This window comes from Oncorhynchus mykiss, chromosome 28, assembly GCF_057628025.1.
Source record: "Oncorhynchus mykiss isolate SJ-2025 chromosome 28, ASM5762802v1, whole genome shotgun sequence".
NCBI lineage: Eukaryota > Metazoa > Chordata > Actinopteri > Salmoniformes > Salmonidae > Oncorhynchus > Oncorhynchus mykiss.
In genome coordinates this window covers 35,044,587-35,103,697 of record NC_143049.1, presented here as the reverse complement: position 1 = coordinate 35,103,697, position 59,111 = coordinate 35,044,587, and the positions used below count along the sequence as shown (strand labels likewise).

Below are 59,111 nucleotides of genomic sequence, written 5' to 3'. Positions count from 1 at the left end.
TTTTAGTTTTTTTGCCCTAGCAAAATATGCCCTAGCAAAACATGCCCTAGCAAAACATGCCCTAGCAAAATATGCCCTAGCAAAATATGCACCCCTTTGGGGTCTCCCAAGGACCAGGATTAAGAAACACTGCTCTCATGTTGCCTAACAACTAAAGCTTTACTGTCACCTATTGGCTTTTTTAACACACCGGTACACCCAAATCAAACAATGAATAGGCCATTTTTTCTTCACTGTTCTTTGATTTGAGTCAAAGGTGAAGTAAGATGTTCATCTCCAGCCCCAAAAGCTGTGCGCTCGACAATACCGCGTTAAGCAGACCAAATGGGGATTTTTGTTTTGGAATCTATGAGTGTCGAATTTGGTTTACCAACAAAAATGTAATTGCTCATTTGCTATGTGAGGCTTATATGATTGAACAGAAGTTTCGTAATGATTAGGGTGTTAGAAATGTAATGATATAAGTGGACACACGTGGCATTCCGGCAACTTTGAGAAAAACTTTTTTTATATCGAAGTTGTGTCAGTTGTTCACGCACTTATCTACTCTCTCTCATTGGCTAGAATGTTCCCACCTGATTTAGCCTTGTCCACCTTTGCAGACATGCATTTCCATTATTAGAACCCACTGGGCACACACCTGGTTGAATCAACATTGTTTCTGTGTAATTTGAACGAAATTACCTTGAACCAACGTGGAATAGACGTTGAATTGACGTCTGTGCACAGTGGGAAAGGTCAGTCAACTATCTTGTCAATATAATAGATAATCTTTGTTTGATGTTCAGTATATGTATATGCTGTACTCGATACCATCTACTGCATCTTGCCTATGCTGTTCTGTACCATCACTCATTCATATATCTTTATGTACATATTCTTTATCCCTTTACACTTGTGTGTAGTAGTTTTGGAATTGTTAGGTTAGATTACTCGTTGGTTATTACTGCATTGTCGGAACAAGAAGCACAAGCATTTCGCTACACTCGCATTAACATCTGCTAACCATATGTATGTGACAAATACATTTGATTTGGAGTACCCTGCCCTGAACCTTAGACACTGCCACTAGTGGGCTACCACCCGGCACTCTACCTACCCTTCACCATAGAGACTCCTGCCCTATGTACATACAGTCATTGAACAAATGGTCACTTTAAAACATTTTACATTCTGTTTTACCCACTGTAGGTTTTCACTCCAACTCCAGTTGTAACTAACCTGATTCCTATCATCAACTAGCTAATTATTAGAAATCAGGTGCGTTACATCAGGGTTGGAGCAAAAACCTACAAGAATGGTAGCTCTCCAGGAACAGGGTTGGAGAGCCCTGGTCTATACACACTATATTCATATACGGTCTGTACACAGATTTTCTATTCATATACTGTCTATACACACCTTTCACATACTGTACATATTTATATTCCTGTCTCAGATATGTCTACATTTCTTGTTCTTTCTTTTTGGTTTATGTGTGTATTGTTATTGTATTGCTACATTGTTGGCGCTAGAAACATAAGCATTTCACTGAACCTGCGATAACGTCTGTAAACATCTTTGTTGTTTTTACACTGCTGCTACTCGCTGTCTATTATCTATCCATAGTCTGACTCAGTACTGGTATCCACATACAGTATATAGCCTCGTTATTGTTATGTAATTTTCTTGTTACATGTTTTACTTTAGTTTATTTAGGGCTCGTAATTAAATTATTGAAATTAAGCATTTCAAAGGAATTTTCCGGTTGTATTCGGCGCATGTGACAAATATAATTTGATTTGAAAATGTGTGTGCTAACACAGCCACCAGGTGGCAGTAGAGCGTTACTTGTTAGGACACAGATTGGAGTATGAATTAACATGTATTTGCAGAACTATCATGCCGACTATCAAACTGTGATGTACTTTCAGGTACATTCAAATCACTACATAGACTGAACTTCTTGTCTTCCTAAAAGGAAAAGAGGATATCAACATTAGGAACTCCCAACAAAAGGATCCACAACCAGAGTGTTTTTTTTAGAGGGGGTGAGGGGGAGTTCGTGAGAAAGAGGGAGGATAAAGTTAGAGAGAGCCACACATCTTGCAATTCACACTTATGGGTAATTTCTCACAATATATGCTAACTAATAAACTAATCTCTAACTAATAAACTAATATCTCTAATAAAAGGTTACACAGCCAGTCTCAGTTCTTGTATATCAGGGAGACATAACGGCAGAACCCTGCCGTGCTGTGCAGTCTACGGTTCCAGTCATTAGAGAGTTCCAGAAATAATCATTAGTTCAACAGCAGCGGTGGCCATTAAGATTTGATTAATGCGTCACTGCTGACATATGCTTGTCACCGACACTTTAATGTCGTCCATAATGACGATTTATTTCTCTCTCTCTCGGCAGGGCAGCAGAGCGGACAAAGACAGGATGCCACAAAGAAAAAAAATAGACACGGCTATCTGTTGGCTTGCTGTAGAAATCAGGATGCACTCGACTAAAAGTCGTATTTCGGGAGTGAGGTGAGAGCCTTCTCTTGGTTACGGGTAATTATCACTAATTGTTCTACCCTTTTAGTGTGTGTGTGTGTGTGTGTGTGTGTGTGTCTCATGCACGCAGGCCTGTGTGTCTGTATTATGACATACAGTGGGGAGAACAAGTATTTGAGACTGCTGATTTTGCAGGTTTTCCTACTTACAAAGCATGTAGAGGTCTATAATTTGTATCATAGGTGCACTTCAACTGTGAGAGACGGAATCTAAAACAAAAATCCAGAAAAATCCCATTATATGATTAATAAGTAATTAATTTGCATTTGATTGCATTATGCACAGTACATGAACATATTTACAGTATCATGTCTTTTTTTTTTAAGAGCCTTATTAATCCTAATGGCACAAATACATGTTGTGTGTATAACTTTCATCAAGAGGAAAAACATTTCAGATTATACAAAAGCAATACATTTACTAAATGGTCCATTCCTTCTCTAGGTTCATGTGTACTGGATCATGGTCTGTGTGTGCACGGAGGGAAAAGGCATGAGGTGTGACTGGATTTCAAGTTCAAAAAGGTGCCATGGCACTGTCTGTTTTTGTTTATTGTCAAGCATTGTAATCGCCCCATGGTAAAAGGATGTGCAAAAAAAGAAATGTCCTGTCACTGTCAACTGCGTTTATTTTTCAGACTTAACATGTGCAAATATATTTGTATGAACATAAGATTCAACAGACAAACTGAACAAGTTCCACAGACATGCGACTAACAGAAATTGAATAATGTGTCCCTGAACAAAGGAGGGGGGGGGGGGGGTCAAATTCAAAAGTAACAGTCAGTATCTGGTGTGGCCACCAGCTGCATTAAGTACTGCAGTGCATCTCCTCATGGACTGCACCAGATTTGCCAGTTCTTGCTGTGAGATGCTACCCCGCTCTTCCACCAAGGCACCTGCAAGTTCCCGGACATTTCTGGGGGGGGAAATGGCCCTAGCCCTCCGATCCAACAGGTCCCAGACACGCTCAATGGGATTGAGATCCGGGCTCTTCGCTGGCCATGGTAGAACGCTGACATTCCTGTCTTGCAGGAATTCACGCACAGAACGAACAGTATGGCTGGTGGCATTGTCATGCTGGAGGGTCATGTCAGGATGAGCCTGCAGGAAGGGTACCACATGAGGGAGGAGGATGTCTTCCCTGTAACGCACAGCAATAAGATTGCTTGCAATGACAACAAGCTCAGTCCGATGATGCTGTGACACACCGCCCCAGACCATGACGGACCCTCCACCTCCAAATCGATCCCGCTTCAGAGTACAGGCCTCGGTGTAACGCTCATTCCTTCGACGATAAAGGTGAATCCGACCATCACCCCTGGTGAGACAAAACCGCGCTTCGTCAGTGAAAAGCACTTTTTGCCAGTCCTGTCTGGTCCAGCGACAGTGGGTTTGTGCCCATAGGTAACGTTGTTGCCAGTGTTGTCTGGTGAGGACCTGCCTTACAACAGGCCTACAAGCCCTCAGTCCAGCCTCGCTCAGCCTGTTGCGGACAGCCTGAGAACTGATGGAAGGATTGTGCGTTCCTGGTGTAACTCAGGCATTAGTTGCCATCCTGTATCTGTCCCGCAGGTGTGATGTTTGGATGTACCAATCCTGTGCAGGTGTTGTTACACGTGGTCTGCCACTGCGAGGACGATCAGCTGTCCGTCCTGTCTCCCTGTAGCGCTGTCTTAGGCGTCTCACAGTACGGACATTGCAATTTATTGCCCTGGCCACATCTGCAGTCCCCATGCCTCCTTGCAGCATGCCTAACACGGAACCCCAACAGGCTGCGTGCGTGCGCCATCGTGCATACATTTATTTTGTCCCCCTACACCAAATGCGATCACTACACGCAGGTTAAAATATCAAAACAAACTCTGAACCAATTACATTCATTTGGGGACAGGTCAAAAAGCATTAAACATGTATGGCAATTTAGCTAGCTAGCTTTCACTTGCTACCTAATTTGTTCTATTTAGCTAGCTTGCTGTTGCTAGCTAATTTGTCCTGGGATATAAACATTGAGTTGTTCTTTCACCTGAAATGCACAAGATCCTCTACTCCGCCAATTAATTCACACATAAAACAGTCAACCGAATCGTTTCTAGTCATCTCTCCTCCTTCCAGGCCTTTTCTTCTGGACTTTATATTGCGATTGGCAACTTTCATAAATTAGGTGCATTACCGCCACTGACCTTGTTAGTCTTTGTCACCCACGTGGGTATAACCAAGGAGGAGATGGCATGTGGGTACCTGCTTCTATAAACCAATGAGGAGATGGGCGAGGCAGGACCTGCAGCGCAATCTGCGTCACAAATAGAACTGACTTCTATTTTAGCCCATGGCAACGCAGATGCTCGTTGACGCGCGCGAGCAGTGTGGGTGCAATAATTGAATAATAGATTACATTTACGTCTACATTCATTTTGCAACGTTCGCGAGCGTAATGTCTTCAGTTGACATATTTCCTATTATGTCTCCACCTCTGCAACCTGTTTGGTGTCTTCAGGCCCTTCCCGGCTGGCCCCACTAAGTCTGAGCACACTTGATTGGCGCAGTGCTGCTGGGTGTCCTCAGGCCCTTCCTGGCTGGCCCCACTGTGTCTTGAGTACACCTCCCAGGGACAGCGGCACACTTTCAACTGTCTTTCCTGATCGCTGCACTTAAAGTAAAAGAGAGTTACAGCTCTTGGAACAGCTGGGGAAATCACTCGAAAAAAGAATGTCTGACACTTTCTCAGTAAGGCTTGTAGAAAACAAGCTAGTCAAACTGGATATGTCTGAAACAATGTCAAAGTTCTTTCCGTAAAGTAAAAATATCAGTTTGGCTTTCATGATTAACTCTCTGCTACGGTGGTTAACTCATTAAAACAAATGGATTTAGAACCCGGAGCAGGTCTCAGACCAGTTTTAAGTGTCAGTGCCTATCTGATGAAGTAAGATGAGGGGGTAAAACCATAGCTCCGGTGACATTAATCACACGTGGGGATGATGATGACAAGTGTAATTTCAGACAAAAAAGAGACAACCGTTAATAACTGTAGTCAATGGAAGAGATAAATCACTTAGTTCCTACTGAAAAGGCAGGCAGAATCATTAGCCTGTATATCATACGTAATTTAACTCATTAAGTTCAGGAATAATAAACAAGGCAACATGCAGAGACCATTTTTTATACTTCTCATCAAAGGTATGATGCTGTGTATGTTCAAGTAATGTGTGTGTAGTGTATTTATTGGTGAATGTCTATATTATAAAAACTGTAAGCCTCAGACTGGAGGTGTATTTGCATTCAACATTTTTGGGCAGATTTAAAAAATAAAATTTGCCCCCAAAAAAGTGAGCGCCTGGGAGAGGCCAAAGATTCACCTGTGTTTTGTATCTTTGTTTATTTTCTGATTTTCTTTTTGGGTGGCCGGTGACCTTGGGCTCTATAAAGCTTGGGGTGGATGGTAACCTTGGGCTCTATAAAGCTTGGGGTGGATGGTAACCTTGGGGTAGACGGTAACCTTGGGCTCTCCAAAGCTTAGGGTAGACGGTAACCGTGGGCTCTCCAAAGCTTGGGGTAGACGGTAACCTTGGGCTCTCCAAAGCTTGGGGTAGACAGTAACCTTGGGCTCTCCAAAGCTTGGGGTAGACGGTAACCTTGGGCTCTCCAAAGCTTGGGGTGGCCGGCAGTAGCGGACTGGTCACCGTGAGAAACCCCCCCTTTCCCTCAGGCCCGTTGGTCTATTCCAAAGGAACGTCTATGCAACCCTTTGTCCCGCCCCCTTTGTCTCGCTCACACTCGCAGTCAAAAGTCTTCACTCAAATGCAAGTAAATGTAAAAAATAAAAAAAAACTTATTCTGTAGTAGTAGTACCAAGGCCACCGATGCTAACATCGAAGTGCTAGACTGGCAAGAGGAAGATGCCACAACCCGGTTTGCGGGTTAAAGAGTAGACGGAGAGGACAGCGAAGCCAAAGACAGTGCAGCCGAAGCAGTAGATATGTGCCTAAATGTGTTACAAATACAACATGTTATATCAGAATTTACGAGTGAAATGCAAATACTATTGGTCAAACATTTTAATTAGCACATTTTATTTCATGTCTATACAGCCATTGGTGGCAAATAGTATACATATTGTAAAACCAATCAAGTCCTTTCCCTCAAAATTCCTATTGTGTGCGGGAGAATATGGCTACAGTGATTTGCTAGCTATGATCCTCATCGCCATGGTTCCTACCACTTTGCCTCTTACTAGACAATGCATTGAAACGCATCACCATGCCAACAGTCCTGTGTGAACGGTGAGTAAAGCCACACAAAAAAAAACGTGTTGTGTTGTCATTCATTCACTTGATATGAAATAGTGGGGCTGCTGCTGTGTTTTTGTAGTTTTTCAGAATTGGGCTTTTATTAGTTAATTTATATATTATTTTATTCATATCCAGGTTGATGATAGGTCCAGTCCAGTATCAGTGGAAGAGAGTCAGGGAAGGCCAGGATGCCAGACCAACTTTTGATTATTTCAAGAGACTCAAGTCAATTTGTATGGCATTTGTGAAGCCTACTGACAGCAGTATTTTTATGAGTTGAATGGCGGATTGGAAACATGTTCACCAAAGGGTAGAAGAGCAACATGCACAGAAGTAGTGCTGAGACATACTTTTTAAGGTCCTCCCAAGCAGACATTCAAAGTCTGCTCAGTGGCAGTCAAGTGTCCGCCCACAGAGAGCAGGTACGCAGGAGAAGGCAGGTGCTGGAACGTGTCGTAGACTTAGTGAAAGTCATTGGCAAGATAGGGCTCAGTTACAGGGGGATACAGTCTGAGGCAGCGTATACATTAGAGGACACCAGTATCGATCACAGTCATTTCTTGGAGATGATAATACTGCTGGGAAAGTATGACATCTGCTTGCGTATTGAGAAAAGCAAGAACCTACATCAAGTCTGTGGCAAGAGGCAGAGGTTCTCTAATCACACTCCTCTCAAAAAATACTGTCAACACCGTCATTCACACAATTCAGAGCGTTGTCCAAGAGATCATGTCAAGTGAAATGGAGCAGGCTGGAATGTTCCAGATCGACAACGCAGGACACAACTTCTCAATACCAGTGCTCTGTCATTGACATATGTGACAGATGTGTTATGTGACAGATGTTGTACAAGAGAAGCTTGTGGCTGTTGTGAAGTGTAAGGCATCCACTGGACAGTACTTTGTCCAGTTGTTGACAGATGGAGTGGATAAATTGCAAATGCATTGGCAATGCTACGGATGGATCATCCAATATGCAGGAGAAATATAAGGGCTTCTCTACTCCGTTAACCTCAAAGTCCCCCAATCAAGTGCATGTATGGTGCTATACATGTGTCCATAATCTGGTTTGTCTGACAACAACTGAAATTGTCTTAGCAAGTGGGTCCCTGTTTGCTCTCCTTAACATTGCTGTGTTACTCTGTGAATCCTACCAAAGGATAGATGTGTGGGAGAAGAAGAGCCAGGACTTGCGCCACAGACACCTCTCTCTATGGAATGCCGTTTGGGTCTTAAAGCACGTGGTCAAAACACAATATTTTTAATGCTGTGTTTGTAAAGTAAGCAGGTGCAGGTGATAAATTAACGCCTACGCGCATCAAATAAGCGCCTGCAAATGTGCTAAATAAACGGCTGCAAGCAGTCCTGCACACGCCAAATTAACTCCTACAGCTGCTAAATATACACCTACACACTAACTTAACTCGTACTTTAATATTGTCGTGTCTTTACTATCATTAAACTGAAGACTTTGTTTTTATCAAAGATTCTCTGTAATTAGTTACTCGATTAAACTGAATAATCATGTAACTGTAAATAACTAGGAAGTTGGGGCACCAAGGAAAGTATTCCGATTACAAAGTTATAATTTCCCAATATATCCTTTCAGATATTTTCATATCTGATCAATAGTATTCTGATTAATTATATATTTATTTTACCTCACGTTAGTCTCATTCCAAACGTCGTAAATTGTATTCACTATGAGTCATCCATACATCAATTGTCTTAAATCATTTATTTATTACTAACTAAGTAATTCACAGAAATTCATAAACAAACAAACAAAGGTAAATGTAATGATAGGAAAATGTGCCCTAGTGGGCTGAACCGGTATGGCGGCTTGTTAGACAAAGGGGAAATTAGGGGGGGGGGGGGGGGTTCGACCAAGAAGTCACTACAAAGTGATAATTATAACAATTAAAATGTGCTAATCCTTTACACATGAACGCTTACTCATTTGAGAACATTTGCAATCGATATATATATATATATTTACGCTCAGTGTGTCATCTTGATCGATGGTGAAAAGTCTTTCTTTTGTAGAAATGTCCGTCTCTCTCCCTCTCTCTCTCGGTTAGAGGGGATAGTTCAAAGTGACATTCGTTATAGAATGACTGTTTCGGCGGTTGTCATTCTAAGCGTTTAATGATACCGAATTCCTAGCTGCAGACTAGTAATTAATATCAAAGACTTGTTCTTATTCTGTCGGTATCGATAGTCTAAGAGTTTAACCACGTGGTATGGTTAAAAGATTCTACAACCTTTAGCCATCTCGTAATTGAGGTAAGCTTGGTCTACAACCTTTGTCCTCAACCTAATGGAGAAAAACATGGTCTAGTGATAATTTCTCAAAGTTGGGTTTTATTCGGAATGGCAGAAAAGGGCTGTCCCAGGATGTCTGACCCTAACTGGGCTCAGGGGCGGGCGGTCCTCTGATTTAGTTCAAATCCAATTGGGAATTGTTTTTTTCTTCAGTCCACAATCATATTACACCATTATACAAACAGTATCATACTCACTCATCTTATACAACAATTAGATGTACACCTCATATCTGAGGCTATTATATAAACAGCGTTATGGTAATGTAGCCACACCGTCTCTCTTGAGCTTCCCAAGTTGTGACAAACGGACCAATTCGTAGCTAGATTCTTCACCGATCTTTTACACTTTCTCTGGAACATGAAATTTGTTCGTACCTCAAGTTCTGTGAGGTGGAAGGATTTCCTTTGTCTCCATGAAAAACTACTCTATAACTGTGTGTCCATGAGGTCTTCTCGGGAATATACGACCTCTGACCACAGCAGCCTAGTTGAAGGAGGCAAGGGGGGAGGCAGAGGGAGAGGGGGATGGTTGCTATACTCACGTGGCCAAAGTCATGACAATATGCTAATTTTACCAGCCAATTTCCCTACCTCTTCCTCTCACTAAATCAGTGTGCAGTCATGTTTGAGGCAACAACACCACAATTGAAGATGGATAAGGAAGTTCCTTCTCGTCGCTGCAAACAGACCCTAAATCTCTGCACTCGGCTTCTGCTCTCCGATAATCCTGGACTTAATGCCCTTCAGTCCACGTGAACAAGGTTGAATATTTATAAATACTTAATCATAAAGTTGATCTGCTAGCTAACACAGAGGACGGATTTGTGTAGTGCTATGCAGCTATGTTGGAGGCTCAGACACTGAGTTAGCAGTGTAAGTAACTTAGGCATATGTGTCGCTAATATTGTAAGTCTGATTAGGCCAAGGGAGTATTTTATACTTTAGTATATGTAGAATATATATATTTTGTTGTAATGAATGCTGGTATTTAAATGGCTGGACTGCTAAATGAGTTACTAGTTCGCTTGTTAACGTTCCTTAGCCGCACATCCCGGCCATAGCCACAGTGAACGGCGCCATCTTGTCATATTTTTAAAGCCCTGCTAGTTACATAAAGGTGACTTATTATCGAGGAGTACTGACGTCAAACATGTTTTTGTATTTTTTAGGCAAAACAACAACTGAAGGTCTAAAACTTCAGGCAGGCTGGCTGGCTAGCTATAATTTCAATGCTACCTAGCCTTTGCCACGCTAGTATGAAAACATTTATAAAGCGCACAAAGCTCATTTGACCTAGGACAACCCTGTAAATACTTTGCTAATAACTACAACATATCAGCTTTCCAACAGCACAGATATTCATTTTGAAAACCCTTTGAAATATGAATATTTCATCTAAGCCTATGATGTAGAAATGAACAACTTCAGACATAAACCAGGAATGTTAACGTTCTTATGGCACTGTTTGAACAGGAATCGCAGTCCCATCCATGGTCTCCATTTTCACAAAACTGTCGTCTTGCAGAATGGAAACCATGCTGAGGAACCTTGGGTGGGCTAGGGGGAGGCTGATAAATGTTGGGTGTGGTTGGGTTTACTGCTTGTTTTGTTGTTTTCACTCTTCGTTCTCCTGCTGCCTATTCTATTCGTTCTTGAGCAACATTCCTATTCATGTCTTGGCTTTAAAATCCAATATTATAAAAACATTACTTGGCCACAATTTGTGACAGTTACTATAATTTAAAAGTGTTTTTGGAATGAGGGGGGTGGGCTGTGTCACAATACATTAAGTAGCCTAAACACAGTGTATTGTTGTTACAGCCAGTTCCCGGGCTCGTCGGACTTGGAGAGGAGGTAGAGGTGCACCTTGTTATGCCATCACTCAAGAGCAACTGAGGTTTCTGATGTCCTGTGCTTTCAGTGTGTCTCAGATGGCAGATATTCTACATGTGTCCCGATCGACAGTCAAATGTCGTCTATGGTCAGTTGGCCTTGGGAGTAAATGGTATAAACTACAGACTTTAGATGCATGGTTTTCAGTTTCTTACCAATCAAACAATTTAGAATGACTACCATCAAGACAGGACGTTAAAATGATTATGAGGATATGCATTACCTCATCCCTGTCCATTGAAGTGTCTGGAAAAAATTAACAATCCGTCACCTGCAACGTTATAGTCTGACATGTCAGACTTGGCTCTGGATGAAAACATTAAGGACTTGGTGGCTGGGAACGACAAACGTGGACCGGAGGCTGTTTCGATCACAATTAAGGGCTCTGGGTGCAGAGACGCAGAGCGAGGGACAGCATGCTTCGTGTTAACCCTAGGGCGGCTGCCCTCAGAGCCATGTCGCAGAGGCTGCATAGATGGTCATACCGTGTTGCTGGACCAAACTCGTTATGGTACCTTGATGGAAACCACAAACTGATAGACACAATTATCTATATCACTGGTGAGAAGTTGTACATTGTAACATATCAAAATTGTTCATCAACAACTAAAAGTTCAGTAAGCAATGGCCCTTGATACCATGTCACTCATGTGGGTAATAATTGGTTTATTGTGTTTCTGCTACTTCTGTGATTGTTAATTTCACGATGCAGATATTCTATCAAACATGCTTATATTGAGGACATAAAGAGGCAAAAACAGTTGGAGCAAAAGTATTTGTGCCTAAGTGTGAAGAACAGGAGAGTCTGTCCTCTTGACTCATCAAGAGAAACGTGGTTATTTGTCCTATTGAAGTAGATATTGTAATCCCACATCATCCGCTGCAGGAAACAGTCTGGAACAAACCCTTGTTGTGGCCTTTAGAGGGCTAACGGAAGGACTTATAGTTGTGATCCGCGGTAGACTGTTCATTAACATTGTTCCACATTTTGGATGTTCATTTAAATATCTGGCCTGCTGCTTTGTTATATCCTGCAGGAACCTGATGCAGCATCTAAGTGGCAAAGGAGGATGGTGATGTTTGTATATTTAAATGTGTCTTCAGCTTTTGTATCAACCAGAGCTGTGTTTTGTGATTTAAGTGGAGGATAGTTATACATGGTGGCATTGATGGGTACAGCCGTCTCGTTGTTTCTCCGTGCTTCCAGCAACAACTCGCAGCAGTACTGTAACGGATTGCTTCATGAATGCTGTCTCCAGAAATGGCGTTCCCTCCACAGTTAGGACGGACCGTGGAGGAGAAAACAACCCTGTCTGCTTGTTGAATGTAATACATATATGAAAATATATATTTTGTTTTAAATAGAGCTACATTATAGTGAGTGATACATGCGGCTACATTTTTTTCCCCCTGTAAATCATTTTCAGAACGCAATCACAGCTTTATTGCTTTCTCCATGTTTTTTTAAATTAATAAGCCTTTAAATAACCTTTTACAGACTACTTCTACAAACAAGGCTACACTTGTGGCAGCACCTATTCCTGTGGCACCCCATCTTCTGCACCACTTCCTGTGGCCTCCCCTCCACCATTCCCTGAGGCTTATCGTCCACCTTCACCACACTCGCCTGTTGTTGTTGGTGATGACAATGAGGTAGTCATCCCTGTAAATAATTAAATGTCTTGTTATTACAGATGAATTGTGGGAAGTATCTGAGCTTTGTTATTCTGAATGTCTCTGCTGAAGTTAATGAGATGCCAACCAAATGAATGTGATGAGGGACAACGTTTATGATTGTGCAATGAGAGGCTTTAAGAGTACCCGCTTTAATCCAGAGGCATAAATAGACACGGTTTTTAAGGATGCTGAAGGAAAAGGGGCAGCTGATGAGGGCAGTCCCTCAAGAGAATTTCTCCGTCTGCTAATGAGTGCCATCCATTCCTCTGCAATATTTGAGGGACGACCTGATTGTCAAAAATGCCTTTCTTGCAATTCTAAAGGTGAGTTACACATTTACACCAACAAAGACACGTTTGTTTATGGCAATATATATGACCTGAGTAAGACATTTGATTTTTGTATGTAATGTGTCCTTTATTTACTGTTTGTCTTCTGTGTGACAGCACTCTGATGGCGTATACAAGCAGGTGGGCCGCATGATTGCTGTCTGTCTGGTACATGGGGGTGTTGAGCCACATTTTTTCAGAGAGGCTATACAGGCAAGTGTGTGGCCTACAACCTCCTGTGCCAGAACTGAAAGAAATTGCAGAATATGACTTCAGAGAGAAGTTGGAGAAGGTAAGTACTTTATACTGTGATGGATGTGAAGCTACTGTTAATTTGCACTAAGTTTGAAAAAATTAGGGTTGTAGTTCATGAGAACTTTTCCACATGGATTTGGTTTATTTTTGTTGGCAGTCAATCTTCAAGGGTATTGATAATACGTTTATTGTTTTGCTAATTTGTCCCAAAACACAGTTTAATCTAAGATCCAGTTAGCACAAACTGTTGACGAGGCACATGAATTGGTCATGTTGGGTCCAGTGCGATACATTCGTACATTGGAGAGGGATGCCCTGGTGAAGTCAGCCACAAAGTTATATTTAGAAAGCAGGATATGGGATGCTCTTGAGTGGCGAGTTTCCTTATATCTAAGGAATCTCAAGTTTAGTTAAATTCTTCAGGGCAAATTCATATACTTTTTTTGAACTTTATAGATTCAAAGAGAGCCTGGAGTGTCTAGGTCTCCTGCCTTACATGAATAGGCACTCAAGCCTCTTCAGAGAGGTTTATCTACGCTGAGAAACCTCTTTTGGCCAAAGCAGAGCGCTCCCCACCTGGTACCAATAAAAGAGCAATAGAGAGAAAGAAGAGTCATATTTCTGGAGGGACTGACTTCTAAAACCATGATCATTGAAGTAACACGGCCCACATCAGTAAAACATCACCTAATCACTCAACTGTGGGACAGCATTTTGTAGCCTTATTCTTCCATAGGCCCCCTAAGAATGTAAGAATGAAAAGTATTGTGTTCTCCAAAAAGTGTTACTTTTGGACTTTAATGTCCCCCCCTTTCCTTTTTTTCAGGGGGGGGGGGGGGACACATACCCTTTAAACCATGGAGAAGGTTTTCATTTTCACTTCGGGGGCTTCAGCATTCCTAGGCTGGGATTGCCCGTGGAGCCACAGCTACAGTTCTCTCTGCTACCGCACGGCAAGCGTCAAGTCTAGGTCCAAGAGGCTTCTAAACAGATTCTACCCCCAAGCCATGAGACTATTGAACATCCAATCAAATGGTTACCCAGACTATTTGACGCTACTCTATCTATGCATAGTCACTTTAGTATCTCTTCCTACATGTATATATTAACTCGACGAACCAGTGCTCCCGCACATTCTCTGTACCAGTGTCCCCTGTATATAGCCTCGCTATTGTTATTTTACTGATGCTCTTTATTTATTAACTTTTTTTTTTCTTTTTTTTATTGTTGGTTAATAAGGGCTTGCATTTCACTGTAAGGTTGTATTTGGCATATATGACAAATACAATTTGATTTGATTTAAATAATTCATCTAAGGGGAATTATCCAAAATGTTTATTGCATGGCCACCTAGTAAGTTCGGGAATACTGCAGCCAATGTTAATTCATGTGTCCGAAAATGATTGATATTATGAAAGTTTCAGACAGGATTGTCCATCAGCAACAAAGCTGTGTAGTGAAAGTTTTCAAAAACCAACCGGAATCAAAATTGGACACAGTAATACATAACGCAGCTTTAATATTTAAATAAATGTATGATTTCTTAGTGGGTAAACTGAGCACTATGCAAAGTAGTTAAGTCATGTACAGTTGAAGTCGGAAGCTTACATACACTTAGGTTGGAGTCATTAAAACTAGTTTTTCAATCATTCCACAAATTTCTTGTTAACAAACTATAGTTTTGGCAAGTCAGTTAGGACATCTACTTTGTGTATGACACAAGTCATTTTCCCAACAATTGTTTACAGACAGATTATTTCACTTATAATCCACCGTATCACAATTCCAGTGGGTCAGAAGTTTACATACACTAAGTTGACTGTGCTTTTAAACAGCTTGGAAAATTATGTCATGGCTTTAGAAGCGTCTGATAGGCTAATTGACAATTTTAGTCAATTGGAGGTGTACCTGCAGATGTATTTCAAGGCCTACCCTCAAACTCAGTGCCTCTTTGCTTGACATCATGGAAAAATCAAAAGAAATCAGCCAAGATTTTTTATTTTTTTTTGTAGACCTCCAAAAGTCTTGTTCATCCTTGGGAGCAATTTCCAAACTCCTGAAGGTACCATGTTCATCTGTACATACAATAGTACGCAAGTATAAACACCATGGGACCACACAGCCGTCATACCGCTCAGGAAGGAGACGCGTTCTGTCTCCTAGAGATGAACATACTTTTGTGCGAAAAGTGCAAATCAATCACTGAACAACAGCAAAGAACCTTGTGAAGATGCTGGAGGAAACAGGTACAAAAGTATCTATATCCACAGTAAAACAAGTCCTATATCGACATAACCAGAAAGGCCGCTCAGCAAGGAAGAAGCCACTGCTCCAAAACCACCATAAAAAAGCCAGACTACGGTTTGCAACCGCACACGGAGACAAAGATCGTACTTTTTGGAGAAATGTCCTCTGGTCTGATTAAACAAAACTATAACTGTTTGGCCATAATGACCATCGTTATGTTTGGATGAAAAAGGGGGAGGCTTGCAAGCCGAAGAACACCATTCCAACCGTGAAGCACAGGGGTGGCATCATCATGTTGTGGGGGTGCTTTTCTGCAGGAGGGACTGGTGCGCTTCACAAAATAGATTGCATCATGAGGGAGGAAAATTATGTGGATATATTGAAGGAACATCTCAAGACATCAGTTAGGAAGTTAATGTCACGGTCGTCCTCCTCTTCATCTGAAGAGAAGAGGCGAAACGGATCAGAGGACCAATATGCGACGTGGTAAGTGTCCATGGTAAATCTTTAATAAAGAAAGTACTGACACTGCATACAAAACAATAAACAAATGACGACCGTGAAGCTACAAATGAGACCTGTGCTGAACACAAGCCACTAACATAGACAATCACCCACAAACAAATAGTGCAACCCAGGCTACCTAAGTATGATTCTCAATCAGAGACAACTAATGACACCTGCCTCTGATTGAGAACCATACTAGGCCGAAACATAGAAATGCCCCAAAACATAGAAAAACAAACAGACTGCCCACCCAACTCACGCCCTGACCATACTAAATAAATACAAAACAAAGGAAATACAGGTCAGAACGTGACAGTTAAAGCTTGGTCGCAAATGGGTCTTCCAAATGGACAATGACTCCAAGCATAATTCCAAAGTTGTGGCAAAATGGATAAAGGACAACAAAGTCAAGGTATTGGAGTGGCCTTCACAAAGCCCTATAACCTCAATCCTATAGAAAAAGTGTGTGCGAGCAAGGAGGCCTACAAACCTGACTCAGTTACACCAGCTCTGTCAGGAGGAATGGGCCACAATTCACCCATTAGTCCCACTTATTGTGGGATGCTTGTGGAAGGCTACCCGAAACGCTTGACACAAGTGAAACAATTTAAAGGCAATGCTACCAAATACTAATTGAGTGTATGTAAACATATGACCCACTGGGAATGTGATGAAAGAAATAAAAGCTGAAATAAAATCATTCGCTCTACTATTATTCTCACATTTCACATTCTTAAAATAAAGTGGTGATCCTAACTGACCCTAGACAGGGAATTTTCGCTAGGATTAAATGTCAGGAATTGTGAAAAATGTAGTTTAAATGTATTTGGCTAAGGTGTACGTAAACTTCTGACTTCAACTGTATGTCAAGTGACTATGTTACAATGTGCAATGTTACCATAAATAAATCTTACAGTAAATATGGACATTTACATGTGTTATGGCAATAAAATATAAAATAGTTGGTACATAGGTCGTGGTGCAGCAAGTTTGTGGGTAGTGGAGAAGCACAAGTGGGACTTAGAGTGAAGTAACTGAGGGCAGAAAAGGATATCAGGGCCCAGGAACTTGAAGCTGCTGATCATCTCCATGTCAAATGTACAGTAGATGGGAGAATGGTCAAGTAACACCATCTACCTTGTTTTGCTTATGCTGAGACTGTTGTCCTATCACCATTATGTCAGGTCCTATCACCATTATGTCAGGTTCCACAGCTCCTTCATGTACTCATGTGTACCATGGTAGTGTCTGTCGGGTCCATTTTGTTATACACATTCTTGTAATGTAAAAAGTCTAATTTGTTATTACAGGATTTACACCCAGAGCCTGCTAACCAGTTTGTGGGTAAGGATGACGTTGAAAGCAGAGCTATAAAAATGCATTCTGACGTATGTAAAAATGTATAACTGACATGTGTCTTCATGCTAATCGCGAGCTAGCGCGGCTAATCGCGAGCTAGCGCGGCTAATCGCGAGCTAGCGCGGCTAACGCTAGCATTTAAATGAAAGCCATTCAGGCTGAAGAAGTTGCCTACCTTAAGTTGTTTTGCTTAAATACAAGGCTTTGGGCTAAAACTGTAACTCAAAAACATGTCCTGCTTCAGTACTAGCCGATAAGTCACATTTAGGTAGGTTGTCTTCCTTAAGTCAATGATAAATTAAAATAAAGACAATAGTTCAAAAATCGAGAACTACCAGGATTTTGAGCATCTCCGTTGTCTACAAGCAACAATCTTGCTAGTATGCAAGTTAATTGACCTTGATAGTATTAACACAGTCCAATGTGTTTCCGTGGCTATTATAGTTGACGTGTTTTATTAAAAGCCCGGCTGAAAAAAAACAAGACTTCACTGTGACTAGCAGTATAATATGGCCAGGGTTCAAGGCTACCGATGTTAGCTAACAAAATATCTGACTTAGCGTATGCTAAGCACTGCTGACCCTGGTGCTAGATTAATGTTAGCTGAATTTTATAGCCATGATGAAACAGATCCTTCCACTGTAAACTAGCTGATAAACTTTACGATTCAGTAAAAACAAATTTCAAAGACAAAACCGTTACCTTGTAAAGGTTCAAACTCAGCTTGTAGTAGAAAAAGAATTTCCTTCAAACTGTGAAATCTGGTTGAAAGGAGGAGCTAGGGAAATTGGCTAGTAAAATTAGCATATTAACGAACGCGTTAAGTTAGCGTGTGTAGGTGTATATTTAGTAGCTGTAGGCGTTGACGTGTGCATGACCGCTTGCAATGTTTATTTTGCACGTTAATTTAGCGTCTGCACCCGTTTACACACGTGGCATTACAAATATTGCATTTTCACCATGTGCTTTAAGACCCAAACGGCGTTCTATATCTCTCCAATCAGAGGAAACACGCTGGTGGGCTAAGGATAGTGCTTTGAAGAAGGTCTTTAGATCCTTTGGAAAACCAGACCAGGGTCTCTATGTTGAAGTGCTCCTCACATGATCAGCCATACAAGGACAGGCCAACCTGAAGACAACTGTTCGGGTGAAGGCAAGAGGATTTACTGAGGCTCTTCTCCGGTATGAGACGATACTGACAGCTCAAATATTTCTTCTGATATTTGCAAACACGTCACCACTGTCCAAATACCTGCAGACAAGTGGGATGGACATCCGTCTGCCCATCAAATGGTTGTGACTACACAGGATACCCTGAAAGGCATGTCAAGAGATTGACACCATTAAGGCAGCTACAGACACATTTTGTTCAGTTTGCAAATAAGAAGATCAAAGAACAGGATGAGGACACAGAACTTGAGGTGGAAGCCACTCTCCCACAGAAAAGGGAAAGAAAGAAGAAAATCATGTCTGGAGAGATGGCTGAAGATGAAGCTTTGACAGAGGCAGAGAGTGTGTCTATAAAGTTCAAAATCACAATCAAATTATGGATACAGTCACAGATAGTATATACAGGCGATTTCTGTCTCATGGCATTCTATATTCTGACCTAGCCCCTTCTGGACCCAAGAAACTTCTCCCAAATAACATCCAATGGTCTTCCAGAGACAGCCCTTCAAGAGCTCAGCTTGTTTCGATTTGATAGCCGAGCAACTGTTGGCAATTTGCAGTGAGCTGAGGAGCCTCGCTGTACAGTGGAAAAGACTGAAAAGTTCAGGATTGGAGGAATACATGAGGAATACATGAGGTAGAGGATGGCCCTCATAGAAATGAAGAATAAATGCTGCTCATTCTGCAAAGAATGTCCACTGTGTTGTTACCAGACGCTGAGACGGTACAACCTGCTGACTAATGCATAACATATCCTTGGATACACGTTCCTACTCCACCTCTCAGTTACCCAGCTAGCTTGTGAGCAAAGTTTCTCTACCTTAAAGTACATCAAGAGCACCTAGAGGCCTTCATGCTGATGGCCACCGAGAAGGACATCCTAATGGTCCTGGATACTGACATGGTGATCCAGTGTTGCAGAGAAAAGTGAGCTGTTGAGAAAATTGCTCCTCCAATAAGGTAGTTGGGGCATATTTCCTCTAACTTGCTTACTTAACATTATTTTACTCCTACATTTCTAATGTATTTTTCCCTGTTTGTAATATTGCTGTCCAGTACTTTGACAGAGTGAAGCCAGCCAGCTGTCCCTGAGCAGCAGTTAGACAGTTCTGTTTCAGTGAGTATTGTGGATATTATAGCATCTTTTTTTAACTCTAGGCTTCAGGTGATGTACAGTTGAAGTTGGAAGTTGTGTTGTGGTTTTGTTTGTATGTGTGGGTTTCAGGATGGCTTCCTGAAATTCCCCCAAGCAGCTGCTTGGTCGGCCCCATTGCCAATTGGAGCTGACCCCGCCCTCTCGTCAGGGGATACAGCTGTATCCCTTTAGACTCCTTCTCCAGCTAATAAAAGCCAGTGTTCCTTTGTTAGAGGGTGGATGGTTATGTTCTGTGTTTGTTGCGCAGACAGAGATTTAGTATGTCCTGTGTTGGTTGTTGCTGAGAGAGAGAGCTGATTAGTATGTCAACAGGATGCAGTTTTTTTTATTCACATTGCATTATTCTGTTTTTGTTCCAAGGGGAAGGAACCTAGGGAGTGCTTAGGCAACAGGCCTGCGGGCCTACATAATCTGTATTATTTACTGTCTATGCACACTAGGTAAGACCTGGGTGGACCACCCCCAGGTATTTTGGTTAGCGCTCCAGGTGGGGCTAAAAGGTTAGGTAAGTAGTCGGTAGGTAGGAAAGGGGGCTTTGACATTTACTTTCTTTGATTCCGTTCAGCCCCCTTTCCCCAAATTTACAGTGTGAAGGAAAATAAATTCCCAGTAAACTGTAAATCCTATGCTTTTGTCATCCTTACTCGCACCTACAATCCCATACCTCTTTCATTCCACGGGGAGTTGAGTTGTAGCAGGGAGTTGCGTTACCTCTTCCGAGAGACGTACGTAACATAATGGGGGCTCATCCAGGATAATCCATTATACCCACCGGACCCTGCTGCACTGAACTCTCTGATTGGTGATTGAGGTGTGATGGTAGGTTGAGTTTGGATGACTTGTTTAGGTTGCAGTGTACAAAATGGCGGCCTCAGCCATCTCCAAGTTCATTGAAGCGCCCTCCGTTGATCGTTTGGTGGGGTTGCGGAAAGTAGACCTTTTAGCTGACCATTATGGACTCTCCGTCCCTTAAAGCTCTAAAGGCTGAGCTTGTGGTGCTAGTCAGGGAGGGTTTAACGAGAGGGAGGCTTCAGGAGAGATGGGTAGACCTTCCTAAGTCGGAGGATGGTGAGGAGGAAGGGTTGCTCGTACCCCCTTTACATTGCCCCGATTTGACCCTTTATCTTCTGCTTCGGGTCGTTCAGACGGGACCGCTAGGCTGAAGGTGAGGCTAGAAATGGAGCAAAAAGAAAGAGATTTAAGTTTGATCTAGAAATGAGAATGGAAATCGACAAGGTGAGGATCTGACAACTGGAGCTAGATGCTGGCTCCAGTGCGACTCCACAACCTGCTCATCATCAAGCCCACTTCGATTTGAGTAAAAATATAGCTTTAGTCCCTCCATTCCGGGAGTCGGAAGTTGATTCCTATATCTTTGTGTTTGAGCGTGTGGCCGCTGCGCTGCATTGGCCGCTCCTGTTACAGTGTAAATTGTCTGGGAAAGCCCAGGAAGTAGTAGCTGCTCTCTCCCTGGAAGACAATTTACACTATGATACAGTTCAAACTACTGTGTTGCGGGCTTATGAGTTGGTGCCTGAAGCTTATAGGCAGCGCTTCAGGAACCACAACAAACGTACGGTAAGAGGGTTTTTTGAGTTTGTAAGGGACAAAGAGTGTTTAATTGATGTTGTTTTGCCAGCAAAACTAACACCTTTGCTGATATTTGGGAGTTGACGCTGTTGGAGGATTGTAAAAGCAACCTCCCTGATAGAATTGTAGTTCATTTAAATGAACAGAAAGTGACTCAGGCAGCAGTTTTGGCAGATAAGTATGCTTTGACACAAGACTGTCTTTGGTGCGCCTCGTTTTGAAGGCCAACTGATTACGTCATCAGTGCCTCGTTCGGTTGCTTTTCCTCTAACGACCCTAAGCCTTCGCACAAAATCCGTGAATGTTTTTACTGTCACCAAAAAGGGTCACGTGATTGGACTGTCCGATTTTGAAAAAATAAACAAAAAAAGTCCCCAAAAATGAAAGTGTGGTTTTAGTCAAGTCTTTGGCTCGTCCGTTGGACCAAGTTATTGATTCAGCTTTTGGGAAACCTGATCCTATCTATGCTCCGTTTACCTCTGCCGGTTGTGTTTCCTTAACTGGAGAACAAGCTGATCAAAAGCCTATACAAATCTTACGAGACACACGTGCGGCGCAGTCAATAACCGTTACTGATGCTTTACCCCTGAAATGTATTGTGGCTCACATCATATTACAGGGGATAGAGACAAAAACCATACCTGTACCGTCAGACTTGGTATCAGGACGTTTCTGTGTTGGTGTAGTGTCTACACTACCAGTAAAAGGAGTCACATTGCTACTAGGGAATGGTATCACTGGTGGTAACATCACTCCTGTGTTAGAGGTAGTGGACAACCCAGAAATCAAAACTACAGATAAATTGGTTCAAGCATTTCCCCATGTTTTTCCTGCTTGATGTTAATGAGGGCACAATCTTGCAAGCTAGGAGATGTGGTGGATTTGGCTAGTTCCATTTGAGAATGTTGAGGTAGACAATGCACTGAGTATTCCTTCTGCAAGGCTGACAGTTTTTAACCCCGTAAAAACTAAGGCAGGGGAAAGCGAAATCGCGCCCCTATTTCATGACACCATTAGTGACTGGAGTGAAGTGTGTCATCTGAACATGCTGAAAGCATATTGTAACGGTTTTGACTTGGTTATTATTTATATAGGGGTGCCAGGTGTGCCTACTTATAGACTTATGTAAAAGTCAGGATGGAAATACACTTTTCATAAACCCTTAAAACATTGGAAAGAACTTCAAAACAACTGTATTCTTTTGCGTGGGTGGTATTACCAACATAAATGATCACACAATGAGTTCTGGTTCCTCCAGAAATGAATGTCCTGTACCTCGGGCCTAAAAAGAGTCCAGCCCAGTAAAGAAGTTCAGGGAACTCAAGTGACCTTAGTCACGCAATGTCTGTCTGTTCATACAAGTGTAATGTACACCCAGTATCAAATCATACAATCAATATAACAATTATTTCACCACAACTATAAAGCGTATCAACTCTTACTACATAAATCACAGTATACATCACATCAAAACAGATGAAATACCGTATACAAAAAGGTTGTCGTCAGTCGGTCAGTCAGACAATCCAATCCCCAACAGATCTCCAGCTGAGAAAAGCCACGAAGAATAGAGGTGTAGTCCACGGACCGATGCAAAGAGTGGATCAGATCCTGGGTGAACTCTATTAGGCTACAAAACACACGTTTAAAAGGCAACAAAACAAACGTTATAGAGAAGCTTTGGAACTGAGGGTTGAACACATCCTCATTCACGTCTCCATCACAACCCCACTTTTGCGCAGCTGATGATGGCTATTTAATTGGGAACTAAAGGGAAAGCGCCCTAATGGAAGGAGAAGCACTGAGACGGTTCAGAAAAATTCAGGGCCGTCACAATATGTGAGTGATTCTTCAAACTGTTCCTCAGGTAAGCCGGGGCCAGCTCACCGTCTCCAATGTGGCTGCGCTGGTGTTGAAGTCTGGCTGGGACCTAGAGGAGGATAAGGAGGACGGGCTGGAGTTACACCATACATTACAGCAGTGTACACGCTTATGTAATTCAGAGATGCTGAAAAAGTTACCCTCTCAAATAGAACATTTGGATAACAATCAAACTAATGATCTTACCCTATTGATATATAGTTCTCAATGTGTTTTGGGACGTTCCAAGTCACACGTCCATCTTGGAACATGACGTGGATGTGGGGAATGCTGCTCCCATACGTCAGCATCTGTACAGAGGTAGCTTATTTTACACAGAATGAGTTTCCCGTATATTCTCGTTCCTAAGGCAGACAGTCTGTACATAAGCGGAACGTACTATCATGTAAATGCTGTTACAAAGTCTGATTCTTTTTCTTTACCTCGCTGAGATGACTGCATTGATAGAATTGGCTCTGCTGCTTACGTTAGTAAGTTAGATTTGCTAAAAGGATATTGGCAGGTGCCTCGGACATCCCGGCTTTCGTTACGCCTGATAATTTCGTACAATGCACTGATGACCTTTGGAATGTGTAATACACCTGCTACTTTTCAGCGTCTAGTAAACATTGTGTTCGGATGTGCCAAATTGTACTGCTTACCTTGACGATGTGGTCATTAATTCGTCTAATCATCTCGCCACCTTGAGTGTTTCAGTGGTTGGAGAATGCTTATTTAATCCTCAATTTGGCCAAGTGTGAGTTTGGGAAGGCTACTGTAACTTACTTAGGGAAACAAGTGGGACGAGGTCAAGTGCGCCCAGTAACTGGCAAAGTGGAAGCAAGTGTTGCTTTTCCTGCTCCCACGACTTGCTGCCAATTGCGCAGATTCCTAGGGATGGTAGGGTACTATCGTACATTCTGTAAGAATTTCCTGACGGTAGTAGCTCCCCTTACATCGCTCCTAAGGTACCATTTAAGTTGTCCCAGGACTAACTATGCTTTTGAGTCTGCCAAAGTGCTACTTTGTAGTGCCCCAGTGCTTGCCTCCCCAACTTTGACCAACCGTTTAATTTGGGAGGTTGACTATAGTATAGTGGGGGTGGGTGTAGTTCTCTTGCAGGAAGATGAAAAGGGAGTGGATTGGCCCGTCAGTTCAACTTGTGTCAGTTAAGGTACTGCACTATTGAACAAGAGGCCCTGGCTTTATTGCTAGCCTTCGAGTTTGAAGTATGTGGGCTCCAGCGCCTTGCCTATACTGGTCTTCACGGAACCTAATCCTTGTGTTTGAAGAAAATGTACAATCAGAACCACCGCCTTATGCGGCGGGCTCTGATCGTACAAGTATACAAGGTACAGATTAACTATGAAGGGTTCGGCGAATGTGATTGCTGACGCTCTGTTGGGTTATTGCAAACTAAGTTTGCGTGTTACGTTCCCCAGTTATGGTTTGGATGTGTGTGTTTCAAGATGGCTTCCTAAAATTCCCCTAAGCAGCTGATTGGTTGGCCCCATTGCCATTTGGCGCTGACCCCGCCCACTCATCAGGGGATACAGCTAATAAAAACCAGTGTTCCTTTGTTGCTCAGACATAGGTTTAGTCCTGTGTCCTGTGTTGGTTGTTGCTGAGAGAGCTTAATATGATGCAGTTTTTAAATTATTGCCATTGTGTTGTTCTGTTTTTGTTCCCAGGGGGAAGGCACCTAGGGAGTGTTTAGGCAAGAGGCCTGCGGGCCTACATAATCTGTAGTATTTACAGGTAAGACCTGGGTGGACCACCCCAGGTATTTTGGTTAGCGCACCAGGTGGTGCTAAATGATTAAGTAAGTAGTGGGTAGGCAGGAGAGGGGGCTTTGACATTTACTTTCTTTGGTTCCGTTCAGCCCTTTCCCCAAATATACCTTGTGAAGGAAAATAAATTCCCAGTAAACTGTAAATCCTCTGCTTTTGTCATCCTTACTCGCACCTACAATCCCATACTTTTCACTCCACAGGGAGTTGAGTTGTAGCAGGGGCATTCCATCTTCCGAGAGGCGCACGTAACAGAAGTTTACATACACATTAGGTTGGAGTCGTTAAACTATAGTTTTGGCAAGTCGGTTAGGACATCTACTTTGTGCATGACAAGTCATTTTCCCAACAATTGTTTACAAACAGATTATCACTATCACAATTCCAGTGGGTCAGATGTTTACATGCACTAAGTTGACTGTGCCTTTTAAAATGGCTTTAGAAGCTTCTGATAGGCTAATTGACATCATTTGAGTCAACTGGAAGTGTGGATGTATTTCAGTGCCTCTGCTTGACATCATGGGAAAATCAAAAGAAATCAGTCTGGTTCATCCTTGGGAGCAAGTTAAACACCTTAAGGTAAGACGTTTATATGTACAAACAATAGTAGGCAAGCGTAAAGACCATGGGACCACGCAGCCGTCATACCGCTCAGGAAGGAGTTCTGTCTCCTAGAGATGATCGTACTTTGGTGGGAGAAGTGAAATTCCAGAACAGCAAAGGACTGCGTTCTGTTTAATACCCCCCCCCCCCTCACTCACACGTTACTGTCAAGTTTGGGGTGGCAGGTAGCCTAGTGCTTAGAGCGTTGGACTAGTGACCAAAAGGTTGCAAGATCAAATCCCCAAGCTGACAAGGTAAAAATCTGTCATTCTGCCACTGAACTTGGTAGTTAACCCACTGTTCCTAGGCTGTCATTGAAAATAATAATTTCTTAATTGACTTGCCTAGGTAAAATAAAAAGTTCAACTAAAATCTTTGGGCTACACTGCACATTGCATTGTACACTTTGCTCGTGGACATCTGTTCTACAATGTGCCAGCACGTTCATCTGTTTGTACAGATGAACGTGGTACCTTCAGGCATTTGGAAATTGCTCCCAAGGACGAACCATACTTATTTTTTGGGGGCTGATTTCTTCATGATGTCAAGCAAAGAAACACTGAGTTAAGGTAGGCCTTGAAATACATCCACAACTCCAATTGACTCAAATTATGTCAATTAGCCTTTTCAGAAGCTTCTAAAGATATTACATAATTTTCTGGAATTTTCCAAGTTGTTTAAAGGCACAGTCAACTTAGTGTATGCATACTTCTGACCCAATGGAATTGTGATAGTGAATTAATCTGTCTGTAAACAATTGTTGGAAAAATGACTTGTGTCATGCAAAGTAGATGTCCTAAACGACTTGCCAAAACTATAGTTTGTTAACGAGAAATTTGTGGAGTGGTTGCAAAACGATTTTTAATAACTAAGTCTATGTAAACTTCCGACTTCAACTGTAGGTCCTGGAAGGCGGGAAGCTTGGCCCCAGTGATATACACTGATCAAAAAAATAAAGGGAACACTAAAATAACACATCCTAGATCTGAATGAATGAAATATTCTCATTAAATACTTTTTTCTTTACATAGTTGAATGTGCTGACAACAAAATCACACAACAATTATCAATGGAATTGAAATATATCAACCCATGGAGGTCTGGATTTGGAGTCACACTCAAAATTAAAGTGGAAAACCACACTACAGGCTGATCCAACTTCGATTCCACGTGCCTGTATGACCTCCCTACAACGCCTGGGCATGCTCCTGATGAGGTGGCGTTGGTGGATGGAGTGAGACATGATGTCCCAGATGTGCTCAATTGGATTCAGGTCTGGGGAACGGGCGGGCCAGTCCATAGCATCAATGCCTTCCTCTTGCAGGAACTGCTGACACACCCCAGCCACATGAGGTCTAGCATTGTCTTGCATTAGGAGGAACCCAGAGCCAACCGCACCGGCATATGGTCTCACAAGGGGTCTGAGGATCTCATCTCGGTACTTAATGGCAGTTAGGCTACCTCTGGCGAGCACATGGAGGGCTGTGCGGCCCCCCCAAAGAAATGCCACCCCACACCATGACTGACCCACCGCCAAACCGGTCATGCTGGAGGATGTTGCAGGCAGCAGAACGTTCTCCACGGCGTCTCCAGACTCTGTCACGTGTGCTCGGTGTGAACCTGCTTTCATCTGTGAAGAGCACAGGGCACGGCACCAGTGGCGAATTTGCCCATCTTGGTGTTCTCTGGCAAATGCCAAACGTCCTGCACGGTGTTGGGCTGTATGCACAACCCCCACCTGTGGACGTCGGGCCCTCATACCACCCTCATGGAGTCTGTTTCTGACCGTTTGAGCAGACACATGCACATTTGTGGCCTGCTGGAGGTCATTTTGCAGGGCTCTGGCAGTGCTCCTCCTGCTCCTCCTTGCACAAAGGCGGAGGTAGCGGTCCTGCTGCTGGATTGTTGCCCTCCTACGGCCTCCTCCACGTCTCCTGATGTACTGGCCTGTCTCCTGGTAGCGCCTCCATGCTCTGGACACTACGCTGACAGACACAGCAAACCTTCTTGCCACAGTTCGCATTGATGTACCATCCTAGATGAGCTGCACTACCTGAGCCACTTGTGTGGGTTGTAGACTCCGTCTCATGCTACCACTAGAGTGAAAGCACCGCCAGCATTCAAAAGTGACCAAAACATCAACCAGGAAGCATAGGAACTGAGAAGTGGTCTGTGGTTACCACCTGCAGCACCACTCCTTTATTGGGGGTGTCTTGCTAATTGCCTATAATTTCCACCTGTTGTCTATTCCATTTGCACAACAGCATGTGAACTTTATTGTCAATCAGTGTTGCTTCCTAAGTGGACAGTTTGATTTCACAGAAGTGTGATTGACTTGGAGTTACATTGTGTTGTTTAAGTGTTCCCTTTATTTTTTTGAGCAGTGTACTTGGCCGTTCGACACTACCCTCTGTAGTGCCTTACGATCAGTTGCCAGGATGCTCTCGATGGCGCAGCTGTAGAAACTTTTGGGGAACCATGCCAAATCTTTGAAGGCTCCTGAGGGGGAAAAGGTTTGGTCGTGCACTCTTCACGATGTGGACATCAAGGAACTTGAAACTCAGCCCGCTCCACTACAGCCCCGTTGATGTTAATGGGGGCCTGTTCGCCCTGCCTTTACCTGTAATCCACGATCAGCTCCTTTGTCTTGCTCACATTGAGGGAGAGGTTGTCCTGGCACCAAACTGCCAGTTCTGACCTCCTCCCTGTAGGCCGTCTCATCGTTGTCAGTGATCAGGCAGTGATCAACACTTATGTTGTCGGAGTCGAGTTTGGCAAGTTTTCCTTAATAGGATTTCGGTGGGAGGGTCGTCAGCGAAATGGGACACACCTGGGCTTGGGTGTGTCCCAGGATAAATGCACCTCTTCCCCATTCATTGAGGAGACTCTCCATGCAGACACACTGTTAAGAATTTGTTTGTGGCAATTTTGTTTGCCTTGGCACCGTTCAACACCCCGCGTTATCACATTGTTGCATGCAAATGTTTACACGCACCATTGTTAATTGTATTTAGTTTACTTTATTTAATAAATATATTTTGATATTCCTTGTCTCCACGTCGTCTCCCTTTTGTTTCGAACTTTGAGCCGGTTCGTAACAAGTGGGGGGCTCGTCTGGGATCATAAGGTTGGGTCCTAGACGTTTGTGTATAGCACTTTGTTGCATTATGAAGGACTAATACTAGTATCATTTGGCTTACTAGTATGAGTGTTGTGTTTGGGAGAAAATGTGGAGTTAATGTTAAACTCTGTAGGTGCTTGTTTGAGTTAATGTTTGGTTGCCTTTGTTTGGTTGGTAAATTTGCCACTGCGGTGGACAGTTTGTGTGCTGTGTTGGAGAAAGTACCTTGGTTGGTTTCCAGGCCCCTGCCCAGCCTGGAAACTCTTGCTCCTCTCGCTGTTGGGACATCGGTCCGAGTTGTTGAGTACAATCAGCTGTGTACCTCAGTGGGAGATTTGGGTAGGGTAGTGACACTAGCTACCTGGAGCTATAGCCTTTTTTCCTCTGTTAGGCTTAGCGACATGTTTCACTTTGGAATACGTTGGGCATGGTTATTTTTGTGTGGTGTCTGGACTGAGCAGTTGTCTTGGGGGGCACAATCATGGCTTGGGGGAATCTGCCAGCGGGCTACAGTGCGTAATTACCCCACCGCCAATCCGCACAAAGACTAGGGTTGAGTTACTGTAGGTTTTGTGGAAACTCCATATATCTCATCTCTTCTGTGGTGCCCAGTGTGATTGTAATTTCTCTGGGTGTGCTCAGCAGAGGGGAAGAACAATATATTTTTTGTGACTATGGCGTCTTACGTAGATGAGTTCATTCGCTTTCCATCAAGGGAACTGTTAGAATTATGTACTAAAGAATGGTTGCTGAACACTACAAGGTTGATATTGAAGGCACCACTGGGGCAGCGCAGTCTTAAAGTTACAATGACCGCTCCATCGGTTAGTCCGAGTAGTCTTTTTGAACAGCAGAAAGAACTGCTTCTGTTACAGCTAGAGCATGATCGTGTAAAAAAATAAAACATAAAATGGCATTTAAACAGGATTTGGCGCATGCTGATCGGCTAAAGTATGAAAAGGAATTGGAATTTAAACAGGGTTTGGATATGAAAAAGAATTGGAGCGTGCAACAAGAGCGGCTAGGGAATGAAAGCTCTCAGGGGAGAGTTTTCTCTGGGAAGGTGACCCAGATTTACCTAGGGGTCATGCCCCGGACACATTTGATATTGTTGGAAACTTATGGTGGTTGTTGTTTGAGCGTGTTTCTGATGCTGACTGGTAAAGCGCAGGAAGCATATTCTGCTCTTGGTGTAGCCGACAGTTAATGTTAAAATGGCTGTTACAGATTTACGAATTGGTGCTTACCCGCCAGCGATTTAGAACATTAAAAAGAGATAAGCAGACTCATGTTGAGTTTGCGTGAGAATTATCTTCAGTTTAATCGCTGGCGTTCTGCCTCTGCAGTTATGACTTTCCAAGGACTGTGTGATCTGATTGTTAGAGCAATTTAACCTCTGGGATATGTGGGACGCTAGCCCACCTGGCCAAATGCCAGTGAAAATGCAGAGCGCAAAAATCAAACTTTCAGGAAATCACATCTAAGATACCAAATTAAAGCTACACTTGTTGTGAATCCAGCCAACATGTCAGATTTCAAAAAGGCTTTTCGGCAAAAGCAAACAATGCTATTATCTGAGGATATCACCATAGTAAACAAAGAGAGAAAAGCATATTTCAACCCTGCAGGCGCAACACAAAACGCAGAAATTAAAATATAATTAATGCCTTACCTTTGACTAGCTTCTTTTGTTGGCACTCCAATATCGTAACAGTTTGTTGAGGGCTGATAGTTGTCACCCACTTCCCTTGAAAAATAGTTTGCCCTACAGCCAATTCTGTCGAATCAAAAGAATTTGCAAAAAACAAATCAGATTGACAGAAATATGGCTGAGACGCAAAGAAAGTTCAAGGAGAGGGGCTACAAGAATGATCAGATTAATATTGCCATTGAGAAAATTCAAAACAACCTTTTTCAAGGTCAGTCTCGCAAAAAGACGCATTCTTGCGTTCTAACTACCCGCTATTCAAAGTGCTCTGAACAAATTGAGGGAATTGTTTAAATATTGGCACATCCTAAAGTCCGATGATAGTCTCGGTAATGTGTTTTCAGACCTTCCCTTGGTCGTATTCTCGCTGGGCAGAAATCTTAGAGACCAATTGGTAAACTCTGATTTACCACCCCAAGATATTCCTGAACAACGTCTATTTGCGCCCCTACTGGATGGAAATTTCAAGTGTAATGGCTGTGCTCAATGCAATGGCAATAAAATGCCATTGCAATAAAATGTAGATACTTCAAACACCCACAAACAGGGAAATCATTCCCAATAAAAGGTGTTATTACTTGCTTCACTAAGGCAGTTATTCATCTTATAACTTGTCCTTGTGGTAAAAATTATGTAGGTAAAACAAAGCGCGAATTAAAAGTACGTATCTCAGAGCATCGTAGCACCATTAGGTGTAAAAACTTTACTTATCCAGTTGCGGCCCACTTCTTGGAGGCAGGCCACTCGATTTCGTCTCTGCGTTATATTATTAATTCCATCGATATATCCAAAATGTCAATTTCCAGAAAAACACAGGTTCCAAATTGCGCAACATCACTACAAAATATCTCAAGTTACCTGTAAACATTTCAAACTACTTTTGTAATACAACTTTAGGTATTTAATGTAAATAATCAATAAAATTGAAGACGGGATGATCTGTGTTCAATACAGGAGGAAAACAAACTGTAGCATGCTTTCTGGTCACGTGCCTCTAACAGTACACTTCAAGATGGCCGTACTTCATTACACAAAGGAAAAACCTCAACCAATTTCTAAAGACTTGACATCCAGTGGAAGCGATAGGAACTGCAAGAAGGTCCCTTAGAAATCTGGATCCCCAATGAAAACCCATTGAAAAGAGAGTGACCTCAAAATAAAACCTGAATGGTTTTGCCTGCTAAATAAGTTGTTATACTCAGACATAATTCAGTGTTTTCTATGCATATCTTCTGTGGATGAGTAGCAGGCAGTTGAATTTGGGCATGCATTTCATCCGGGCGTGAAAATACTGCCCCGTCACCAAGAAGTTAAGGACATAATCCCTGATTGTATGGCCATGTACATTAATGAATGAAAAGTAAAGACTATCGCTGTGGTTTTGGCGGACGAGTATGTTTTGACTCACAAAATTGTCTTTGCAGAGCCCCGTTTTCAGAGTGAGTGGGGGCGTTCAGAGATTTGAGCCTCGCTCACCGAGATTCTTTGGTTCATGGGCAGAGTTTCATTCAACTAGGGTTGAGCCTGACTCCTGTGGTAAAGCTGACTTTGGTCAAGAGTGTCACTATTGTCAAGGTTCAGGTCATAGGAAAAACGAATGTCCGGTTCTCAGGGCTAGGGTTAAATTCAGTACATGTGCTTACGATAAATCTAAGCCTACGGTGTTAGCTGCGCCTGTTCCACCTCAGTTCACTCCTGACACATTGTCTCATGCCCAGGGGCATGTGAAAGTCCATATTGACCCAGACTATTTACCTTTCATTACAGAGGGTTGTGTGTCTATATTAGGAAGTAAGAACCTAGTGCCAATGAAGAGCCTGAGAGACACAGGTGCCTCGAATCGTTTGTGTTGGAATCTGTGTTCCCCTTCTCTGCCCGAGACTGATTCGGGGAATAGGTTTGTGGACTGGTGAAAGGTGAGGTTGTTGTGGGAGTGCGTCCTTCGTTGCCTATTGAGGGTATCAATGTTATCCTTGGGAATAACTTGGCTGGTGAGCGGATGTGACCTGTCGTGGTTACCACTAAGCCATCATTTGTAGAGATTCCCCAGAGGTGTTCTCTGGGTGTTCTCAGACTTGAACTGCACAAACAATTGGGAAGTGCTTGGGGAATTTTGTCCGGGTCAGAAATGTCCCAAAAATTATTTAAATTGTCCGCAAAAGTAAAAATGACTTTGTGAATGAATGTGTCACGCCCTGACCATAGTAAGCTGTTTATTCTCTGTGTTGGTTGGGGCGTGATAGTGACTTGGGTGGGTTATCTAGGTGGAGTGTATTTCCATAGTGGCCTGATATGGTTCCCAATCAGAGGCAGCTGTTTATCGTGGTCTCTGATTGGGGATCTTGTCTACATTTAGTTGCCTGAGTGCACACCAGTAGCTTCACGTTTCGTTGAGTTTCAGTTGATTTAAATATGTGGAACTCTACTCACGCTGCGCTTTGGGTCTACTCCTTTCAACGATCGTGACAGAATGAGGTGGAACACACCTAAATTCAAACTGTTAGAAAATCATTTGAAATTGAACAGGCCAAATTCCTTGGTTTGAGGGCAGCACAGATTAAATTGACCTGTTAAATGGCTATTGGCAGGTGCCACTGATGAGTAGTGCATGTAAAATCTGTCTTTATTACACCCTCTGATCTGTACTCTTATACAGTTATGAGTTTTGGCCTACGTAATGCACCTGCCACTTTTCAGCGACTTATGAACAGGGTTGTCGCCGGTATGGCCGGGTGCGCAGTTTATCTGGACAATGTAGTGATATATGCAGATACTTGGGAGGAACATCTATCCCGTATTCAAGCCTTGTTCGACCTAGCTGCGGGTCGCCTCACAATCAATCTGGCTAAATGTGAGTTTGCTCAGGCGACCGTTACATACCTTGGAAAGGTGGTTGGGCAGGGTGAAGTGCGTCCTGTTCAGGCTAAAGTGATAGCTATTGATGCTTTTCCAAAAAACTACTAAATGGAACTGATGCGTTTTTTGGGAATGATTGGTTATTACTGTAGTTTTTGTAGGAACTTCTCTACTGTGGCGCCCTTGACAGATTTGCTGAAATCGACGGCTGTTCACTTATGGTCTTGTTGTCAACAGGCTTTTGAAGATGCAAAGTGGTTGCTTACCTCAACTCCGGTGCTGGCTGCTCCTCGCGTGGATTTGTCATTTACCTAGCAGGTGCAGTTTTTCTGCGAGCACATGTGTCAGGGGTTGAGAGGCCTGAGTTTATTTTCCAAAAAGTTTAACCACTCGGTCATTGAAAAAGAGGCGCTAGCACTCATATGGGCGCTACCACACTTCGAGGTTTATGTCAGGAGTAGTACCTATTGTGGTCTACACCAACTATAACCCTCACCTGTTTGAGGTTCACGTGTCCTAATCAGAGGATAATGAGATGGGTGTTTATCTTTACAAGCATTTCATTTCGATGTGCGGCACATCCGGGGGATTGCTGACGCGCTCTCTCGTGCGCCCGGTTCCTGAATGACCACTGTTATTTTGTGTTTGCTCCTGTCTGTTCCCTTCAGGTCTTTCCTCCTAAAGGTTGCTTCCTGTCCACAAAGGTTGCTGAGGTCTGGGTAGGACGAGGTTAGCTGGGGCAAAGGGACACAACGGCTTTATTAATTTGTTGTGTGACTGGTATCGTGTTCCGTGGTCTTTGTTGGACCCCAGTTTTAATGGGGGGGTGACGACCGTGCCAAATTCGCTCTTGTTCTCCTCAGTCGGTGGGCGGAGCTGGGAGGGTCGTCAGCGAAATGGGACACACCTGGGCTTGGGTGTGTCCCAGGATAAATGCACCTCTTCCCCATTAATTGAGGAGACTCTCCATGCAGACACACTGTTAAGAGTTTGGTTTTGGCCATTTAATTTGTTTGCTTTGGCACCTTTTAACATGCAAACACTGATTACATGCACCATTGTTAATTGTATTTAGTTGATTTAATAAATATACACTGCTCAAAAAAATAAAGGGAACACTTAAACAACAATGTAACTCCAAGTCAATCACACTTCTGTGAAATCAAACTGTCCACTTTGGAAGCAACACTGAATAAATTGCACATGCTGTTTTGCAAATGGAATAGACAACAGGTGGAAATTATAGGCAATTAGCAAGACACCAAATAAAGGAGTGGTTCTGTAGGTGGTGACCACAGACCAGTTCCTATGCTTCCTGGCTGATGTTTTGGTCACTTCTGAATGCTGGTGGTGCTTTCACTCTAGTGGTAGCATGAGACGGAGTCTACAACCCACACAAGTGGCTCAGGTAGTGAAGCTCATCCAGGATGGCACATCAATGCGAGCTGTGGCAACAAGGTTTGCTGTGTCTGTCAGCGTTGTGGCCAGAGCATGGAGGCGCTACCAGGAGACAGGCCAGTACATCAGGAGACGTGGAGGAGGCCATAGGAGGGCAACAACCCAGCAGCAAGACCGCTACCGCCGCCTTTGTGCAAGGAGGAGCACTGCCAGAGCCCTCAAACGGTCAGAAACAGACTCCATGAGGGTGATATGAGGGCCCGACGTCCACAGGTGGGGGTTGTGCTTACAGCCCAACACCGTGCAGGAGGTTTAGCATTTGTCAGAGAACACCGAGATTGGCAAATTTGCCACTGGCGCCCTGGTGTCTTTACAGATGAAAGCAGGTTCGCACGTGACAAACGTAACAGAGTCTGAAGACGCTGTGGCGTTGGTGGATGGAGCGAGACATGAATTCACAGAGTCCTCAGACCCCTTGTGAGACCATATGCTGGTGCGGTTGGCCCTGGGTTCCTCCTAATGCAAGACAATGCTAGACAATGCTAGACCTCATGTGGCTGGAGTGTGGTTAGTGTTGTTTTTCACTTTAATTTTGAGTGTGACTCCAAATCCAGACCTCCATGGGTTGATAAATTTGATTTCCATTGATAATGTGTGATTTTTTTTTTACCCTAGTAAAACTGACTATCCTACCGATCCTCGACTTTGGTGATGTCATCTACAAAATGGCTTCCAATACTCTACTCAGCAAACTGGATGCAGTTTATCACAGTGCCATCCACTTTGTTACTAAAGCACCTAATATACCACCCACCACTGCGACCTGTATGCTCTAGTCGGCTGGCCCTTGCTACATATTCGTCGCCAGACCCACTGGCTCCAGGTCATCTACCAGTCCATGCTAGGTAAAGCTCCGCCTTATCTCAGTTCACTGGTCACGATGGCAACACCCACCCATAGCACGCACTCCAGCAGGTGTATCTCACTGATAATCCCTAAAGCCAATACCTCGTTCTGCCACCTTTCCTTCCAGTTCTCTGCTGCCTGTGACTGGAACGAATTGCAAAAATCGTTGAAGTTGGAGACTCATCTCCCTCACCAACTTTAAACATCTGCTATCTGAGCAGCTAACCGATCGCTGCAGCTGTACATAGTCCATCGGTACTATCTCATCCCCATACTGTTTTTATTTATTTATTTACTTTTCTGCTCTTTTGCACACCAGTATCTCTACCTGCACTTGATCATTTATCACTCGTGTTAATCTGCTAAATTGTAATTATTTGCCTACCTCCTCATGCCTTTTGCACAACATGTATATACTCTTTTTTTAAATAAAAAAATGTATTATTTCTGTGTTGACTTGTTTATCGTTTACCCCATGTGTAAGTCTGTGTTGCTGGCTGTTCACAATGCTATGCTTTATCTTTTTTTTGTGAAGAATCAACAAGTGGGACACAATCATGAAGTGGAACGACATTTATTGGATATTTCAAACTTTAACAAATCAAAAACTGAAAAAAATGATTCATCCCCTTTACTTTCAGTGCAGCAAACTCTCCAGAAGTTCAGTGCTGTCCTGTCTCAGAGGGGTGAAGACAAGAAGCTCCGCTCCACCCTTGCACCTTCTCACACCGGCTTACCCCGGCCGAGAGGAACTACGATGTGGGGGGGGGGATCATGAACTCCTAGCGGTTAAGATGGCATTGAAGGAATGGAGACACCGGCTCGAGGGGGCTTCTCACCTGTTTCAAGTGTGTGACGTAGAAGTCCGTCACTGGCCGCGGGCAGCATTTGGTTCTTTAACGCACACACATATTCATCACTCCTCCCTGCGCCATTATACCATAAGTTAACAATGTGGGTCGACACACAAATTAACTTCTGTCTTGGTGCAGGCATTTCACACTTGTCAATGTTCATATTTGAGAGATACAATAATTATTATACTTATCAATGTTGTGGATGAGCACATTGTTTGTTTGTTCTGTTCCTCTCTCTCCATCTCTGTAGCTTCCGGGTATGCTGGAAAAGGACCCGAGCTAAGGGAATTGGGTTGGCTTTATAGTGCCTGTCCCAAATGGCTCATTAATGCATTGAAAGAAAGATAGTCAGTAGTGATGTAATGTTGTAAATGTTATGTTGTGATATTGTTTAAAAACGTGTTGCAATGTATATCCTTTAGTATGTTTAGTTCATGGAAAATGTAGGTTTGTATTGTTAATTGATTAATTAATTAGGGTTAATTGTTCTGAGGGGAGGGGCTAGCCCTACAAAAGGAGCCTCTCTCCAGTCTCTAAGGGCATTTTTTGGATTGAGCTGTGGATGGGGCAGCATTGTTGTTAAGCTGTCCCATAAGGTAGACGTTGATGGCAGTACTGTTGTTTTTTGTTCCGGAATCACTTGTAAATAAACACCTTTGCACAGAAGAACTTTTGCGGCTCCGCCATCTTTTTATTTTGATAGAGGTTAGGTTATCCAGTTTAGCCTTCTGGCCTACTCTACGTGACAAAGTGCTTACGGACCACAACAAATCTGGAGTATATCCAGCAGGCGAAGTGGTTGAACTCCAGACAAGCGCGATGGTCTCTTTTCTTCAATAGATTCCAGTTTATCCTCACCCATCGGTCGAAGAATCTCAAACCGGATGCCTTGTCCCGACTCTACGCTCCTGCCATTCGAGACACTGACATGCCTGCCCTTCCTGCTTTTAAGATCGTGGCCCCGATCTCGTGGCAAGTTGAGGATATCGTGAGATGAGCTCCAGCTATCGAACCGGGTCCTAAAGGAGGTCCTGCCAATCGGTTGTTTGTTCCCAAGGCAGCGAGGACCCAGGTCTTTCTGTGGGGGCACTCCTCTCGCCTCACCTGTCACCCGGGCGTAGGTTGCACCTTGGAGTTCATCCAGCGAAAGTTCTGGTGGCCCACCATGAAAGACGTTGCCACTTTCGTCAAGGCCTGCCCCGCCCCGTGTGCTGCCAGGATTTGGCCAGGGTTGTTCCGGTTTTGGTCACTAGATGCCCCCATTGTGCTTTTTGACCCTTTTGTTTTCCCTTGTTAGTTATTATTTGCACCTGTGCCTCATTTCCATTGATTGTATTTAAACCCTTAGTTTTCCTCAGTTCTTTGCTCTGTGTTTGAAAGTTAGCACCCAGCCCCAGTGATGCTGTGAACATTTGTTGCTCCAGTTGGACTCTGTACTCTTTTTGTTCTTGTTTATTTATATTTGATTATCTTTTGAGGCTTTTTCCTGCTGTCTCTTTTTGACTTGGAGGATTACCTTTCTCTTGGAATTACTTTTGATGTTGTGGATTTTTATTTTTGCCTGAAGAACTTTCCTTTTTACTTTAATAAAACACTGTCGCAAGTACTGCTGTCTGCCTCATCTTCTGGGTTCTGCCGACTATTCGTGGCTCAGTTTGCTAAGTGACTGTTTCTCACACCGGAGACCCGGGTTCGTAACCAGGTCCTGACAGTGGGCTCTGTTCCAAGCAGAATATTGTGCGGATAGACAAACATCAAGAGCGCCCATGCCGTTAAGTTTGGGACTGGAAGAAAGCTATGCTAGCTAGCCAGGATTCTACCGCAAGACAGCAGGCCGAATCAGGGCAGCCCAGTGAACCACGATGGAGCAAGTCTGCATCGGAGAAAAAAAAAAACAGTGAGAGGGATGAATTTGCTGAGTCATCCAGCATTTGAGGGTGAGGGGAATGCACTTTTGTCTGGGTAAAAACCCTTCATTGAAACGAATTGATAACTCACAGTAGTGTTTCCCCGAGTAAGGGGATTCTTCCGTGTTATGTCACAGTGCAAGGCCGATGGACTGTGTTCCCTGGAGAATTAGACGTGCTTCTGGGTGGTATAGCCCCATCCACATTAAAAATGTACTGTGCCGATGTTCGAAGTTTCCTGAAATATCTTAGAGTTTAAGCCGAAAAGTCTGTGGGCTAAAGCCAGTGCAATTAATTGGTGTTACTCTACTTGGCAAAGATGGATCGTGATTCCCGGCAAAGTACAGAGCAGAATTTCGCAGGCGCTGCAGAGATGAGGTGCTCAGTGCTGCAGTGTTAAGGTGGTTTGTTCAGCTAAGTGCTCAAGCTATTCCTTCAGTTCTCAGCAGACTGGCGGTCCGAGCAACCTGCTCTGACAGACGTAGGTTTGTGGCTCTCATGACCAGCCGGTTGGCCATATTTAAAAATAGCACTAGACGATCCCCAGTCATGTTCAGTGAGAGGGATTTTACGGAAGTAACCCGGTAAAGTGGGGGTTACCAGCTGTGTGTTGCAAGCCACAAAACAAACTATAGCATTGGGGAGTGCACAATTGTTATGTTGGAGGCATAAACGCTTCCATCAGATCAGGCCTCATCCGAGTGTCATCATCTCAGACAGAGATCCTTTTTTACATCCTGTGGCAAAATGTACAATAATCTAAGGGAGTATGTGAGCCAGATATTTGCAGAGTTCGGCATTGGAAGTAGTGACCTTCGGTAAACTTCAACGAAGCGTTGCTACAATGAACTTTAATCAAGGGTCGGTTGTGGAGCTGTGGCCGACCATATGCGTCACTCTGGAAACAGCAGTACTGGTACCATAATTTGCCTCGGAACGCCAGCCGTGCCCAGTCACTAATTTAGGGACAAATCAAATCCATGAGTAACTGATGAATTAAGTACATTTCTTTGAAATTCACCGGTCTGTGTGTGTCATTTGTTCATGGTTAAGAATGTATGGAGGCATAGGGATCTTAATGACCAGGGTGTTATAGGGTACCAGGTGCACCGAGCTGAAATTACAGGCTGAGATGGCAGGCAGGGGGGACAGAAAGAGTAAGACCAGAGGCATGGAGATCTGGAGACACCTGGTAACCCGTACAATCCCAGGTGTAGAACTGGACTAAGTCATTTCTCAGCATGGTTCCCAGGTGCAGGGCCCCCTCCCCCAACCCATGTATAGAGCCCTATTCCAGCCATTGTGGGGGGGGGGGGGAGAAGGGAGAACCCTTGGACTTTGGTGGGGGTTGACAGTGAGCAGTCAGAGGAGCAGCAGCTGGTGGACGAGGGTAAGCATTCGGCAGTGGCGAAGCAGCAGGTGGGGAACGAGAGTGAGCAGGCAGCGGCGGTGCCGCCAACTAGTCAGTGGTGGTGAAACAGTCGGAACCGAGGGAGCAAGGCTTCGCCAGGGGGACTTCAATGGACAGCGAGAGTGATGAGGTCAAAGGTCGGGGACCTACCCGGAAGCGAGTTGAAAAAAATACCATTTGGCCAATTTATGAACGCTTCATTTTGGGTAAAAACTCTTCAGAGAAACACATTGAAAATAGTCGCACCAGTCTAAGAGTACGGGAATTCCTACACATTATGTCAGAGGGCAAGGCCGATGAAGGGCTATGTTCCATGGCTAATTACAGACGTGTGTCTGAATGGTATAGCCAATGTGAAGACCGTGGTTTGGCACCATCACGTTAAATCTATTGGGCCGATGTTCTAAGTTTTCTGAAGTATCTTTTGCAGTTCCGACCGAAGAGTCTGCAGGCTAAAGCCAGTGGAATTGGAAAAGTCTTACTCTGCTTGGCAAAGATTGATCGGGATTCGTGGTAGACCCAGGCAGGTGCACAGGGCAAAATGTCACAAACGCTGTAGAGACGTGCTCAGCGCTGAGGCATTAAGCTGGTTTGTTGAGCTAAGTAATCAGGCAATTCCGTCAGTTCTCAATAGAGTGGAAGTCAGAGCCACCTGCTCTGACAGACCTAGGTTTGCGGCTCTAATGGCACTAGGCGATCCCCAGTCACCATGTTCAGTGAGAGGGATTTTACGGAAGTAACCCGGGAAAGTGGGGGGCTTACCAGCTGTGAGTTGCAAGCTACAAAACGAACTATAGCATCGGGGAGTGAGGAATTGTTTTGTCGGAAGAGGAATACACTTGGCTTAAAACGCTTCCATCAGATCAGGCCTCATCTGAGTGGCATCAGACAGAGCTGCTCTTTTTCACATTCTGCGGCAAAACGTACAATAATCTCGGGCATTGGCAGTAAAGTGACTTTGACGAAGCATTGCTACAATGAACTTTAATCAAGGGTCGGTTACAGACCGCGGAGCCGTGGCCGACAATGTGTCACTCCCTGGAAACGCTGGCACGGCACTACCAGTACCATCATTTGCCTCGTAACGCCAGCTGGGCCCGGTCACTAATTGAGGGACAAATCAATCCATGATTCAAGGTCAAGAGAGTAAGCCAGTCAGAGTGCCTTGTCAGGCTTAATGTCAAACATATATAGTCCTGGATGGCCATAAAAGGCCAATGGCAGAGCTGGGCCTTTTAGGTCCACAGGCACATGATAAAAATTGAGCAGTTCACCCTAGGTGGGGCTTGAACCTGGGTCAGCCGATGACTGCTACACGTTGAACCGTCGCCCATTGATGGAAAAAGTTGCAGAAGTGAGCTACAGGTACAAACCTAATTAGTCCCATCAGGCCCTTGTAAAATAAAAATCGAACTTGAAACCCTCAGTTTAATATCAGGGAGCTCTGCTCCAATTGGTTTACCCCGCTGCCTAGGCAGCGAACAGCCTGAGAAATTATGCACATACCTACATTTCACTGTATACATTTTTCCAAACTTGAGTTTAATTGGTGACTGCGCTTATAGTTATTGGCTTCTGTAAATGTAATTTGAGTTCTGCTCAGGTCAAGCATGCTCACGTATTTAAAGCCTATGGAGAATTCCTTGACAAATTCCATGTGCTTACACTTGTTTTTTTAGTATAGAATTTTATGCAAAACGTATAAGAAAACTAGTATTAGGCAGGCTATCAATGTTTAAGCTATTCTTCATGGTGCCAGTGAAGTTGAACATCTCCAAAAGCATAGGTTTACCATTTCCTTGCACATTTAGGGCTAATTATTGTGCCCTTATTTAATAAAAACCCTGGCTGGCTGTTGATGTCCTAGGTCAGATATCATAATCATTATTTTAGCTCACACTTCAATTGAAATATTACGGGGCAACCTATACATTTGGCAGCCAAGCACGAGTTAGTGGGCACGAGCCCATTGTCTAGAAATGACATTGAAATATCTTCATGCCTACAATAAAAACCTCCAGGCTTATGTCATGAGTCAATTAAAGTTGAAAAAAAATGTGGCAGTTCGGAAAAACTAAGCTTGTGTGAATCATCCTCTGTAATAATGCACACTTGGATAATAATTACATAACTAATGTCTCCAGTAATACCCATTCAAATAGAGCTAGATTGTGCTGAATCATCCCATGGGATCCTTTTACGGCTGTATACAGAAATATCACTGAAATATTCTAGTTCCTACACATCTAATATTAAATTGACGAGTAAATGGGCAGCTTCATGCTCATCTCAGTCTTCTAGAACGCCAACGTAATTGTGCGCGCGCATCTGTTTCAGCGTGTTTTGGGAGTTGAGAAAAAGTCTGCTTTCAAATCCAACCACAAGTCGGAGTTGATACCAGGCACCACTGCCATAAGTGTCTTTTGAGCGCTCATATCTGGGCACAGCAGAGCTTCATAGTAGGTAATTAGAGCGATTACCACACTCAAGCCCCCATTTTGTTACATTCCCCAGCAATAAACTATAAAGGGGGAACAAAGTGGTTCTAGGAATGGTTCTGAGAGACTCATGGGGGTGCTGATAGTTAGCAAAAACTAGAACCTGCAAGACACCCACCATGAGCACCCACTAAACCTGCCCAATAGGCAAATAAAATAAAAACCCACATGAACATAAAAACAGGAAGCAAACCAAAAAGTGAAGAAAAAATAAATAAAGAACATCTATAAAGGATTGTTTAAAATAGGGAGAGCCAACTAAAGGTGTTAACCCTCCACATCTCACAAACCAACTGGAGGACTGGCCAAGCCCCCCCTAAATATCCCCAATGCCAGCACAGGTGAAACAGCTTTCTGACTAACGAGATGACAAGCCAGCACAGGTGTCACACATACTAACGAGGTGACACCAATCAGTGCACCCAACACATTAAAGTCCAACCTTGAAATACAAATGGAAAAACCAAAGTCTGTAACACCTTCCATAGAATTTCCAAACCCTGGTCTGGTCTTTTTCGCTTGGTGTTCCTGGAAGTATTGGCCTGTTAGGCCTCTGGGTTTAAAAACTCTGTGCTACTATGGCAACATATAACGTCCACTTCATAGGATGCCACAGTTTACCCTTATTTTTCATTAGTCTAACTTTCCCACCACGAGGGAACACTGACCTCTATTAGACCCTTGGAAAATAATTATCCTGTTCCAAATAATCCATGCAACTATAGAAATATGATTTATGGTCCTTGTCTAATTTGTGATTGGGACACGCACAATATCGTTTCAATGTGAAATGTGTTATTCAGAATTACTAACAAGATTCCTCCAACGAGCAAACAGGACTGTCGATGTGATAATGCAATTTTAGAAAATAGAAAAGTCCTACTTATATAAATTATACTAATAAAATGCGTCAGACTTTGTGAAATTGCAAGCATGGGCTCGTCAGCCTCAAAGAGTCACATGAAGTGGGAAAGACAACGCTGCATCCTGTCCCTGACCTAGCCAATTGAAATAAATTAGGCCCTAATCTATGGATTTCACAACTGGGAATACAGATATGCATCTGTTGGTCATACCTTAAATAAAAAGTTAGGGGTTGGTCCTGTATATGGAGGTCCTGGGTTTGACGTGGTCACATGGTCTGAGGCTGGTTGAACGTATTGCAAAATTCCCTAAAATGACGTTGGAAGCGGTTTATGGTAGAGAAATGAACATTGAATTATCTAGCAACAGCTCTGGTGGCATTTCTGCAGTCAGCATGCCAATTGCACACTCCCTCAAAAACTGAGACATCTGTTGTGGTGTGTGACAATAACATTACGTTTTAGAATGGCTTTTTATTGTCCCCAGCAAAAGGTGCACCTGCGTAATGATCATGCTGTTTAATCAGCTTCTTGATATGCCACCTGTCAGGTGGATGGATTATCTTGGTAAAGGAGAAATGCTTACTAACAGGGATGGAAACAAATGTGTGCTCAATATTTGAGAGAAACAGCTTTTAATGAGTATGGAACATTTCTGGGATCTTTTTTTCAGCTCAGGAAACATGAGACCAACACTTTACATGTTGCGTTTATATTTTTGTTTCCGTGTATGTATCTTTATTGCTAGCCAACGTTGAATTACTGCATGGTTTTTTAGCTAACCTAGCTAGTTAGCTGGTTGACACAAGCCATTTCGGTCTGCTCTAAAATTCTCAAAATATCTTGCCGTGCTAGATTTATTTGTATTGTTTTATATATTTCACGGTACTATTTTTCCTTACAGTAATACCTTTCAGCTTTCCCACTCATGGCACAGACAGGCAGAGAAGCACAAAGGGATGGGGTGCGCAGCAGGAGAGGGAGCAAAATTGACACATGGTGCTATGACGTTGCGGTCATCTAGCGACAAATCAAGAAGCCAACTGTTGGCAACACTGAATGGAATTCCAGAGCTGCCAACTCTCACTCACGCATTGGCCGAGACACGGCTTTAACCCTTGTCTCATGCTCACATCCCACACCTTTTATATCTCACACATTGAAAAGTACTGCCTTTAACTTTTCAAATATGCTCCAAATTGTTTTGAAATCACAGCATCTGAGACTGCAATTTAACATCACATGCGGAACCGCAGAACAGTGAACCACAGCACATTGAAGCAGATGATTGCTCTAGTTATACAGTTGAAGTCGAAAGTTTACATACACTTTAGCCAAATACATTTAAACTCAGATTTTCACAATTCCTGATATTTAATCCTAGTAAAAATTCCCTGTCTTTGGTCAGTTAGGATCACCACTTTATTTTAAGAATGTGAAATGTCAGAATAATAGTAGAGAGAATTATTTATTTCAGCTTTTATTTATTTCATTACATTCCCATTGGGTCAGAAGTTTACATAGACTCAATTAGTATTTGGTAGCATTGCCTTTAAATTGTTTAACTTGGGTCAATGTTTCGGCTAGCCTTCGGGTAGCCTTCCACAAGCTTCCCACAATAAGTTGGGTGAATTTTGGCCCATTCCTCCTGACAGAGCTGGTGTAACTGAGTCAGGTTTATAGGCCTCCTTGCTCGCAAATGCTTTTTCAGTTTTTCAGTTCTGCCCACAAATGTTCTATGGGATTAAGGTCAGGGCTTTGTGATGGCCACTCCAATACCTTGACTTTATTGTCCTTAAGCCATTTTGCCACAACTTTTGAAGAATGCTTGGGGTCATTGTCCATTTGGAAGACCCATTTGCGACCAAGCTTTAACTTGGTGTCTGATGTCTTGAGATGTTGCTTCAATATATCCACATAATTTTCTTTCCTCATGATGCCATCTATTTTGTGAAGTGCACCAGTCCCTCCTGCAGCAAAGCACCCCCACAACATAATGCTGCCACCCCTGTGCTTCACGGTTGGGATGGTGTTCTTTGTCTTGCAAGCATCCCCCTTTTTCATCCAAACATAACGATGGTCATTATGGCCAAACGGTTCTATTTTTGTTTCATCAGACCAGAGGACATTTCTCCAAAAAGTACAAACTTTGTCCCCATGTGCAGTTGCAAATCGTAGTCTGGCTTTTGTTATGGCGGTTTTGGAGCAGTGGCTTCTTCCTTGCTGAGCGGCATTTCAGGTTATGTTGATATAGGACTTGTTTTACTGTGGATATAGATAATTTTGTACCTGTTTCCTCCAGCATCTTCACAAGGTCCTTTGCTGTTGTTCTGGGATTGATTTGCACTTTTCGCACCAAAGTACGTTCATCTCTAGGGGACAGAACGCATCTCCTTCCTGAGCAGTATGACGGCTGTGTGGTCCCATGGTGTTTATACCTGCATACTATTGTTTATACAGATGAACGTGGTACCTTCAGGCATTTGGAAATTGCTCCCAAGGATAAACCAGACTTCTTGGCTGACTTTTGATTTTCCCATGATGTCAAAGAAAGAAGCACTTAGTTTGAAGGTAGGCCTTGAAATACATCCACAGGTACATCCACAGGTACACCTCCAATTGACTCAAATTATGTCAATTAGCCCACCAGAAGCTTGTAAAGCATCACATAATTTTCTGGATTTTTCGAAGCTGTTTAAAGGCACAGTCAACTTTGTGTATGTAAACTTCTGACCCACTGGAATTGTAATACAGTGAGATATAAGTGTAATAATCTGTCTGTAAACAATTGTTGGAAAAATGACTTGTGTCATGCACAAAGTAGATGTCCTAACCGACTTGCCAAAACTATAGTTCGTTAACAAGAAATTTGTGAAGTGGTTGAAAAACGAGTTTTAATGACTCCAACCTAACGTATGTAAACTTCCGACTTCAACTGTATAAGGGATCAAGGTGTTGAACTTCTTCCGTCCCCTTTCTCTTTCTTGGCTAGCCAATGACTAGACCTTAGCTAGCTAATTAGCAGAGTAGTAGACATTTGTACTTTGTATTACTTAGCCTTGATAATTGTTTGTACAGTATGTCGACTTTGGTGTCTATTTCAGACCTTGTGGCATTTTTTCAAGGATGAACAAAAATCACTTTGTTTAGACATCTTCATTGTATTGTATTTGCATGACCAGAGACAAATCTTCAAAGGCACAGTATTTATTTATTCAGAGTGGTGCATGGATTCACACAGTCTTGATTTATTGTATCCTTCCCATTGTATGATTGGCATGTCAAGTGATAGAATCCCAAGTTATCAATTAAAAGTTTATGGAAAAACTGTACTTGTCCTAGTGAAAATTACACAGCTGTAATGTTATCAAATCAAACTGTTTTATTTATATACCACATTTCTTACAACAAATGCATTTCAAGGTGTTGAAAGTCATGCACATTCTTTCCTCTTGGCAGGTCTCAATAGGTGACCAGGGGATTACCTCTACATCATGCGAATTAATGCCCCTGTGGAGCTCATAAGTGGAACCATGTGGCTGCATTGGCTATTTTTGTGATTCACAATATCGGCTGTATGGATGTGGAATGCAAGTGGAGGAATCCAGCTGTGCCCATCCAGGTGCAAGTCAGTGGAAGACCTGTATCCGGCCAAAGACTGCAGCTAGGGGTGTGTCGAGTAGCCTATGTCGTTGATAATGGAATACAACTAAGTAAGTAAATCATATGAATTTTTATCTATCAGGTCACTTAACAATGTGTGTGAATGAGTAAAGGAATAGAGTGATAGAGCAGTAATGCACCCTTGAGGTATAGGCTTTACCTTAATTTAAAGCGCACTTCTGGATTTTCCGATCACGAGTAAATACGATAAACTGCAAAACAATGACAGTGTAGAATTGCAGGAAATTAACTATAAAACTTTCTCTCCGCTCTCAAGGGTGCCACCCGCGGGGCGGGTGCAATAGATGTTCACTAGATGTTCACTGTAAGCAGACCGGCGAGTCACAGCGGCCCATTTTAAAGAAAGCCTCATCCAATTCAGAGATGCAAACTAATCAATCACCTTTCAGTGAAAAATCACTGTTTTGAATCCAAAATTGGTAACCTACGTGACTTGTGTAGATCCGATGACAAAAGTAGTTATTTTTTTGGGGGGGGGCTGGCTTGTCTAATACTTGCGTTTGGGTCACTACTGGAGCAATATGGTCTGTTTCCAAGGCTTGAGCCTGGGCTCAGTCAGTCGTCAGTCGTTCACATAACAACAGAATGCAGCCAGGAAACTGTTGAGAAGAGACAACCAACTTGTGAGTTACAGCATCAGCGCACGCTCTGGAAAGACAGCAGAGAGTGGTGGAAAGGCAGTTTTGAATGATAATGAAGAGGTAGGTGAGAAGCCTGGAGACGGAACTGATGATGCGTACTTTAACGCTAGAGTGCAAAATTGAGGCCTGTCATGACAAATAATGTCCCCCGGCCAAATAGTGTCCCCCTCTACGGCACAATGGGATTCGATAAACTTTTAGCGTCCGTTGCTATATCAACGGTGTGATGAACTAATGATTAGAATTTTAGAGATCGTTACAGCCTAAATTACGTTCTTTTCATCATTGCTATGCAAACAAGGCTGATTTATGCGACAATTTCGATGCTTAAACAAGTTTTGTTTAGCTAATAAAATGAAAACATTAATTCTAACTGCTTTTTGGTATCTTGTTAACATTGCAACATGAAATCCATGTCTTAAACGTAGCTACGTTTCAGGAATGGCAAAGAAAACACTTAATCTCCTTGACACATTAAAATAACTAACATTACAGATCACCAAGTCAGCTAATTTCCACTCCTTTCATTTTCAAATCTGTTTGATTCATACACTGGCTTGTCTGGCTGTAATGTATTTATTGAAACCTGTGCCCTTCCCTTGTCTACACTGAAATAATATCATTTCAGTAGTCCTCTATTATGATAAAAACATATATCTATCTCACATAGCTCATTGGTACACCCTTGTGAAATATATATGTATCTATTGTAGGTCATAGGATACAACCGTGAATAATGTGGAACAAATAAAAACCATCAAAGGATACCTTACAATTTACAACAATGAACACTGAAAACCGACCTGGCAATATTTAAACTTGTTTAAAAATGTTTGGTACAGTTGTGTCATTAATTTATTTTCACCGATTTATTTTTTGTACACTCACTCACATGGCACTCGAACCGAAATGCTTAATTCTGGTGTGTGGAATAAAGAGGTGGGTGCTGTGTGGTTGGGAGGTTCTGCCCAGTGTTGCCAACTTAGCGACTTTGTCGCTATATTTAGCGAGTATTCAGACGCCTCTAGTGACACATTTTTAAAAAGTCGACTAGTGACAAATCTAGCGACTTTTTCTGGTGTTATTGGAGACTTTTGGAGACTGACGTGAAAGCACGTATCGTTCTTACTCTTCTCAACGAGCAGCGGGTACTGCCGTGGGCCCCACCCCGTCCCAACGCACAGGCGGCCCAGTCCTCACGCAGCAGTCCCTCCCAGCTGCAGTCAGCGCAGGAGATGTTCACCCCTCCACGTCCAGACTGCAAATGAATCGCGCATGCGGGAAGCCGCCGCTGGCTAATCTCGCTCTTGTTTACATTCAGGGCGGAATGTAAAATGTTCTTTGTCTAAAATAAATCACTGCACAAAAAATAAATCACTGCTTTTGACTCACACAGCCTCAGTCACTTACTCACCTTGTCCACTGTGTGTGCGCCTCTCTGTGACATAAGCTAAACATCTAGCTGGCTAGCTCATCATGTCTGTCTAAACTGTACACTCAAAAATACAGAAAGGAGATGGAATCAAACCCTGAATTCAAAAGGCTGGTTGAAGCTGTTTATTTGAGATGATACACCGGCATACTGCCTGTTTCTACGCCAAACTTAGTGATGTAAAACAAAACACATGACAACTCAAAATTATACTCAAAACGCAAAGCCTTATATAACAGTTCCACCAAAAATAAGCTGCCATTTATGGTTAAAAAAGTTACTGCAAAAAAGGCTGAGGCCACCATGGCATTAGCTATTGCTGAACACTGTCCATGCTGGCATGTGATCACATTGGAGAAGCATGTAAACTGCTTTCTCCACAGTGCTGCTACCTACTTCAAAATGCACAGGACGAGGTGCACAGAAATGAATAATGATGTTCTAGTACAATACTTTCTGGATGAGTTGATCGCAGATCTGCGTGACCAGCGTTTCAGCCTCCTCCTCGATGAGTCCACGGATGTAAGTGTTTCTAAGTACCTGGGGGTTGTGATAAGGTACTTTAGTGACACCAAGCAGACAATTGTATCAACATTTCTGGGGCTTGTTGAGTTGGAGGGAGGAGATGCCAAATCTATAGCCAGTGCTGTTGTGGCTTTCCTCGAGAAGTGTAGTCTTAAAAAAGAGAAACTCCTGGGGATAGGGACTGACAATGCCTCTGTTATGACGGGGATTAACAATGGGGTCCATAAAGTGCTGAAGGTAAGGCCTCAACTATCTGGTTCTTATTTGCTGTGTGTGACACTCTCTGCAGCTTGCTTATTTGTAGTTGTAAACATATTTAGGGTGTTTTTTACTCACTTTTTGTCTCTCTCACGATGTTATTCCTCTCACCTAAAGTGTCCATCACAATTGCATGCACATGGCCAATTATGCAAATTAAGCGATGACATAATTTAGCGACGTTTAGGACAGCCAATAGCTACTTTCCTTCATGAGGAGTTGGCAACACTGGAACTTCTGCCTGTCACTTGTTCTCAATAGCCTGAAATACTGAATTCTGGTGGGTGGAATAGAGAGGAGATGGGTACTGTGTGAGTGGGAGGTTCTGCCTGTCACTTGTTCTCAACAGGCAGTCAGTCTTGGAAGGTGGACTTGAAAAGGGAGATTGCAAAGACCAGGCACTGATGCTTTCTTTGTTCTGAGTGTTTGCAGTGCTAGTGTTTTTAGTACATCGGTGTATCTGACATATTATATGGCCAGTATGATATGGATAGCAAACTTTATTAGCAGATAATGACAACATGACAATAACAGTAGCTTTATATGATGAAATGAGATGGAGGAGGGGATGAGATGAGTGGGCAGATTGTCCAACAATCAAAGTCACTAGATGCAGAATTTCATCTGGAGGGAAAGGAGAGAAAGAGTTAAAGGATGAGGAGAGAGGAAAGAGGCAGAATCGAGATGCTTGATCAGGTGCTACGGCTAGTTCTTCCTGTCACCCTCCATCTCTCTCTGTCTTTCACTCTCTTCCCACCTCTCTCTCTGTCACTTTCTTCCTCTTGCTGTATGGGTCTCTCTGTCTAGCGAAGACATCTAGTGAAGGGCAGTTGGAGTTACCATAATTGCTTACACCTATTCATTTGATTGATCAGGGTTAATTTATAGCTAGATACCTCTAATAAAATGTATAGCTAGTGACATGTAGATGACCAACTAACGTTAGCTAGATGAAAAATGGTTGTTAAATGGTTGTACATAAATCCCTCCAGTTATGTAACAGTAATAGATAACGTTACCCTGAATTGTGAATTTCTCTACCAACCTACGAATGTTGCGCCTCTTGTCGAGATCAGTGGTGCCTTCGCCTGGGTGGAAAGACAAAAGAAAATCTCCTCGGGGGATGCCGTTGAAGTGCAAGCTACATACAAACAAAAAGCTCCTACAATAACAGTTAGCTACTATAGATAAACAGAAAGCAGCTACAATAACAGCTAGCTAGTTAACTTAGCTAACATTATCTAAATAAAACTGTCTGGCTGAGGTAAATAAGTAGCTAGTGTCATGTCTGTGACCATCATTAAATGTGAAGACTTATTTATATCATCAGTTCTCTAGGTTTAATTATTACATGATTAAACTAATCATGTAAACATGAATTAACTAGGAAGTCGCGGCACCACGGAAAATGTTGATTACAAAGTTTAGAAAGAATTTGCTCCTTCTTTTGTAGTGATTGATAGTCTCTGACTTCTTTACCATTCGAGACATCCGGCTTACCGTGGGTCTCTTTGGCAATTGTAGTTTAAACCACTTCACACACCGGCATGTTTTGGTCTCGTGAATTTCATCAGGAGTGGGTTTTTATACACTTCAGTAGAAAAAGGTGGTTCCATGACGCTGACGTAATGTCATGCTCACGTAGGCGTGGCCATTGATTTGGTTCACTTTATATGTCACGACTTCCGCCGAATTTGGCTCCCCTGCCTGTTTGGGCGGTGCTCGGCGGTCGTCGTCACCGTCCTACTAGCCACTACCGATCCCTTTTTCGTTTGTCTGTTGGTTTTGTCTTATTAGTTTCACCTGTGTGTATTTTAGTTTAATTAGCGTCCTTATATATAGTAGGTTGTCCCGCCCTTGTTTTGTGCGGGATTGTTTTTGTTATCCTGTTATATGGTGGTTTTTCGTGTGTTTTATTCTCCGGACTATTTTGGTCCTGTGTTAGGGCTGGGTATTGTATTCGCCCTGTGTGTTGGCGTGACCGTCGTTTGTGCGCCGGAGAATAAACTGACAAGTAACTGAAACCTGCTCTCTGCGCCTGATTCCACCCACCTTAGTAATTCGGGACATTATATGAAAAACCTATACTCTCATTTAGAAGGTTAACATCACATCTTTTCACAAATAGTTTCATTTTTAATCACATACGTTTCACAATATTTAGATTTAAACCTGATAGATGGGAAATTTACAGTTATGTGTGTTTCCTGTCTTTCATGAGATCACCAAATAAAACACACTCTTCATAATGGTCCCCTAAGTGTCCACAGTCCATTCCCACATTCTCAAAAGTAAGAATATTTTTGGTATTAAAAGTTTGGCCAATAGAGGTTCTTTGTTCTCTTAGACAAATATATGGTAATGAAAGTGTTCTCTTTCCGGTCTTTTCGGGCCTCTGAAGCAGCAGATTGTCACCGTCTAAAACACCGTCCTTGGAGAGAAATTCTGAGGTAATAATTTAGCATGGAGTGAGCGAGCGCTTCTGAGGTGAAATAGAACTAGAACTGCCGGCTTCCTCCTTCCTTCGCGACCGCTACGAGGTAACCAAGTAACCAGATTAGCGACGAACACTTCGGTTCATTACATAATCCGGTATGAATGTTGTAAATTCTAGCAACAGAAGTTAGTTCATTGAATCCCATTGTGACGTAGAGGGGGACATTATTTAGCATGACTATGGAGGAGCAAGATGACCAAAATCTAAAATAAATGAATTCATAAATAAATAAATATGCATGTAAATGTAAAAATAAATTAATGTACACAGAAATCAATCAATACATAAACACAGTTTGATATAAATGAGTACTTGTGCACCATTTATTCCTGTATTTATTTCCCTATTTATTTACTAATGTCAACTTTTATTAATGTATTATTTCTGTATTTCTTTGTCCCTATGCAAATGATGAGGCTGTCAATCAAACTATATCACTGTGACCTTACTCCCATTGGTTGATTGGCATCAGAGTACGAAGATCAACTTCACATGCATGGTTGCTATGACACAGACACTACGCAATATGGCTACAGACATGCAAGAGATAGCCAGAGATTTGAGAGTGTTGGCTAACCTAGCTGAAAATGCTAGTGCTGAATCTGATTATTTACTTTTTTGTGTGGAGTCTCTAGCTGACAATTAGTTCCAGTTAGCTGCATCTACTGACACAGAGGTTGACCCTGTAGTGTTCAGCAATTTGGATGAAGTATGCCATTGCCTGAATCTTTCAATCCAAGATTCAGATGCCACCAGAGCAATTGGACGTCCTGCTCACATACTTAGCCTATGGATGCTGCAGAAGGTTATTTGTTAGCAGGTTTGTCTGTCCGTGACCTTGCAATTCTTTTTGGGGTTGGTGAAAGAACAGTTTGCCGTCGAATAGCAGAGCATGGGATAAGGTGAGTGCACCTGATTGTCTTGCGGCAGCCATCCCTAAAACGAATTGGTGTGTGAATGCGTCTTGAGGTCAAGGGTGACATTAGCTGTTTTGTCTGTACATGTTTTTCCAAAATCGTGTTTGATATGGAGTTATGTACCCATAACTGTCTTTCAACTTTTCATAACAGGTGTTACAATATTCAGTTTCATCAATGAATACCTTTTTGTAAGGAAGCAACTCCATTTGGTAGTTGCCAGTTAATCTCAGCTTGTAACTATGGCAAGTAACCAAACAGATCTCCAAGCCATTGTTAAAACCTGCGCCAAAGTCACTGGTGTGCCCCTCCGTATCCAGGCCTCGTTCTATAAGCAAACCCTCATCATCTTGGGGGACGTTACCCATCCCCTGCATTCACAGCTGAACTCATGCCACTAAGGTGGTGCCTGCACTTCATTAAGTGCTCTACTAACCGCCACAGAGCAACGTTTATGCCAGAGGCCTATTCAACAAGCTGGGACAATGATCAGGAGGTATTTGTTATTTATTTGTTACTAATTCACTCATCATGTCCATTTGCATTACTGTCTTGAAGACTTTGCACTTGTGCAATGTGTAAAAAGCCTCTGTAAAATGTCAGTCTAAGAAAAAAGAACACATCGATCCAGTGATTGAAGAGTGCAGATTCTTTTAACTATGTTAGTTGGGACCTTTACTATTCCAGTAAACGAAACAATGCAATTTCTTTATTACAGATGGTGATTTGTAGTTCATGGTGGCATTGACGGTTTTAGCCGTCTAATCGTGTACCTCAGCGCCGCCTCAACAGTGCTGAATCGCTTCCTTGAAGCAGTCAACCGCTATGGAGTGCCATCGCGCGTTAGGTCTGACGAAGGAGGAGAAAATGTTCATGTGGCACTCTTCATGGTGTCCACCAGAGGCCTAAACAGGGAATTCCCAGTCACTGGTAGAAGTACACACAACCAGAGGTATTATATGTTTTGTAATAACTGTGTATAATTTCACACTTCTTCAATTCAACCTTTATTAGCTTAAATGGCCAATTATGTTTGGTTAATATGCAGAAAAACATGTTTAAGAAGCAAATGAGTTATCAGATTGACATTGTGGTTGTTTTATGTTTGAGTTCACATGCTAAATTGAGCGGATTAGTAAACATTCCTAGAACTTTTTTGCACAGAAAAGACTGTTGACAACTGTGGTGATTTTATGAATAACAATAATGACATTTCTCTTTCCCCCAACTCTTTCTCTCACACTCTTCTGCTTGTCTCTTTATCCAGGATACAACGACTGTGGAGGGGGATGTCTTTAAGGGAGTGTTGGACCTCTTCTATACTTCTTTCTGAAACCTGGAGAGAGAGGGTCTACTCAACCTAGATGAAGAGATCCACATCTATGCCCTGCACTGGAGCTTACTTCCACAGATACAAAGGCACCTGCAGTTCTTCAAGGACGGCTGGAACCACCATCGATTACGCACTGAGGGGAATCAGTCACCACTGCAGCTATGGAATCAACGTGAGGGATATCATGACCCCCTCCAGGTTTGTACTTTAAACAATGTTAGCAAGTACACTTCTAATACATAACACACAAATGTGTAAGTATGAATAAGTATGAATGTAAGCAGCAATCAATGATGAAAATAACAATATAATTAAATTGGTAAACATTATTTTACCACAATTTATTTAACATGATTAGAGATAAATTCCAACTTTTTTTTTACACTGCAAGCAAACACTGTATTGCCATATGACCTTGTTCTTGAGTTTTATTGTGCTTGGCATTCCTTTATTATTTGCATAGAAAAGACATGCTCATATTTTACTGTCGAATCTCACATTAGGTTGACATGGAATACGGCATTGACTGGGGAGGTCCTTATGGTCACCATCATGAAGGAGTCACAGTCCCTGAGGTTCAGCTTCCATGGTCATTGACTGGGGAGGTCCTTATGGGCACCATCATGAAGGAGTCACAGTCCCTGAGGTTCAGCTTCCACGGCCATTGACTGGGGAGGTCCTTATGGGCACCATCATGAAGGAGTCACAGTCCCTGAGGTTCAGCTTCCACAGCCATTGACTGGGGAGGTCCTTATGGGCACCATCATGAAGGAGTCACAGTCCCTGAGGTTCAGCTTCCACGGCCATTGACTGGCATGGAAGTGCACACATTGCCAGAGGTTATTTTCCCGGTGTCTTAAATGTCTAAAGACAGTTGCCATATTATCAGATACAATTGGAGATATTTAAAAGCCCGGGTCTGAGAATTCAATTGATTTTAGTGTTTGGATTGGTCAAATTATGTCCAATAGAATTTCAAGTGCTGATAGATTCCATGTAACAGCAAATGCTGTTTGAGCTGTTTTGGCAAGTTCCCACTGAGTCATTCACACTGACTCAGTGTAGAACGACTTGAAAGATAAAACAAGTGCCAACTATTATGATACAAACAAACTGTGATTTCTGACAAAAAAATAAGTTGGCTTTAGCTAAAGAAGGTTATTTACAAAAACAATGTTAATTTGAACAATTGAGTGCCACTCATTCAAACTCAACATTCAACAAGCAAATCACTGTAATAAGAAACTATAAACTGAACTGTGAGTGACATGGTCCTCTGTAAAATGTGTTGTATATGGCTGATTTAGTTCCAAAGCATTTTACCTCCCAAAAGAATGAGTGAATGTGACGTAAAATCAATCATTGATTGTCTGACAACTTGTCTAGGTTGTATTCATTTGCCGAAGCGCTTTACTTTAGATGCTGTTTTGTGAAAACTGTCATCACCATTTTTGAGTTTGTCTTTGAAAATTGGGATTTAATTCCAAAAGACATCAGGAGGAAGCATGGTAAACAAACATTACTGATGTTGACTTGTGGAGCCTTTAGAAAAGGGTGTTCAATAACTGCTCAATTCTGTTCTTTAATTCGAATTTGTACAGTTTTCCCTGTTCCCATTGACTGCCTCAGTAAAACTGAGGTGAGAAACAGTCAATACTAAGACATGCTGCTGTCTTTTACACTAGGGAGCAGACAGACCATCTGAAAAGTTCAACTAAAGAGTATAACGAAAAGTATCACTTCAACTTCAGCTGAATGTATTCTTCATGACTGTTTAAAAAAATACATTATTTTTTTTTATTTCTGGTGATGTACGTCTAACTACCAATCATGAGACAAGCAAACTCAAAACCATTGTACCGGCACCCCCCTGTATATATTGTTCTTATTTTATCTGCTGCTCTTTAATTACTTGTTACTTTTATCTCTTATCCTCTTGAGTGTAGGGGGCAGTATTTTGATGTTTGGATGAAAAACGTACCCTTTTTCTCAGGCCCAGAATCTAGAATATGCATGTAATTGTCAGATTAGGATAGAAAACATTCTAAAGTTTCCAAATTTGTCTAAATATTGTCTGTGAGTATACCAGTACTTATATTGTAGGCGAAAACCTGAGGAACATCCAACCAGGAAGTGCTGTTTTTCCTGAAACTTCTATGTTCCATTGCATGCCTTCCCTCCATTTAAAGGGATATAAACTAGATTCCTTTTCCTATGGCTTCCACATGGTGTGAACAGTCTTTAGACATAGTTTCAGGCTTTTATTCTGAATTAGCGAGAAAGATCACATCGCGTCATTAGATGGCTGGGTGCCGGCAGAGTTTTGCATGCGTGAGCAGCTTGGAGCAGACATTTTCTCTCACTCCTATTGAAAAAGCTATGGTCCGGTTGAAATATTATCGATTATTTATTGTAAAAGCAACCTGAGGATTGATTATAAAAAACATTTGACATGTTTCTATGAACTTTACGGATACTATTTGGAATTTTCGTCTGCCCCGTCGTGACCGCTCGAGCCTGTGGATTTCTGAACATAATGCGCCAACCAAATGGAGGTTTTTGGATTTAAAAAGGATCTTTATGGAACAAAAGGAACATTATTTGTGTAACTGGGAGTCTCATAATTGCAAACATCCGAAGATCATCAAAGGTAAGCAATTAATTTGATTGCTTTTCTGACTTTCGTGACCAACCTACTTTGCTGCTAGCTGTTTGTAATGTTTTGTCTACTGAGAGCTATCCTCATATAAACACTTGGATAGGTTTCGCCGAAAAGCTTTTTTGAAATCTGACACGCCAGGTGGATTAACAATAAGCTAAGCTGTGTTTTGCTTTATTGCACTTGTGATTTCATGAAAATTTAATATTTTTAGTAATTTAATTTGAATTTGGCACTCTGCAATTCAGAGGATGTTGACGAAAATGATCCCGCTAACGGGATGGGTGCACCAAGAAGTTATTCTTATCTGTACTTATTTTTAAACTGCATTGTTGGTTAGGGGCTCAAAAGTAAGCATTTCACTGTAAGGTTGTATATGTGACTAATAATTTAGGATTTTATTGTGGTCCTTTTATTCCTCAATGCTATCTATGCTATAATAATCTGGGGGCGAACACTGCAACAGTGTGGATAGGCTTGCTGACACAGCCAGCTCTCCACAGACACCCAGAACACAGAGGCCGTTGTGAGCAACTTGTGATTTAAAATTGAGCCAGGCCACGGAACGAGGACATCGCATCACAGCGTAGGGAGCCAGGGATGGAATGTGACCGGGGGCCTCAAACAGGATCAGGTGCTCCAAACCCTGTCAAGACCAACTGAAGCCAGTCACCTTGGTAGGGTACACTAATACATGTAAATGGGCCTCTCCCTTTTCACTTTGACTCTTTCACACTATCATTTTTTTCATTTAAATGTTTGGACTCTGAGGGAAGTTTGTTATAAGGTGTCAGTGGAATGTACAAGTGGTGAGACCCCACATCTGGCTTCTGTTACAATACGCTACATCACCTTTATTCAGTGTCAGGATTCCCTGGGCTAAAGCCCTTATCATCGCCTTGAAACACCACCCTCTCATCAGGAGGGTTCAGGGGTCAAACAGCTGCACTGCCCTTCTACTGTCAGATTTTATAACACTGGGGAGGCCTTGAGACATAGCTCACATGTTCATCCCTCAGCGTGTGACAGGAAACACTGACTCCTGGGTGCTGAATTAACCCCTGTTGGCCTTAAATATCCTCCTGGCTCCAATTTGATATTGTAAATCTAATCCAATTATGTTAATGCAACAGTATACACAGTTCATTGGAATTACCCGCCGTCACATATTCTCAAAGTCCCCAAATAATGTGTTCTTGATATACTGTATCTTCTTGTCTTAATGAACGGTGCCAAAGGCCTTGCTGCATATTTCAATATAAGAGAAGGCATTGGGCTGAAAAACAAGAATAATGTCTTATCACTCTGTCCCACACTGTTTGAACATTTATACAGCGTTAGAGCTATACTTTCCATGTCTTGCAGTACAAGGAAGAGAAGACTTCCTAACTGGAGAATGCCCACAGTTATAATTAGTTGTTTACTCAGAAGGGCTTGTCCTTCCTACAACGTCATGTTAAATTCAACAGACAGGCTGTTTGAGGTAACTTGTTAATTAAGCAGAAAGTGAGACATAAGTCAGAAACATAATGCCTCTTTGAATTTCTAACATTGCTTTGGCTTGGATCTGGCCCCTTACCCATGGGCATGCAACATTTAAGTCTCTGTCTGGTTTTGGGCTTTTAGTCCACCCAGATTTCCCCTGGCCTCTGTGTTAATTCCTCAAAACAGTTTTGTAGCGTGACCTGTTCAGTTGAATTATACAAGCCCAAAGTGCACACAGGCAGTTTGGATGCCCCTGTACTGAACCCTGTACACTATTTATTTTTTTTTCCTAATTAATTTGAGCTTTCAGAATCCATTCGTTTTCACTTCATTGCTGCCTCTGGTGTCCTGCTCCTCTCAGACCCAGTTAAAGAAACACCTCCACTTTTTCACCAGATGAGGGATCTGTCTATTAGACCTTTTGAGACTCTGAACCTTATGAACACCAATGTCGGTTAATATACGTCAGACGCTTTATTGCAGAAAACCAGAGCACAAAGTGGATCGAGGTAAGCTGGAGGAGCTGGGGGGGGGGGATGGGCCTGGTTTGTCAAGGGCACC

At 42.6% G+C, this 59,111-nt stretch overlaps 1 long non-coding RNA gene and 1 pseudogene across 2 annotated transcripts; both read left to right on the top strand.

Moving 5' to 3' along the window:
- Positions 1–2,442: 2,442 nt before the first annotated feature.
- Positions 2,443–3,101, top strand: LOC118944872 (uncharacterized). 2 transcript variants are annotated; one of them, XR_005040274.2, is made up of 2 exons: positions 2,443–2,517; positions 2,989–3,101. It is a non-coding gene; the product is annotated as an uncharacterized LOC118944872 (long non-coding RNA). The 2 variants fall into 2 exon arrangements; XR_005040273.2 differs by having other exon boundaries at positions 2,455–2,541.
- Positions 3,102–11,105: 8,004 nt separating this feature from the next.
- Positions 11,106–55,393, top strand: LOC149970846 (uncharacterized; annotated as a pseudogene).
- Positions 55,394–59,111: the final 3,718 nt, after the last annotated feature.